At 24.5% G+C, this 72,089-nt stretch overlaps 1 protein-coding gene across 1 annotated transcript; it reads right to left on the reverse strand.

The window, feature by feature from the left end:
* Positions 1 to 27,256: 27,256 nt before the first annotated feature.
* LOC145829947 (flap endonuclease 1-like) lies at positions 27,257 to 54,110 on the reverse strand. Its single transcript, XM_082937834.1, has 10 exons — positions 54,004 to 54,110; positions 51,950 to 52,077; positions 49,612 to 49,676; positions 49,124 to 49,226; positions 48,033 to 48,159; positions 43,137 to 43,213; positions 42,579 to 42,679; positions 29,412 to 29,633; positions 29,075 to 29,172; positions 27,257 to 27,934 (listed from the first exon to the last, which is right to left on the reverse strand). Exons 1-10 carry the CDS (start codon positions 54,091 to 54,093, stop codon positions 27,806 to 27,808), a joined length of 1,140 nt encoding a protein of 379 aa, XP_082793960.1. The 5' UTR covers positions 54,094 to 54,110; the 3' UTR covers positions 27,257 to 27,805.
* Between the last annotated feature and the right edge of the window lie 17,979 nt (positions 54,111 to 72,089).

A 72,089-nucleotide genomic window follows, 5' to 3' on the forward strand; every position in this document is an offset into this window, starting at 1 on the left:
TTTGTGAAACTAATTAAATTTTAGTTTTAATTATTTTTTGAATACCTTAATTTTAATTGTCAACATCGTTTTATTCTAATTTGTTTATAAAAAATAACAGTTTTTACTTTGAATAATTTTTTGTTTATTTAGAAATATTTCGTTAGTATTTTTAAACGATACACAATTTTGAACTAGATGTGATAAACATTTATCTGTTAACAAGTTTTACATTGAACATTTAATATTTATAAGAGCTCAACTTTGTTTTAAGTGTTTGCCTCTACGTTTTTGTTTCCTTTTAAATCATAGCTATTAACATAATTAGTACAAACAGTATAGTCAAATTGACAATATACAATGTACAATATACAGTTTTAAAGTTTTATTAAGCAATTAGTTACAAAGGTGATAACGTCAATCAGAATGCTATAATATAGCTAAAATACTGTAAAAGTTTCACTTTTTCTTTCGACAACCGAAAGGTTATTTCGTACACAAGGTCCTAAGACCAAGTATTTTGAGCGCTTTTTTGTCGTACAGTAAACTGGAAAAAAATATTACTAGATCTATCTCGAACTAGACTAAGTTCTGTCTGGTCTATAGCTTATATATTTACGTAAAATATTTTCATAACCCATTAATTAAATCACTTTATGTATATTTTAAATGTATAAATATATATATATATATATATATATATATTAATGATCAACGAAAGTGCCTTTGAATAAAAAATAATATAAAAGTATTTAAAACACTTTAAAACTATTTTTTTTTTAAACATTAACAAAAAAAAGTTTCTTTGGTGCTTTATTTTAAAAATCTTTTCATAAAAATTTATAAGTATAAAATTAGGGAACGGTTTTATTAAAAGTATTATTTGAAGCATTTATTACCTATATAAATTTTTATACATTCACATGCTTTTTAACCACGATGTTTAAATTGTTAGAAAAAAACTTGAAATTTTTTTTTTAAAGTTTGGTTAGTGTTTTAAATATTTTATATGTCTTTTGACCGTCCTACTTTAATATATAAAAGTATACTATCATGCTTTAATGAATTTTTTGTGTGCAAGTGTACACATAGTACTACACATTACTAAGAAAACTATATGTTAAATATAGCAACACGTTATTTTAAAACACAAAGTTTGTAATACTGTAAAAAAAATAATAATCAAAGTTTTATTAAAATATAGTTTTAAAAAACTAAAATGTTTTATAACTCAGGTATTAACTATACTAATAGTTTACAAGAACAAAATTTCATTTCTTAAACCAAAAAGATTACTAAACAAACTGTTAAGCATTTTTGACAAAATACAATTAAAGTTTCTCCAAACAAAATGAAACTTACTGGAAAATTTAAAACTACTAAGTTTTATTGATGATTAACAACCAATAAACTTAGTAAACACAAACAAATATTAATGTTTTGATAAAGTTAAACAGTTTAACAATAATGTTTTTTAGACTATTACCTGTTGTTACTGTTGTATTAAGTGTTTTTATTTATTGAACTATTCACTTAAAAATTAAACATTAAATCAAACCTTTCATATTAAACTTAAGTTAAAATACAATATTAGAAAACCGTAACTGTTTTTCTGATGTCATATTAAACTTAAAACAAGCATCAGTAAAAAACGTAAAACTTGCACTGAAAACTACATATTCAAAAATTTTCAAAATTCTAAAAACAAGATTGTACGCACACAAAAAAAAAAGATTTTTAAAGATTAATTTCACCAACGCAGTAGGTTTCATTGTCGGAATCTCCTTGCCTATTGTATATCAGATGTTCTTTTACTAATTGGCTAAACCTTCAAAAAACAGTAAAATTTATAATTAAGTATACATTTAAATACTAAATATTAAATATTTTTTTGTTAAAATGAACTTTAAAAAATTTAATGTAGTGTCATTTAGTTGAAATAAAAATTAAGATATTTTAATATGTTAGTACATTTGAAATTAAATACTTATAACAAAATTAAAAACAGTAAAATAAAAGAGTATTAAGTATCAAATATTAAACATATACATTTAATAATAAATAATAATAATATTAAATAAGTATTTATATCATAATAAATTATAACAATAAAAATAATCAACAAAAACTTCGGCAAAAGTCTGTAAATGCCTAAATTTTCGTGAGACAAGCTCAACTTTAAACAAAGGGCTAACATACAAACTTGATCATTAAACCACTAGCCTTCGGTAGACTGAGACCGATTTCAGTCTCCCGAAGGCTTGCGGTCTGATGATTGAGGAGGTATTATTAACTCTTTTGTTTTATACGAATAATAACAGGTTAGTGAGTGCATTATAAAAATGATAATAATACAAAAGTTGTTATTAAAAAGTAAATAGTAAACAGTGACAATATAGAACAGATAACAAAAACATAAAAAAGATAAAAAAATAATAACAAACCTTTCAGTGAACCCAGCAGAACGACGCCTCTTCCAAAACTACGTTATCACTTTCGTTTTGAAAGTATCTGTTATCAACCCTGCATACGTAATTTCCAACGTTTTTGTTGGTAAACTTGCCGATTGTCAATGTTCCCGATGTTGAATCGGTAGTGACATCCAGTTCAGAAGTTATTAGTGAATCTACGCTTTTCTCGTTAAAGTACCATTGGTAGTTTGGAGCTGGGAAGCCTTCTGACTGGCATTTTAAAGAGTATTCCCCGCCCTCAAAGATTCTGCCCGTTGCTTCAATTACGACTGGCTCGGACAAGTACCTGACGTCTATTTCGTAGCCGGCATAATTTTTCTTTTCCGGATGATCCTCGAATGTTTCCACACAGGTAAAAACACCACCGTCTATTCTTTGCGGGTATTTTAACACCAAATGCTTCGTACCAGGCAGTAAGCACCACGACTCCATGTTGTTGCCGACAGCTTCCACATTTTTTCCGCACCTGTTTTGATCTTTTTCCCCTACAATGTAAATACCAGGCTCTTTTGTTGTGTCTTTAGTTTTGTCTTGTTGATAGTACCAGCTTACCGTGCTCTTCCAAGAGTTAAACCAATACTTTCGAGTTACACAAGGTAGAATTTCGAGAACATTTTCTGAAATGACATCCTTTGTTTTGAGCTTGGATGGTGCGACAATTTCACCGATGCATGAAAAGCTGCCAAACAACAGTAACAAGAAAATAATGTTCAATCTTCTCCCCATCATTTTTTTGATATTAAATATCTGAGTATACGAAACTGTAGTTCAGTCTTACAATCTTAGATCACAAAACTTTTTAAAAAACTATCATCTTACTTGTTACAGTAATTAATATAACGACCTGCAAGAAAATTTTGTTCCTTTGTTTTTAAAAAATGTAAGTAGTACGATATTTATTTATACTTTTTTTCTTTTTATAGTTAAAAGCACAAGTTTTAATATGTTTAACAAAGTTTGAAAATTCACAAGTGTTAAGTTAATTGAGAGAGTACTAACTACATTTTATAAGCAAATAAGTACTAAGTTTTTCCAATCGAAAAACAAAGAGTAGATCGAGCTAACTTCTAATCAACAAAAGAAAGATTTTAAAACTTAAAATATTTTAATAAGTAAATTAATGTGTAAAATTATATTTTTTTAAAATTACTAACGGCCAAACACTGCTAAAACAAAGTTGATTTAAAATGCTATAACGTATTAACTATTTTACTTTTTATTTTACACTTAGGTAAAAAGTTAGTTTAAAAAAACTTATCTAAAAATAGATTATTATATATGTATTAGTGAACAGTACAGCACTGTCTAGGTAAGTAGTAATCCTAAATATACTTTATAAAATATACAAGTGAAAAGCACAAATTTATTTTGCATGTTTTCAATACATGCAATTTAAAATAAATAAATAATACTTAGAAAGTCATTTTTTTATGTGTTATTAAAAAAGTTTTTTTTAATAAACAAAATTTATACTTAACTTAATGATAAAACTAAGTAGTATTTTTTAGAATTGCTTTATAATCAAAATCAAAAGTTGGTTGATAATTTGATTTTTTTAAATTAAAGGTTATGTAAAACTTTACGTTTACAATAAATTTTATTACCAAATAAAATAACAAAAATGTGCTATTTCTGTTTCATGTTAACCATATTTTGTTGTAAGCTTATGTAATTCTTTAATTTACAGTATAGACAAATTAAACTACGATATATTATAAGTTGTTTTTAACAACACTTAAAAAACGGTTTAACATTTGCTGTTTTAAAGTATTGTTATAAGGTTTATATTGACTTTTAATATATAATTAAAGACTAATAACATTACTATTTTCAGAAAATATATCTTCATATTTGTAAAAACTTATATATATCACATAGGTTCTAAATATCTGATCTTATGATTAAAATAAAACCAGCTGTTATCTAATACAGATTATAAAAGTTCAAAAAAGTATCAAGTATTAGGTAGTCATACAAATTGAACAATAAAAACATTAATTTATTATTTTTTTATTGTCTTTAAAAAAAAAACAGCTGTTTTTTTTTAATCACGATAATAGTTGTAAAATTATAACATTGTTTTTCTGAATATAAACATAAAAGCAGAAGTTAAATTACTAAACGTGAGTTCAATGCTTTAAACAATAAAAGTTTCATGAGAACAAAGTTTGTTAACTTCATTTAAAGTTCATACGTACTTTTTTATAAAAAAAAATATGATCGAGTATTTAAATTTAACTTAAAGTGTTTAAGACGGTAAATGCGAGTCGATGTGAGTCAAATAATTGTCATATAAAAAGGAGAATAGATTTCACTTCGTCACATAATGTGACTAAATGACATCTATTATCCTTTTTATATGACAATTATTTTTTAATGAACATAAAGTGTACAATAGTCTTATTTTTTTATGAACTCACTGAACGCTATTAAACAATAGGTTATAACAATTGATATAAAAAACGTTAGCAAAAATTTTCATGAAAACAAAATCTATAATACAAACTAGTCTTAATTAAAATTTGTTTTAATGCATAAGCAATTACTATGTATAAAAATCAACTCAAACACTATATATTAAAACTTTAATCTTTCAAAAATTAAAGCCAAATTATATGTTTGTTATATTTTCAAACAGTTTTTCTTTTAATAATCAAGTATTTTATTTTATTCAACAGACTAATTTCGAATTCAACTTAATTCTACAAGCTTTAATCTTCACTGAAACTATGAAACAAACGAAATTCTAATTAAAACTAACATTCAGCAAAAAAAAAAAAAAGATTAAAGATATGTACTTACTCATTTAACAACAAAAGCAGTGTTTTCGTAAACACTTTTCACTTATACAAAGTTTTGTTTTATTAAATTATTTCAAAAAATAGTTTTTATGTACATAGACATTTTAAAATAGTGAGATTAGATTATACTGTTACGTTTCTTAAGCTGTTATTTTACGAAAATAAAAAGTTTTTACCATATCTTTGCGCTTACGTTTTAAAGATATTATAAAATATGTTTTAATCCTTTGCTTTTATAACGTGGTATAAATAAAATGTATTGGACAAGTTTTAATAAAATGTTTTTAGGTTTTAAGCAAGTTTTTTGTTTGAAACACATTTCTAAACAATTTTTTTTATCGAAAATCCATCATGTTTTCTCTTTAATAAAAACATGTATTTTTAAAATAAACTAGTTGAAAAATTTTTAAGAAATGTAAATTAAGAAACTAAACAGTAGTTTTATATTTAATTTTTAAGTATGAGACCAATTAGTTTTTATAACTCTAGTTAAAATTAAATAAGTATACTCAAATCATTATTTTTATAGTTTATAAAACTTTTTTATCACCTCAAAACATTGCAAGTGACATAAAATTAAAAAAAAAATTGTTGCTGAGCTTCATATTTGTTTACAGCTAATTATACACAGCAAGTTTTTAAATACATTAACTTTGTATCATCAAATATGTTGAAAATATTTATAAGTTTAAAGTTTATTATTGTCTCAAACAGTATAAAACTATACTTTTTTTTGTTGTATGTAACCATGTTATTTTTTTGAATGGTGTAGAACCTTTAAAAAGGGGTACATAACTTAAGCATTTTAACTTAGTTATTAATGTTCTATGTTTAAAAAAAAGTTAGACTTACCTTAATATTAATTAATCAAAAAGATAAAACACTTATTTGTTAAGCTTATTATTTGCATAAAAACTACAGACCTAATAGATATTTCAATAAATAAAAGCCAACATTTAAGAAACTATTGCAAAACAAAGCTACTTTTTGATTTATTAATTATTCAAAACTTTATTATTTAAAAAAGTTTTGTGCAACTATACTTTCACAATAAAAACACTTAAGATTAAAATTAAACATTTTCTCAAATAAACTAAAAGTTTTATAGTTACTTTTGAAAAGCCTTTGAGAAAATTTATTTCAAGTGACTAAATATCAATTTCTAGTTAAATTAAGTCGTAACTAAGAATTTTAAACAAAATTAAGACTGTGGTCTGAGAGAAAAAGAAAGTAAATTTATCAAAGAAAAAAAAAACTATTTGAAGAATGCAAATAGAAGCTTATTACATGCATGTAAACTGTTTTTTGGTTTTAAAGTTTTGTAAAACTTTCTATTTTTATTATGATAGTAATGTTGTTACATTGTTGTATGTGTGTAACGAGTAAAAAGTAATTAAAAAGTTAATTAACTTACTTTAACGTATTTAAAAAATAAAAGAAGATTTTAACTTATTTAGTTTTCGTACGAACAGCTAGTTTTAACCTATTTGAATATAATTTTTACATGCTAATATATAAATTTATAGTTTAATAGAAATTGCTAGTTAATTATTTGAAAAAAATCTTAAAAACAACGTTTTAGTGAACTACTTGTTATATTTTTCGAATTAAAGACTGTTCAGGTTTTATGAAGAAAAAATAATTTACGGAATATTTTCTTCAGACTAATCGTTACACATAATTTCGTTACGCTATCATTGAAAAACAGTTTTTTTTTGCCAGTTTTCTTTTTTATGTGTACATTAATTGAAGTATCTTGCATAAAACATTTCAAATTGTGTTCACATTAAATAAATTATTGTTACGTATTTGTAATACTTTTGAAATTTAACATTCAGATAAAATTTAAAAAAAACTTACGCTTAAAGTTCAACTATAGTGTCGGCAAACTAAAGCCCGTTATGAAAAATATATTTTTAAAACAATGAAAACAAAGTCTTTTAACAGAAGTTTAAAACTAGGCTCTTAGCTTAACAGCTAGTAACTACTAATACTTAAACTTGTTTATTTTATCATATTTTCAGTTTTAAGCAGTAATCTTTTATTGACTACTACAAAAATTTTAAAGAATTGTGGCTCACTGAAGACATTTTTAATAAAGTAGTGCCTACAAGCAAAAAAAATTTTTTACTAGCAAAATTCACCATGGCTGTCGACCCCTCGATTATCTAGTTAATTTAATTTCCTAACAGACTGTTATCCACCGATCAAACGTTATTAATATATAAGAGAGAGTCATAATCTATGTAAAATTTGTAAAAACTATTCATAGTGTGTTTAAAATTTTACTGTAGCTAAATATTTACTGAACACAAAAAAGTTATAAAATTAAAGAGGTTTAAAAAAAAACTGAAATTATTTTTACTATTTTCATTCTTATAATTCTTAACCAAAAAAATTTAAAATCTATACGCAAATTTTTTATTGATAATATTTTATGAACTATAACATTTTGGCATACAAAATAATACCAGGTTATCTGACCTGCCGAAGAAATAAAGTCCTTTACACATAACTTGTAATAGGTGTACGACAGTTAAAACTTTTATGACTTTGAGTTGTTGCGTTTTATCTTTTTCGATATATAAGTTTTTAGTTCTTTCTACTATCTATTTATAAATTATATTACTGCAGTTTTATTTATTGTACATTAACAAATATTTATAACTTTTAGAAAACTAAATGAGTTTTTGAGATATTGATAAATGAATTATCAATTTTACAAAATATTGTTGTTCCAGCTATTATGAGGTTTCTTTTTTTTCAGTTGTCTTTAAACTACAATTTTTCTAATCAGACTTACATAAAACCTTTACATTTTTTTTTTCATAAATTCATTTAGAGATTTAGTATTTAATTTTTATATAACGATTAATTTTGTTAGTGATTCAGTTGTCTTAAATTGAGTTTTCTAGTAAAATGAATTGTCATATACATAAGTTTAATAAAAAACGTAAAATACTCTTATTTCATTTAATTAGTTATAATATTTTATAAAACCTACACCTAATTCTAATATATTCCTATAAATTCTAAGATCTTTGGTAAAAATGATAAAGTATAAAAATATAAAATTAAAGAAAAGTATAAATAGTAACAAAGTTATAAGTGCTATGACGTAACCGATAAAATTAATAATGCTTCATCTAATTACAACTTTGTAAATTTTTTAAATCATCTTTTTAAATTTATATTTTTTGTTGCAAAAAGACTTACGTATAAAAACTTTAAACTACATGGAATTTCTGTATTCACTTAATTTTATGATTTCAAAATTTCTGCTGTTCTGAATTTCAAAATTTTCACATTGGAGAAAAAAAGATATATTTGCTTAATAGTTAGTAGCTGTACAAAATACTGTTTAAAATAAAATATTTGGGTTTTCGTGGTATTTAAAGGTTAAACTTTAAGCACGAGGAAAAACTTTGATTACTAAAAACTTTAAGTTTTTATAAAAATTAAATAGAAACATGTTTGCAACTTTAGCTTTGTAGCTTTTAGTTTTTGTTGTTGATCCATACTACCTAGTAGCGTGCAAACTGTAAAACTAAAAAACAGTCTAATACTAATAATAAGGTGAATTTAACACAATTTTTTAGCGAAAAAAACTTATTGTTAATTTACTTAATTTTTCTAAAATCTTTAACTATATCTTTACTTAATAGATAGTATTTCATTTACTAGAAACACTTTGAAATAAAATACAACAATCTGTTATTAAAAGAAATTTAAGTTTCATATTAATCGGAATGGATATTAGTTTGACTTTGTATTACAAAAAAAAAATAAATATACTTTTTAATCTTTTAATCTCAAATGTACACCTTAGGCAATACAGCTCAGAAAACTTCATCAAGATATTAAAAAAAAAAAGAGTTTAAAACATTTTATTATCAATAATCAAGTTTACCGAATTAAATTTATTACAAAATAAAAAGATTTATTAAAAGTGAAACAATTTTTACTTAGGCTATTTGATGTGTCAAAAATTCGGATAATTTTTAATTTAAAAAATTCTTACCAAAATAATTGTCAAAATCAAACCTTACTAAGCTCTAAAATTACATGATTCTTGGAACTTAGTTAAAAATTTGAAAGGTCGTTTAAGTTAACCATTTTAGTTAGAAAAAATTATTGAGTTCTAAAATAAACATAGGCAAGTTAAAAACAGTGAAACTTTAAAAAAATCAGAGATAATTTTTTTAATTTTTTAATACATTTAAAATATGCCTTAGTGATTCTAGAAGACGTAAGAATTGCTAAAAAATTTAAGAACATCCTATTTTCCTAAAAAAACCAGTATCCAAAATTAACCTATAATAATAAATAAATTTCTGACAACCTTTTTTTTTTTCATTTTGTATCACATTTTAAGCACACCGTAGTCAGTCTACAACACGTAAAATTAATTAAGAACTTTAAAAACACCCTAATTTTTAAAATTAACCTATCAAAAAATATATAATCATTTTAAAAAAAAGTCTAAATATTATTAATTATCAAACATTAAGTTCTCCAACGCAATCTGCTTCAACATCGGCATCTCCTCCCCTTTTGTATCTCATACGTTCTTTTAGATAGTAGGCCAAACCTGTAATAAATAGTAAATTATATAGTTAAAGAAACAATTAAATACTTTAATAAAAGATACTTCTTGAGGTAGTATGGGAGACCTGTAATATACTTACTTAAATAACAATTTAAGTAACAATAATAATGATCACAAAGATGTATTAATAACAATAACAAATTTATATGAACAAGAATAAAAATAATAAAATAGTTAAATAAATAAAATCAAGATAACTAATATTGTTTACAAAATATAAATTAACAACAAACTTGTTAGCGCGCCGAGCATGATTAATCCCCCCACAAGAATCCCGATTATGGTCAAATTTGTGAAGACAGAAAAATCTAGGTGAAGTTTCTCGCTCTCTTTTTGAAAGTAACCGTTATCAACCCTGCACACATAGTCGCCCACATTTTCGCTGTTAAACTTTCCAATGGTCAAAACACCAGACGTTGAGTTAGTAACCACGTTGGATCCTTTCGAATCTTTCAGTGAATCGACACTATTCTCCTTGAAGTACCACCGGTATTCTGGAGCTGGCAATCCTTCAGACTTGCACTGTAATGTATATTCTCCGCCCTCAAGTATTCTACCTGCTGATGCAACAACAACCGGCTTATCCAAATACATCACATCTACATCATACCCGGCGTAATTTTTGTTTTCAGGATGATCAGTGTACGTTTCAACACAAGTAAAAATACCGCTGTCTATTCGCTGCGGGTTTTTAAGCACCAAATTTGTAGTATTGGGTCGTAGACACCAGGACTGCATGTTATTTTTAGCAGCTTTTACATTTTTACCGCACTTATTTTCATCTTTTTCACCAACAATGTAAATTCCAGGGTCTTTGGTCGTGTCTTTAGTTTTGTCGGATTGATAGTGCCAGCCTATTGTGGTTTTACCAGAGTGAAATTTATCTTTTCGTGTTCTACAACGTAGAATTTCTTCATAGCCTTCATACATTTGCACATGCTTTTTGAGCAAGTGAGGTATCACAATTCTGCCTTCACAAGCAAGACTGCTAAAAAATGCCAATAAAAGAACAGCTTTTATAATTCTTGACGTATTGTTTTTCATACTTAACATTATGACCTGTAAAAATGTATCTAGTTTTCTAACATGCACATGCAAGTCTAGTTTTGTTTAAAAAATTGTTTTTATTGTTTTAATAATTAGCAAGTAAAAAAAAAATAAATATTTCAGTGTGATCAAAAAAGAAGAGAATTTTTAGTGTTATCACTTATATTTACTCAAGAAATAATGAAACCAAATGTGTAATCATAAATAAAGGGTATTTTTTTAATTTTTTGTCATTCATATACTTAGAAATGTTAAATTTTCTCATTTTAAATATGATCAGCATCTAAATAAAGATTTAACAAACTAATTCTTTAAAGCACCCATTTCGCAGAAATTAAAATTAGCAATACCCTTGAACTCAATACCATACATTTAAAAGTTAATTACTTATTAACTTTTTTTAATGATCTAGTAACTTTCGCCTCTTAATACCTAAAACCGTCCCTATTTTATAATGACTAAATAGGTAAGAAATATTTCATGAACTGTGTTTTATGTAACCAACTAACAGAACTTTATATAATTTTTATATGTCTTTTTATTACTTTTAATGCTTGATGAGTATATTCTAGGTTTTTTAAAAGACAAGTTTTTTTTTTCTACCTCTTGGTATAAATTTGAAACAAAGGTATAAGGGTTCTTTAACATTAAAAAATTTAAAAATAATCAACTTTATTTAAATGTATTTAGCCTAATTTTACAAGTTTTTTAATTATTTCTTCCATTTTAGTGCTAAAATATAATTTTCAAGGATGAGCACTTGATATAGTACCTATAGTCTTAATCCTAATTAATTGTTTATGTCTGTTATTGACTCACTAGATGATTTTTTAAAATAATTCTTATTTGTATAATCACAGATCATATTTATATTTTTAAATTATTAATTCATCTAATGTAAATAATGATATATCCTACATGGAAAACTGTTGTAAAAAATTTAAAAAAAATTACTAAAACTAGGTTAAGCATTTTTGGGGAAAAAGTCAGTTCTATTTGTTAAAAATAAATTTTATATATAAAAGTTATTTCTCTTGTTGTCTAAAGTTATATTTATCATTTCTTGATGATAATAAAACATTTCTGTTAATACTAGACACAGATATTAAAAACATAAAATAAATACTGTTATGTTACAGCTTCCATTATATAACATGGTTGTATAAATTTTTACCTAATGGTATAGTATATAAGCAGCTAAATAAACTATAAAAAAATAATTTTAGAATTAATAAGTATTTTTTAACTGGATTTAAAGTGTTAAGGTAAAAAAAACTTTGAAGACTTTTAAAATGTTTGTTGAAGAATGTTTACTTTTACTGATTCTACTTTTTAAAGTTTCTAGCTGTAAAGTTAAGTTCTCTCATAAACTAATGATCAAACACCTAACTTAAGAGTTATAAATTATAAAAAGTAGTTACAGGGTTGCAATAGGATTTAAAAAAAACAGGTTTTATGATTTTCTTCAAGGTTTTGAAAGTACAAGTTTTTTACTTAATTTTTATAAAAATAAATATTAAAGGTAAAAATGTGGTTACAATAGTATTTAAAAATTAAAAAAATACTGTATTGCTACTTTAAATGTGTTATTGTATAAATATAATTTTAGTTGTTACAAAAAATAAATTGTTGTATGTGAAATATATTTTTTGTATATCATCAAAGTTAATTATTTTTCAGAAAAAATGGTTAAAATTTTCAAGTTTTAAAGTAATTTTGTTAAAAATTCTAGATTTTTCCAAACCTCTTTAAACTTCAGTTTTGCAAGGATTTTATGTTTTATGGCAACCCTGAATTACCTTTTTGTATACAAAAAGATATTTTAGCATGGTTATGAAAAATTTTTCATAGAAAATCTTTCCAAGTTCTAGGTTGTACCATCCAGGGCTGTGATTCTTTTAAGCAAAAAAGCAGCTTGAGTGACCAAAAAATTGCCTAAATTTGTAAAAAAATTGTTCTGAGTCAGCATGTGTTTTGTAAAAACAACTTTGTATTAAAAGTCAAATAGTAATAGTTAAAAAATTTTAACAAGCTGAATACCATGGTTATACTAAAAAAATTATAACAAAAAGTTTAAGATATTAAAACAATTTAAAGTTACTAAATTTAGTCTTTCCTGAGATTTAAAAAATTATCCAAACTACTCTGAGTTTTACAAATAAAATCAAAAAGGCCTGAGTAATCACTGAAAAAAAGCCCAGTCTTACCTGATTTGGTCAAGTTTTTTTTTAAACTCCAGTTTAGCATAAGTGTGTGGCAACCTTGACCATACTATTATGGCTTTAAATAACTACAAAACCCACCCTGATCCAACTCAAAACCACTTCAAAGTAGATATTAAAAATATGTTAAGATTTTCTTACACCTTCAACTCTAACCAATTTTAAATATTTTACAGTTATTCTAAATGTTAAAATAAATGTAGGTTGGTTTGAATGTTACTAAATTCAGGGTTGCCACATACTTTTGGCAAGTTTTGTCTAGGTTTTCAAAATTTCATCTAGGTTTTTATAAGTACACGATTTTGGTTCTAATTTCAGTTTAAAATTATGTTTAAGACAAAAGCTGAGTTAAATAATATAACAACATTAAAATATAATTTAAAACTACTTTAAATAAATTTTATAACAATTAAAAAAATAGATGATGAAAAAATTATATTGAACTGAACTTAACATATAATATTTGTTTCAACTTTATTTTTGTTTCTCAAATTACAGGTTTTTCTATTTTTTTCCAGGATTCAGGTTTTGTGGCAACTCTCTAAATTTATTTTATAAAAATAAAAGTTAATATGAGCAGGATTTAATAAAAAAAAACAGTATTTTGCCTACATGTTTTTAAAAAAATTAAACATTGAAACACTTTAAAATAACTTTATTAATAAAAAAATCTCAGTCTATATACAAAGTAAATATATTAAACCAAACTTGGTTTTTAGATAGAAAAGAAATCTAATCATAACATAAAATATCACCTTTACTTTGTATGTTTTTAAATTAATAAAATAGTGCTTTAGTATTTTTATATTCACAATAATCTATTGTCAGTATCTAAAACCAAAATTAAGTTTAACAATAAACAATAGACCATATATTTTATAAAACCATAATACTAGTAAACTTTTACTTAACAAATCTCAACAGACAAACATTCTAAAATATGGGAAAATTTAAAAAACTTTCATCACACAATAACTTTAACATAAACCTGTTTCTTATTCTATTTTTTCAAAGCATGTTTTACACATAACTTTTTTGCTAATTTGTTCACTCTGAGTATTTGATTTGTTTTCAGTCAGATTACATAAGGTTGGTGCTCCGGTGAAAAATGGGACATTTTGGACTTTTGATAATTCTTTTTTTTTTTTGGATGGAGAAAAAATATTCTACTTTAGGAAGTTCTGAAGAAACTTATAAGTAAATTTTTTTTTGATAAAAATTTTGCAAAAAAGTTTGAACTTAATTTTAATTTTGAAGAATAAGTAAAATACTAAATACTAAAAACCTCTACATTTTTTTTTAATTTGTATAATCTTTACAAAAAGATTACATTTGGTTCTGAAATTAAAAGTGAATACCAAAAAACGTTAAACAATTAGTTCACTATAATTTTTATTAACAAAATGATTTTGACCGTGCAAAATTATTTTATTTAAAGACCAAAACCGAAAATCTACCTAAATTAGTAACAACCCGAAGAAATTGGGTTTTTATAAAAGTTATCTTTATAATCAGTTAAGTTTATCAACTAAACAAACTGAACAAAAGTAAAGATTATATATGAATTGAGAGTTATATCAACTTACTAAAAAAAACTAATTGTTCAATTTTATCATAGCTCTACAACTAAACTAATCAAATGTTACGTAAAGCATTGTTCATGCTAAACAATTCAGAATTCAGATTAAAAACATTTAAAAAACTTGCTTAAAGTGAAATTTTTTGTGAAACGACCTTGAATTTTTTATCGTAGTTAGTATACTTCAATTTCAATGTCAGCAAAAAAAACTTCAAATATAGATGTTATCAATTATATAGATTATTTTATATTAAAGTAACAATAAGTATTAACATTTGTATAATTTTTGAAAAATATGGCAAAATGTTAAAATTTTACTAAATATGGCAAGTATGGTAAGATATAGCAATTATAGCAAAAGATGTTAAAATTAGAAAAAGTATGGCAATTTTGGCAAAATAGGCCATTTATGGCAAGTTTTGGTAAACATTTAAAACATATTTTTGTTATGTCTACAATTTAACTTTTTGACTCTGATATGATAGTTCAAATTAATTACTAATAATAAGGGATTCACGGCTGTGTTAAAACCGGATCCCTTTAAGATTATAAATAAATTTTGGTTGTATATTGAAGTTTTTAAGTCAAAATATAGATTTCACTGTTTTCTTTATTTTAATATGATTGTCATGAATTCAATTTACATTTTCTTGAACAAAATACCGAACTATTTAACATTTACAACAGCGTTTCCCAAAGGGGGCGATATCGCCCCCCTGGGGGCGATTTTAGTAAATTGGGGGGCGATAATTAGTAAGGGGGCGAAAGGGTGGGCGATAACTAGTAAGGGGGCGAAAAGGGGGCAATTTTAAAATTTTGGGCTGTCATACAATTTTTACTTTTTATATTGTTATTTTACTAATTTTAGCTTGATATTAAATATTTGATCCCGAGGTAAAACTTAAACAAAAATATTTTTATTTTGTTTATGTAAAATATAGAGAAAAAAATCAAGTACTTATGGCTCCTACTTTCATGTTAATTACATATATTTTCTTATTTAACAATTACATAGATCATAGAAGATCGGAATCCCTCTTACCATTTTATAACCTGACATATATGTTATTTGTGATCATAAATGGTTTGTAAAAATCTATGTTATATGTTATTAAACTTCTAGGTAAACTGGCAACCCTGTTTTTTTAATTTTTATTGGAAATATCATGAGGTGATAGTTATATCACCTCTTGATATTTCCAATTGTTTTTTGAAAAGTCACTAAGTTAGACTAAAAAATAAATAATTTATCTATAAACCTGGAATTTGACAATTTAGGCAAAAAAAAAACCTAAAAAGATCTGGAGTTTTTAACAACTTCAACATATTAAGTAGTAAAATTTCGATTTGACACAAAAAAGCTATCATATAAATAAAAGTATGGATCCCTTCGAGGCATATCTTTTTGAAGTAAACGACTTACAGGAAACCTTCTCAGACTTACAAACTGACCTTGAATTAAAAGTAGATTTTTCCAAAGAACGATATGAAAGCTTTTGGACTCAACAAAAACTAAGCCAAAAGTATTCAATTATTTGAGAGGAATTTAGATTGTTGTTTATAGTTTTTCCTTCTAGCTATGTTGTTGAGAAAGCTTTCAGTTCAGTTATCAACATCTTGAGCAAAAGATCTAATCTAGATATTTGTAAATAGACTTTATATTACTGATTGAGAATCAGATTAAAAAAACTTGCGAGCAGTCATGAATCTCATCCTTCACATTATATTAGACTATTTTTAGTATCAGACATTATTTTATGAAAGTGTTTTTATTTTATTCGATTATTTAAAATATTTCTTATTTAACCTGGTTTGTATTGTATTTAAGTAGTCTTTTTATAATAAAAAAAATATTAAGTTATTTGTTCTACAACAGGTTTTCATAACGCCTAATAAATATTAATTACGGTAGACTTCCTCTTGAGTTCGCACATTTTACCTAAAAAAAGTGCAAATTTATATTTTCTTAAATTTAACTTAAATAAAGTCTATTACTAACTAAGTATTAATAAAAAAAAAATACATAATATTTAATAGCTTATATAGATCTATTTTTTTAATGAATGTTTGTTTTATGCTTTAGTTGATTTTTATGTTTATGCATAACATTATTGCATATAAGATATTTAAATTTATTATTTAAAACTAAAAATGGCAACAATTTTTGAGTTTGCACTTTTTGATTTTGTTCAAAGTGCAAACTCAAGCGGAAGTCTACTGTATTTATTAAATGGTTTATGTTATAAATCTGATAATAATTTTATTTTGACCTGGTTAATTTTGTAGTATATATTTGTCGTTTTACATTACACTAAAAGTTTTTATAGCATAGTAATTAAAGTATTTGTTTAAAAGAAATTTATTTGACATATTTTTGTTATTACTTGTTTAATCTGTATGAATAAAAAAATCTTGATAACCATTAAAGTTTTTATTTCAAAAATTTTTTTTTTGGTTTTAAAAGAGTATAGATTTGAGGTCTCTGTTTGAATTGATTTTAAATTTATCATTTGAAAGATTCTTATACTCAATTTTATTTTCTAACTTGATTTATTATTGTTAAAAGATCTATATATTAAGGAATTTTGAACTATTAATACAACTATTTTTTGTTTTATCTTAATTTTTAATATATTATCAAATAGATTGTGTTGTTTATTTTAATAGTTCAACACTAGCTTTTAGTTTTTCACTATTTTCTTCTGGTAAAATATTATAGGCTAATAACTAGATAAAAAAAAATTAAACAGTTTTAAATAAGCCATCAAAAAGACTGCTACAGTTACAAAACAAAATTTTAACTTAATTAAAAGATCTTTTAATCGATTACTTTCTGTTTACAGAATTAACTGCAAAAATTTTGATTTTATTTTTTAGAATTTAATTAAGAAAAAAGAATTTTTTTAAATTAAGGTTTAGTTTCCTAAAGGTTATTCCAAGTCAAATACTATTTAATAGTATTCTACTACAAAACATATAGTTTAAAAAATTTAAAATTAAGTTGTTAAGTTTACAACTAACTTGCTTATAATATATCTTAGCATTGAAATTATTAATTTTACTGCATTAATTGAAGCTGTTGATAAAACCACTTTTCATGTGAGATAATCAACCAGTCGGTCAAACATCCTCAAACTAGATCAGAAATTATATTTTAGTATGTATTTTATTATGTGTAAAATAACTGTTCATTCTTTTATAGCTTTTTAATCTCTGGTATAGTAGTTTTAGAATATGCCTATCTTTAAATAATTTAAGTATTTTGTGCGGCTTAAATAAGTTACTTAGTATTAACTTCTAAATGTCCGAAATTCGTAATATGAGAGATTGTTATAATGTCAGGTTTAAGTTAAGATTTCAGATGGGTAACGTACGGTTAAGATCCAGTCAAATTTCGACCCGCTAAATATTTTGAAAACTACTTGTGCAAAATAAACAAAATTTAGTCTTTTGATACTTAATATTTTGAATTACACTTTCAATTTGGTTTTCAGTTCACAATAGTATTTCCTAGATCAAAATAATACTAAATAATTTTACAACAATTTTGCTCGAGTTTTTTAATTTTCATATATGTTATTTTTTTAAACTATGCAGCCCGCAATTACATTTTTTTAACGAGTTGAAACTAGAAAAGATTTTTTAGTAAGTATGAATTGCTAACTACAAAAGTTGTCCACCCTAAAAGTTTCAATAGTTTCAAAACAATTCATATCTAAACAGGATTAATTACAGATTACACAAGGCTTTTTAATAATTAAGTATTTTAATACACTTTACTGGGCTTATAAGAAAACAAATGTAACTTATTTTCTCAAGCCCTGTAAACTACTTTAAACACAGCCCAAAAGAGCGTGCATAAGAAGTACCAGTCTAAGTTACATTTTGAACACAACTTTTTAGGCTCAAAAGTTTGTACTCAAAAGAAAAAATACTTTGTAAAATCGTGGGGGGCGATTATTTTTTAAATTTCTGAAAAGGGGGCGATTTAGAAAATGAGTTTGGGAAACCCTGATTTACAAGCTAAATTTAAGCCTAAGAAACGTTATTAATACCACTTATAAACAGTAAACTAGTTATAAAATTCTACTCAAAGTTCTAATAAAAACTAATTATCTTAAATCAGCAGCAACAAAAAAAAGCTATGAATGTTAAAGTAATTTGCATTTTAAACAACAAATTTATGAGAATTTACTTGCTTACTTGTAAAACTAAGTAGTATTATTACAAGGATAAATTAATTGATAAATGTGACAAGACGTTGAACGGTATCCGTGGTGTGCGACTCGGTAACCGAAAGGTTCTTTCTGAACCAGTTCTTTGGTCCACACATTTTGAGCGTCTTTTTTGGCATTTAGTAAACTAACTAACTAATTACCCTACTAATACTATGTATATCTAATGTCCTGTGTCACTTATTAGTTTATTTGTTTGTGTATTGCTACCATTGCGAAAGTATGAAACAATTGCAAACTAATGAAGTTTATAGAACTTTTAAATTAATTGGTATATAACATTTCCTAGTAAGAGAAGAATAAAAATATTTTATAAGTTGTCTTAAAAGTTTTATTTATCATGTACATAATTATAACTTAAGTGCTAACTTTGGTAACTTATTTATCTTAAAAGTTTTGTAGCTTCACACTCCGCAGCATAATAGTGATGTTTCTATAATTAAGTTGCTGCTTTATTAATAAAGATCTATATTTTTAGTTGATCAAAATTTACCGAGTTAAATATAAGAAATTTTCGTTTATTATTTAAATGGTAATTAAAAGTACCATATTTAGAAAAAAAATCTATATTCGACTTGTTATGGTTGAATTATTCATAAGTGAATTTTTATTATACTATTAAACTAACAGTCTTACTACATAATTTAACATTTTATACATTAAATGTTTAACGATTGCAAATATATTAAAAAATACTTTAAATAAGTTAAATCATTAACAAAATAAAGCACCAAAGAAATGTATATATTTGAACAAATATGAGTTATATTTCATAAAAAAATAATTTAAATTCTACTCCAATATTAATATATTATACTTATAAGAGAAATGTTTAATGATTACGCTAAAGAAAGTATTTGTTTAAATGTTCTTTTGCAAGATATTAATTGAAATATTAAAATAATTGTTACACTAAAACTTAATAATTTACCAAATTATAAAGTAATCCACCAGTAAACGATATAGTCTGTTTAAAATTTACTAAAATACTAAAATGCATTTAAAAGTTCGATCCAGTAATTTCGACAACGATCGCTGCAATATAAAAACAAAATCTTGAAATATGTGTATAGTTATTTACATTCTTTGGAAATTTGACATAGCTTGTTAGTGTTTAAGGTATGAGACGTTTTCAAAATGCAATATTTTTTTTTTTTTTTGTACTTGTGACACGCACAAAGAAAATTTATCGTTATCATTTTTAAATAGTGTTTTTAAGTGTTCTTTGTTGAAACACTCTTAAAACACATATTGATAAAACTACAACTAAACTTGCATGCTTCAGACAGTTTTTTTTTTCTTTGATGAATTTACTTTCTTTTACTCTCAAACCACAGCTAAAGCTCAATTTAGTTACAGAAAATTTCATTATGACTAAATAATATTGAAGGACAATGTTTACTTACTTGCATTAAGTTTTGTTAAAGGCTTTTTTAAATGAACCCTAATACTTTTATTTTATTTATTAATATTTAATTATAATATTAGCTTGTGTATTCTAAAAGTATAGTTGCGAAACTTTATTTTAATAGAACTTGTTTCTAAAAGTAACTTTGTCTTTTAATTTCGGTTTATTTATTTTCTTTTTTTTTTGTAGTTAAAATGCTAAATAATTGAGTTTTTAGTTTTTTTACCTGCTTAATAAATAGGCAAGTCTAAATTAGTATTTTGTTTCAAACATAGAAAACATAGAAGGAAAAAAATCAAATGTTTTATAATTATTCAAGTTATGAAACCCTTTAAAAGAGTTCTAAAAACATTGAGAACAAAAGAATTAAGTTGATGTTTTTTTTCCCGTAGCTTTAAGTAAAAAATTAACTTTGAATAATTTTAATTTATTATAAATTATTAAACGATTAATAAAATACCCAAAGTGGCTGTTTTTACTAAATAATAAATTCAACAACAAAGTATGTTAAACTCCATGTGAATAGTATTGACATTGTCTCGAGGTGATAAGAAAATTATTATAAGCTATAATACATTAATAAAGTCTTAATTATAAAATTATTTTTGTTGAATTTTATACTACACTTTTTTTAAAACTAAAAGTTTTAAGGTTAGAGAAAAATCCAATTTAAATTGTTAAAAAAGCAAAATGTTTAAAAAATTTAAGTAAATAGTTTTGTAAAATCTTGAATTCATTTTATTGATTTTTTTAATAGATTTACTTAATTTACGTTATAGAATCAAAAATTTTTAATTATTTCATGACTTCTTTCATAACGTTTGTGACAAATTATGAAACAAAGCATTTTATTTTTGTAAAAAAACGATTTAAAGAACAACCATAGCGTAGTTCTATTATTTCTAATAGGCGATTTATTTTTGAAAAAATGTGTTTGTTTAAATTAGACTTTTTTTTTGTTTTACAGTCTCAGTGAAAAATAAAGCTAGTATGAATATGTTTACTTAGAATTATTGTAAACATAGTAAAAAATTCGATTAACAAAAAAGTTAATTTTTAAAATCTAAGATACATATGCTTTAAATTTAATCTTTGAAATAAAACGTTTTAGTATATAATAGTTAAATCGTTTTTTTCTAAACATAATATAGCATTTGCTTATGTGTTAAAACAAGTTTTAGTCAAGGCTAGCATTTATAGTTTGTTGTTTTTTTTTTTCGTTTATTTTTAATAAAAATGTAAACTAATACCTTTTACATTAAGCGTTATAACCTACTAATTGTAAATGTTTAGTATATTCCTAAAGAAAAAAGGTCTATTTTACAATTTATGTTCATTAAAGAAACTTTTTATATAAAAAGCAGAATTTATTTCATTTAAAGACGTTAATCATCTTTTTAAGTTAAGCTTGTATAACTCTAAATACTCGATCTGGTTTTTTACTAAAAAATTGTTTATGAACTAAAAAAACTTAGGATTACTTTTTTTTCGTAAAATTTTAAACGTTTGAGACATTGTAATTACTTTAGTAATTTAAATTATGCTTTTATATCTGTAATCGGAAAAACAATGTGCCAACTTTATACTAACTGTTTTTTAAAACTAATAGTATAAATATAATCAAAATATACAATAAACCTTGTGATTAAATTAAAGCCAGCTGTTCTTGTAAATATAGATCAAACAAAATATTTATTGTTACGCTCATGTGACTAACTAGCATTTTATATTTAATTGAACTTTTATTATCTGTATCTAAAACCAGCTGATTTTATAAATATAGATCAAACAAATTGTTTGTTGTCATTTTTATTGTTTATTATTTATTGTTATTTTCATGTTACTAACTAGCATTTTATATTCAATTGAACTTTTATGATCTGTATCCAAAACTAGCTGATTTTGTAAATATAGATCAAACAAATTGTTTATTGTTATTTTCATGTGACTAACTGACATTTTATATTTAGTTGAACTTTTATGATCTGTATTTAAAACCAGCTAAGTTATTTTTATCACGAGACTATCTATTTAGAAGCTGAGCTATATATATATTTTTAATATAAAAATAACTTTTATAATTCTTGTATAACTTATTAAATTGTTAGTCTTAATTTATTTTTAAGGTAAATTAAACCATTTTAACTTTATTATAAATTCCTGTAATATTTTCTTCGAATCATGATATTTCTTGTTAGTCTCCACAGTTAAAATCACACCATAACAGTAAAAAGCATTTTATCAAGTATTATTTTTAGCATTTGTTGTGATATCCAAGTTCAATTTATAAATATTATTAGTAAAAGATTTGTATAAATTAAGATAAAGCTTACAATTAAATATTGTAGATAAAGTAAACAAAACGCACAAACTTTCGGTAAGTTTAATACTTATAGTAAAGCATTTATTCTAAATGTATAATTTTGTATTATGTTTAACTTAAATAATAATTTAAATTATCAGACAACTTTTGATTAGTTATAATAAATTACTTAAATTGTTTGTTAATATAAAAATAAAGCATTTTTGTTATAACCAAAACATCTTAAATTTTTTATAATCTACATTTATTAAAAGTATGCAAACTAAATCTATAATTTTTAATAGCATACGTTACACATACAATAATTATTTACCTACATAGTGTTGTATTGTATACTGAAATATGCGTAATAACTTTTAAAGTAAGTTTTTATGAACAAACTTATACTTACAGGCAAAACAACTAGTAATTAGAATAATATTAATATTGTTGTCATTAGTTATTAGAATTACTAATAAATATTTTAGTCGGCATTTTTTAACTCACACGTTTGTTTATTTAAAAAATTTAAATTTTAAAAAACTCTCTTTTATTAATAAAAACGTTACGTTGATCTCCAACAAGTATTTTTTTCATAGAAAACGCTTTAAATATTTACTAGTTTCTATAGTTTCTAGATATAAGAACAATTGATTAAACTCTAAATTTTGTTAATGATTTTAAGATTTCTGATGTTCAACTATAAACAGAAAAAAAAAGTATTCGTAACTTTTTCACCAGATTTGCTAACGATTAATAAAGTTATTTATGAAAACGTTGAAAAGTATTTGGTATGTAAAACAAAGAAAAAAAAAACTTTGCTTACTTAGTTTAAATATTTTTACAAACAGTTATCTTATTTACAGGATTTAGTAATTTAAAAAAAAACAACATGTCGAAACTTTTAGCAATTGTAATTTTGTTTGTATTTTTTGGAATTCTTGCTTGCGAAAGTAGAGTTGTGATACCTCACTTGCTCAAAAAGCATGAGCAAATGTATGAAGGCTATGAAGAAATTCTACGTTGTAGAACACGAAAAGATAGATTTCACTCTGGTAAAACAACAGTAAGCTTGCACTATCAATCCGAAAAAACTAAAGACACGACCAAGGACCCTGGAATTTATATTTTTGGTGTAAAAGATAAAAAAACTTGCGGGAAAAACGTACAAGCTGTTAAAAATAACATGCAGTCTTGGTGTTTGGAACCAAATACTACGAATTTGGTGCTAAAAGACCCGCAAAGAATAGACAGCGGTATTTTTACCTGTGTTGAAACGTACACTGATCATCCTGAAAAGAAAAATTACGCCGGTTACAACTTAGAAGTTACGTATTTGGATAAGCCGGTCATAGTTGCAGAAACGAGCAGGATTCTTGAAGGCAAGGAGTATACATTAAAATGTCAGTCTGAAGGATTGCCAGCTCCAAGCTACCAATGGTTTTTCAACGAAAACAGCGTTGACTCGATGCTGGGAATTGGGCTTAAAGTTGCCACCGATTCAACATCGGGAACGTTGACAATCGGCAAGTTTACCAACAAAAACGTTGGAAATTACATATGCAGGGTTGATAATGGATATTTTCAAAACAAAAGCGATGACGTTGTTTTGGAAGAGGCGTCGTTCTGCTAGGTACGATGACAGGTTTATTTTATTTATTAATTCATATTTATTTTTTTAATGTTCATTAGACTATTATATTATTTTAAATGCAATAACAGGTTTAATAGTAATTGTTTTGTATTTTTATTCTTGTATTATATCATTTTTATCAATTTTTGTATTGCTTTGACAGGTTTCAAAATTTAATCAAATTTCATTCAACTAAATGAGATTATATTTCAATTTTCAAGTTAAATTAAATTCAAAAAAAATGAAATACAAATATTAAGCGTTTAGTTGTGTATATATAAGTAAAAAAGTTTGTTTAATCTTTTCAGATCTCATCAACTATCTGAAGGAAATTCAAAAGTAGTTGAAGCCGACTGCGTTGGAGAAATCAATGAACCGAAATTTAGTTTAAATATATATTTTTTTAAGATGGCGCACAACTTTGTTTTAGGTTTTTCCAAACTTGAAATTGTTTCTGGTGTTTCTAAAGATTTCCAAACATGCAATTAGTAGCCGTAGCGACGCAAGGCATTTTTGTAAGGGTGCATAAAAAATAAAGGTGTTTTTGAAATATTCTTAATTTGATGTTTTTAAATACTGATTTAGTAAGATAAAGTTAGTGAATTTACAACAAATCGTTTGAAAACAAAGTTTTATATTACAAATAATAGTTTAAACAGTTTTGTAATAATATATAAGTTTTTTTATGCAAATCACCTGCTTTAATTCTCCACTTCAACGCTCCTGCTTGCTTGCACACATTTTACATGCTTTACTAAGATTTGTTATAAATATAATATAAAAAAACGTATTTTTAAAAGTTTGTAATACAGTATTTTAATTAAATTTGTCTTAAAAAGTTTGCTTTAACATACAATGTTTAAGTTTTAAATAAATGGTAACTCATGATACAGTTTACACTGCAGTTGAACTTTTGAATTTTATTAAAACCTTAATATCTATCTGTGGATATTTTTATTAGTATGTAGTAAATTTTATTGATTTTGGATTATAAAAAAAATTATTTTATTAATTGTTTAAAAATTTTATTTATGTTAATTGTTTTATAACGTATCGTTTTTGTTAACTAAAATTTGACTTATAGTTAGTGCGAAAATGTCCAGCAGTTTTTTTTGATGATTTTTTTTTAGTTGATAAACGCATTTCAATTCTTTCGGACTCAAATTATATTTTTGATATATTAGTGACCAAAAATTAAAATGCCTTAAAATTGAACTTAACTATAATTTAAAATCCATTAATTAGCTTTTTTATATTAATGCTTATTTTTATTAAATTAACTGTTGCAACAATTAAAATATAAATTTCTAAGTATTTTATAATATGAGTGTCTACCTTAATAACATTGCATAACTAAACACTTAATATGTTTTTATATATATCAAAACTACGACAACTAATGTATAACAACATTTTAAATGCTAAATAAACTTTTTAAGTAAACTTTAATATAAAAATACTTAAATAACTTGTTTGTACATACATTAATGTAAACAAATTAAAAATAAAACTGAAGTGCCAACGTATAAAGACAATTTATTAAAATAAGTTTATAATAAGTAGAAAAATGATGTATGAAAATTGTTGAGTCGTTGTACTTAAGTTACGACAATTTAACTAAACTACTGAGCTAATCTATTTGCCCAATTTTTAATAAAAGTAACACATAGTTAAAGTTTTTTTTTTCCAAGTTTAAATTTTAGCTAAATGTTAAACAAATTATTTGTAAATTACATATAAAACTATCAGGATTGCCAAATATCTCTAGTTTTTTTAAATTTCTTCCAGGTTTTAAAATCGCACATTTTTGGGTCTAATTTTAGTTTAAATTAAGTTTAAGGTAAAACAACTGTGTTAAAAAAAGATAATGTAAAGCTACTTCAAACGTGTTATTTTAATTAAAAAACATTTGATGACAAAAAATTTTCATCTATGATTAAGAACTTTTGTGTCAAATCGAAATTTTACTACTTAACATGTAAAAATTGTTTAAAATACCGGGTTTTATCAAAATTTCTCAAATTCCAGGTTTTTCCAGGCAACCCTGCACTATGCTATGTTATATACTCACTAACGCAATTTGTAAAAAAAACAAGTTCAAAACAAGATTTGGAATTAATAGTTTTATTCAGTCTAATTGTTATGAGAATTTTCATATTTACGTGTTTAGAATTTACTCCTTAAAGATTGGTCGACTGCAGTATTAAGGTTTTTGTTTATACTTTTATGCAAATAAGATAAGAGAGTGTTACAGCTTTATAAAATCTTTTTAAAACATTTAGCACGGCTCTAACGTACAAACACTTGAATAAAACAAAAAAGTAATTATCATTTTAAATGTTTTTTTAGTTTTTAATGTAAAAAACTAACTATTGAATTTTAAATAGGTTCAAGATGCCCTAAGATCTTGGTTTTTTATAAACTTCTTTTTAAAAAATTTATGAAAAAAAATCTATGTCGGGTTTCTGATCTATTTTTATAGTAAATGAGTTTTTTTTTTCAACTTGGTAAAAGATAATAAAACCACAAAAGTATTCGACAAGAACATTAAACTTTTATACAATTTTGTTATCTGTTATTTTTTTGATATACATTAAATAGTAAATTTGAACAACATTTTACTTAAAAATCAAAGCTTAAATGTTCTCAATAAGCCAAAATAAATAATATTATTTCTTAGTGACTACAAAAACTTGAATTATGTTATTTTTAAATAGGATGCACTATTAAAATGTATATATAGTATAATAGGATATGTAAAAAATCATTTAAAACTTAACCGGCGTAAATGATCGTGGGTAAAAATTGAATATTGGCCAACACTAATGATTTAGTTTAAAATGTTCTAATGTTAAGCTAAGTGTTAAAAAAAACTTTAATACAAAAAAAATATATCAGTGTTTATTAATAAAACATTATGAAACAAATTATAATTTTTTATGTTTATTAACTAAATAGACTTCCGTTTTTATGAAACAACTAAAATGACAAATGTTTGAAACTGTGAACAAGTGAATGTATTAAAAATTAAAGTTTTTATTTCACTTGAAATTAAAGTGTGCTTAAAAATATTTCTTGAACAGAAAAACTTAATAAAAAAAAAACATTAATATAGCTATAGACAAACACAACAAAAGTTTAAACAGGGAAAAATACTAATTTACATCTAGAAAAATACCTACTAAAAAAATTAACAAGTTAAACGAAAATGTAAATCAGTTGAGATGTTTTTCTATAAAAAAAGTTCAAATTAAAAAGCAAAAATTCACTATATCACGTTATAAAATGTTTTAACTTAATTTTCACTAAAACATATACTCATTATAAACAACGTATTTTTTTCAACAACTAAAAGTTTTCTCAGTGTATTAAAAAAGAAAAGTATTTATTCAGTTTTAGAAAAATGAAGTTTACAACAAACTTTTTACATACCCAAATTTACTTAACAACAGACTTTTTTTGATAACTCAGTAGCTACAAAAACCCTTATTAAAACTTCCCAATGTTATATTAAAACATCTACTTCTTCTTGTTAAACTTTCCATTCTTGGCCTTCTTGGCATTCTTCTTGTTATCCTGAATTGATTTCCTCTTTTTGGCATCCGCGGGTTTCGACGGAATCCTCTTGAAAAAATCATCCATTCTTCCCTGAATAGTAGTAAAAAAAACAATTGAAAGTAAGAATAAAATGTAATATTGCAAAACATTACGTACTTATTTAAAATTAACACAATTTTTAATCAAATATTAATTTCTACCCTGATTGGTAAGAAAAAAATATTATGATTAGTAATAAATAACATAGTATAGTAGTTTATTATGTAATAATTAAATTTACACATATTTTACTTAATTTTTATTTTGATGGAACCCTCTTAAAAAAAATTGTCCATTCGACCCTGAGTGATTATATTAAACTACTTTAATAATTTTTTAAAATATTATTATTGCAAAATTAATTTAACTAAAATTTCAAGTATTTTCCTAAACATATTATACTCAGTTTTGGTTGATTTGTACAGGCGACCATACCAACATACAATCTTAAAATAATAATTTTAAACGTCTTTATTTAACATCTAGCCCCTATATGACTTATATAGTGTTAATTTAATAAGTATACTAAATATTAAGTGTACTAAAAATTTACTACTGTAATACTAAATTATCTTATACATAATCTACCCTTCCCTAGTATATATGTATTGATATATTTTTCGAAATTACTAATTTACTATTATGTTATTCTATACTACTAAAAATAAAATTCCTTAAAATTATATATTTCAACGTTGTTAAATATTACATTACAAATTAAATACTAACAACAAAATAGAGAGAAAAGTTCTAAATATTTGCTTATTTTTACTTGAAAAAGCTTAATTTGTTTTGTTTGCACAATGTACCATCAAAAAAAGTCAGCAATAACCTCTGGTTAAAAAGTACTATGACAGTTTACTTATACAAATTGTTTGACACTAATGTATTTAGAACTTTTTTTTTCACCAAGTTATTGAAATGGACTTCACTAAAACATTAAAATTTTCAAAACCAATTTTAAATACATCATAGCAGTTCCAGAAAAATAAAAAATCAAATTTTAAGTGTGAAATATAGCAGTTGTTATGTAATATAAATATATAACAACAATAAATATTTTACAGAGTTATAAACTTTAAATTTTTAATTTACTGAATTGACCTTTTTTTAAATACATATAAAGTAACATTGTAAAGCTTGAAGTTTTAATAAAAATCTAAAATAATTATTACTTTTTGTATTTCTTACCTGATTACCCTTATTCTTGGCTTTTTTCATTTTTTCCAAACCATTTCTAATTCGATCTTCATTAAATCCCATTTCTTCACACATGTATTTGACTACTCCTGTTTAGATAACATTAAGTTTAATTAGTCAATTAATACATAAAATTATACATACAACTAATACAATACCCACCAAAAAAATATATTAATATAGGTATATTAACTTGTAAGCGTTTTGAAATCGGGTTGTTCCCATATTTTTAAATTGAATAAAATTAAATAAAACAGTAAATAAAAAAGTAAAGAAAAAGTTTATAAAAAACAAATTAATAATAAATAAATAAAACATCTTTCCCAACCTTCAACATCGGGTTTTTCCCACTTGATTTCCACCTCATCTGCGCTGAACACGTCCGGTTTCATGAAAAGTTCGCGCGCTTCCTTGTAAAGCCACTCACTCGGAACGGTGTACTTTTCCCGGTTTATTTTTTCCAAAATGGCTTCTATCGACTTGTGCTCCTTGATGAGGTCGTGAGCGCGCTTCGGACCGATACCGCGGATCGATTCGCAGTAGTCGCATCCTGTTTGAGAAATACATGGGTTCAACATTTTTTTGTTGATTTTAAATTTATGACATAGAGAGACAAATAATTAAAATTTCTGAAAAAATATGTTATATATTTTATTTTATTTATTTATAATCCGCGGATCGATTCGCAGTAGTCGCATCCTGTTTGAGAAGGGGGGAATTATTTATTATTATTTTCATTCAGTTACATTGTATGTATACATAATATAAAAACTGATACTAATCGGATCTCCACTAACAAACATTACATTAAATTAACAGTTTTTCAACATTTAATCAAACATATATATATATATATAATAAGGTTAATGTTCAAACTAAAACACCTTCTACTGAGCCCACTTGAAGGGCTTTTAAATAATTTATTGAAATGGCGATTTTAAACTTGAACTGGCTGAAGATTAGAGACAATCTTTTTTGTCTTTAAGAAACATGTGTTCCAGCATTTTTTAAAATCGCCATTTCAATAAATTATATATATATATATATTATAATATTTAGATATTATATACTTGTTATCATTTTACATAATTTATGAAATACCATTAAATTAATTTTATTGATATCTCTGAACATTTTTCAGTAATAACATCATGCTTTTATACTTTATACCGAGTTTTTATTTTATTAATTTTTCCCTAACAGATTCAAATAACCACAACCTAATTAAGAATAAACTAATAACTAAAAAAATCTGCAGGTGCAGCGCATTAAAAGAAAACTAATTATAAATTACAAATTAATTTCCAGAAAATAAATTTTAGCATGTTTAAGATAAAATAATATGAATACTTATGTGATGTTTATTAGCTCCTTTTTAGTTGAGCTAAATTATCATAGAGTTATTATCATTATAAATATCTCTTTTATTTTATTTTACTGATACTCTCATATGATTCACAAGCAGTAAGGGTAAGTTGTTGAAAGTAAATTAAATGACCTATTACAAGTTTTTATATACAAGTTTAAATATTTATATATAACTCTGGTTTTATAATATTTATATATAAATTTGTTGATTTGGATTTGAAAAAAAAATTATAAACAATTTGAGAATATTTAAATCATTAGTAAACAGAACCTGTGAAAGTTAAAAAATTATAAAACAGCTGCATATATCAAATTATATTTTACTAGTTGACAGTTAACAACTATCAGTATTATTTTGTTAAACTATTCCTCTTAATAATAATAGTCATAATGACAACCTGTTTCAGAGAAAGTTAAAATGTTTAGAAGTACATACAAGATCCAGCTATACTTTGTTCTAATCAAGACCTTTATTTTATGTTGCTCACAACTAACGGTCAGACAGGCTTGTTTTACTGTTTATTCAGTTTCATAGCTTCTATATAGAAGCTTAAAAATTGTTTTATAATTGGTCTTAATGATTTGTTTCATTGCTATTTCTATTATATACCAAAAATACAAACTTAAGTTTGTGGCTTTCAATTTATGACGCAACTAAAAGTTTCAGAGTGCATTTTAACGGCTACTTTTATTTTTTAAAATAAACTTTACTAACTTGTAGGTTAGCCTTTCTAGTTTTGACTTAAAAGCTTAATAAACGCTTATGGTTTTTTTAACCGTGTTCCAGATGTTTAAAACAAATTTTAAAATGAGAAAAGAAAATACATACAAGGTTATTCAAACTAATCAGGTTTAACTCGAGGTCTTTAAGGTAAATCAAAATAAAACACTTTTTTTATCTTTGATTCACTAAGTTCGAAACAATATGAACAAGTTATTATGAATTCATATTAATAAAGAGTTCAAGTTAATATAAAAGTACATGAAATATGTACAGTTAAGATGTGAAACTACATATTTTTGATAGCTTGTAATAATGTTACTGGTTATAGTTATATTTTTTTTAAATTGCCGCTTAGAGTATTTAATAACATTAAGTACATTTAATTATTTAACTTTATTATTAGCACAGTGAAAGTTATAAATATACTATTTTTATAATAAAAAATAGAGAATAAACGTGTATCTATTAAACTATATATAAAAATATTTTTTAGTTATAAAATACAAGCTTAAGAAATCTTTTTTGCAAAACAACATTACTTTAAAATTAGATTTTTTTTCTGTAATTAGTTTCATAAATATATAAAACAAACAAGCAGTTTTCAAAACATAATAAATTATTAATTATAAATAAATAATAAATTCAATACAGTGTAGACAAACATGATAAAAACATTTTAAAAATCGTTAATTAACAAAGCAATATTACTATAAATTTTTTAAAATTTTCAAATATTTTTTTATTAACTTACATTGAACATTCGTGCATACAAACAATAAAAAAAATAGTACAACAACATAAGTTAAAATGTAAATCAAACAATTTTATTTTAACATTAACAGGGTTGCCACTCTTTGAGCCAAAAAATCTTCCCTGAGTGACCAAAAATTTCCCTTAGTAACCTTAAATTTCCCTGAGTTTCCCTGAGTATTTTTCAAATCTTAAAAAAAAAATTCTCTTCTAACACAAATTATTAATACCTTATTCTCATTTTTCTTCTTTAATAATAAAAGGAAGGTTGTATGTGTATGCTTCCTTCAGCATTAAATTTATGAAAAAAACTGTTTTCAAAAACTCAATCTTAAAAGGTTTAAACCAATTAAAAATTAAAAACTAAATTTTTACACAACTTTGTGTAAACTTGTTAGTTAACTTTCTACATAAAAGAATAAAGTTTAGTTTGTTTGACATTTTAATTGACAAAATTTAATTATACTATAATAATAATAATTTCACATGAAGAACTCACTTAAATGCATACATAGGTAACTAAAAATAAAAAGTTTATTAGAACTTTTCAATGAATAGTTAACAACAACTTTCATTTCTCTAAACTGTTTGATTTTACTTAAGTAAATATAAATTTAAAACTTAAAAAAACCAAAATGTTAATACTAAGAATATTGAAGAACTAGCCGCAAGGCTAAAAAAATTCTAAATAACCACTTAAATAATAAAAATTACTACTTTTGAACAAAATATTGAAACTGGATTAACTAAACCTCATTCTAGATCTAGAAAAAAAATTCCCTGAGATTTTCAAAAACTTCCCTGAAATTTAGAGAAAAAATCAAAACTTTCCTGAGTTTCCCTGAGTTAAAAGAAAAATGCCAAAATTCCCTGAGTTTCCCTGAGATTCCCTGAGTTTCCCTGAGATTTTCTACAGTTTGAAAATTCCCTGAGATTCCCTGAGTTCCCTGAGTGTGTGGCAACCCTGCATTAATCAAACTATGTTTAAATAAAAACTAAAACGAAACAATTAATATTTCAATGCTAACTTAATACATTGAGCAATACAAAGAAAACTTCTTCAAAAGTCAGATTATCAGCTTAACATTGCATGTTTTGAAATACAGCTCAAGAATCATGTTTAACGAACCGATGCAATGTCATTTAATTAGTGTTGTGATTTATAAAATGTAGCGAACTAGCTTAAGTACGGAAACTTTCTCTAAGACTCGAATGTAAAAACCTTAACGTTAACCTTGAAGTAAAAAAGGTATGTTTACGTAGAGTTGCAAAATGTTTTTTGCAAACTTTCTCCAGGATTTTAAAACTCGTCAAGGTTTTTTAAATTACACATTTTTGGGTCTATTTTTAGTTTAAAGCTAAGTTTAAGAAAAAAACCTATGTTAAATAGTAAAAAAAAACATTGAAAAGATACTGTAAAGCTACTCTAAATGTGTATAAAAAACATTGATAAGATAAATAATTATGATAGAATTTAGTGTCAAATCGAAGTTTTACTACTGATTTTTTTTTATTTATTACTACTGATTATGAAATTTTTATAATTCAAGGTTTTTAGGCAACCCTGTTACGCTGCATCGCGGACTTGAAAACAGAAAAGTTATTCCCATATTTGTTCTACTTTATTTACAATTGGTATACAGCCTCTAGTATGAGGCTTTTAAATTGTTAATTTTCAAATTACTGCAGATATCTTCTTAATAAACTTGTAATTTATAGAAAGCAATAACAACTACTAAATGCAATTTTTTTTCATGACGTCACTACCATCTCCGGAGTGCAACTTTATCAAAATATATACAAAATAATAGTAACTTTGCGTTATTCAAAATAAATTGTTTAATTTCGTGGTTATTATCAAATATGCAGTTGTGTCGATTTTTGTTTTGTTTCAACAAAATAGGCAAGTGGAACTAACTTTTATTGAAACAGTTGCCGTTTTTCTACTTGGTTTTAACGAGCTCAGATTGTCTTACACACGATTCAAAGTCAAACAAATCAAGAATTATACTCGAAATTTAAACACAACATTTAATATGGTCTCGTTGTTACATTTACTTTGCTAAAGACAATTACAATTACTAAGTAATGTCAGGGTAAGCGTAAATATGAATATAAATGATATTACAAAATAGCTAGAACACTTTTCCACTATTTATAAATTGCACACTAATTTGTAGGTTTTTCTGCATTTGGCTTTTAAGCCTGGTTAAACGCTCGTAACTTTTATCATTTTGTTTTTTAATTTAAAATTTGCTTATAAACTAAACCATTTTTAAACTTTAAATGTTTGGAAGAAAATTTACAAAATTTGTTGCAATAATTTCAAAAAATAAATCTTGTTTTCAAATCAAGTTTCAGAATCAGAACTTTACAACTAATTATTGTTTCAGCAGTCAATTAAAGAAGTTTATTAAAACAAAACTACGACTTTACAATTCTTTTAACAACAAAAAAAAACTTCAACCTAAAAGATCATAATACAAACTTGCGTTTTTATTTTATTTTTACATAAAGTAAAGTATTCAATCATTAAATAAGATTCATTTAACAACTTTAGCAACATCAAAGTAGTATGATAAGCTATTAACGTTATAGAATTTACTATTGTAAGTACTTACATTTCTATAGAGTATATCAGCTTATTTGGTTTACTAACAAATTACATAAACGAAACAAAAAAGTTATTTTTTGGTATCAAATCACATTTTTACCAACCTAACAGTATGAAAAGAGTTACTACGTTAGTTTAGTAGAAAATAAAGAAGTAAGTGAGAAACATAAAAACTAAAAAAATAAGACTAAACAACCAAACAAGAAAAGCGAAAAGCAAAACATATATATAAAACTCTTTTTTTATCAAACATATGTAAAAAATTGTTTTTTTATATAACTAGATAATGTTTATATTTTACAATTTTTATAACCAACATTTTATAATATAACTACTAACACATGTATAAACATTAGTAGTTACTTTATGTACTATTCCTTTTAATAATTAATTTAAAAACACTATAAAATGAATGTTATTAAGTAGCTCTTAAAAAAAATAATGATTGTTGTGAATATGTGATATTTTTTATAATAAAAATTAGTGACAGTCTATGATAAGTCCAAAATTTTAAAGTAATAACATAAACTCTACTGTACTTTATTAATCGTTGATATTTATTTGAAAGTTGCATGATTATGTAGTTTAGTCATTTTATCTTATTTAGTAATCGTAACCTTTTGTGGGGAAAACTAGAAAATTCTGGAGTGTAACAATCAAGTATAAATTTTTACTAAGTCAATTATTGTTTGTAAAGAACAACTCAGTCCGTGCTCAAACGGAATTTATTTACTTAGCAGTTTAATTTTTGGCTTTAGGTTAGATGTTAATTCTGTTTGCAAAATCCATCTCAGACTTAGCCTCTGGTTAGAAGCTTTACATACTTTTATTGTATCTAGCTTAATACTGATACATTGGCTCAATCAGTTTTATTATATCAAAAATAAAGAAAACTACTTTCTGGGATATTCAATTATGACGTCACTAAGTGAATCATATCAACAGAATTTTAAAATCAAATAGATGTTTTCTAATTGGAATCACACTTTATAAATCCGTTCAACGGTGAAACTAAATAACTTCTGAATTCGTAATAAATATTCATAAATAAAGGTTATAAACATAAAATTGCTATCTAAAGTAATTAATACTGGGTACAATTAAATAATATTTTAAGTCTACAATTAGCACACTCAAAGTCAAAAAACTTACTAACGTACTTATAAACAATAAAGAACAAATATATATATACATATATACATATAACTTATAACTTTTATAGTTAAACAAATACAAACCTTGAAATCTATTTAAATATTATTACAAATATTATTATTACTTTTATTTTGGATTGTTTACTATAAAGTATAACATAAATCATAAATACACAAAACCACCAATTATTTAAAAAAAAACAACTTAAAAGCAGCACAGTCAAACAAAATAAATAAGTAATAAATAAAGCTATGTTACCAAACAGACTACAAAAATAACTTTTTATTATTTATATTACACTAGTACACAGGGTTGCCACTTGTTTTTTCCAATTTTTTTATAAATTTCTCCCAGGTTTTTAAAGTACACATTTTTTGGTCGATTTTTAGTGTAAAGTTAAGTCTAAGGTAAGAAACTGTGTTAAATAGTATAAAAACATTGAAAGGATAATGTAAAGCTACTTTAAATATGTTTTAATAAAAAAAATATTTGATGATGACAAAAATGTTTTATTTATATGATAGATTTTTTGAGTCAAATCGAAATTTTACTACTGAACATGTGAAAATTGCTAAAGTTCCAAGTTTTATTTTGCCTGAATTGTCAAATTACAGGTTTTTCAAGGTTTTTTCCAGGTATCCAGGTAAAGTGGCAAACCTGAGTGCATTAGTAGATACAAACAAACAAATGTAAAAAACCTGAAAATTTAATTAAAACAATTTTCCTAAATTTATCACACTCTTATAAAATTAAAACTAAGACAAAACAAATAATATTTCAAATCAATGTTTATTTAATAAGTTAAGCAACACAAAGAAAACTTCTTCAAAAGTCAGATTACCAGTTTTAACATTGCCTGTTTTGAAACACAGCTAAAAAATCATCTCTGAACGAAACGATATAATGTCATTGGTTAGTGTTGTGAATTATTTAATGTAGCGAACCAGCTTAAGTAATGAAACTTTCAGCTTACATGAAACTAGAGTGTAAAAACCTTAACTTGAACCCTGAAGTAAAACAGGTATGATTAAGTTGCGTCACGACCGTGAACTTAGCTTGACAGCGTTTTTTAGGAATTTCATAAAAATGTCCGAACTTTAGACACAATTATTTTCATTATCTTAACAGCTAATTAAAAACTTTTTTTTATTCTAGAGAATTTTCCTTTCTTAAAAATTGAAAAAAAATCCATTGGATTGGGGTTTGAATTTTTGAGTGGGACCCCTTTAAAATTTTGAGTTATTTTCTATTTTTTATTAATACAAGCTTTTCTCCAAAAGTAATAGTTTTTTTTTTTTTATTTTTTAAACAAACTTATTGAAATGAGTATATTGATGTTGTAAATTTTTTTTTCAATTTTTTTTTTCCATAAGCCTGAATAAATTTTTAAGGAAAATTCCAATTTTGGACGTTTATCGTTTTTTTGATATACAGTTTTTTATGCAAAAATAAAATGTTTTTTTATTAATTTTAATTTTTAACAGACTTGTATAGTTATATTTTATGATGTTTTGATATTTTTTCCCAGTTTGTTATTGTTTTTTAAAATATATGACCCACACAAGTTTTACCTAAATTCTTAGCAACGCTATTTGAGAGATTTTTTGCTTAAGTGCTAAGAGTTTAGGTAAAACTTGTATGGGGTCCCACTCAAAAAGTCAAACCCCAATCCAATAGATTTATTTATTTAAATTAAAGACAAAAAACCGTTCTCAAGAAAAAAAGTTTTTAATTAGCTATTAAGATAAGGAAAATAATCGGGTCTAAAGTTTGGACATTTTTATAAAATTTCTAAAAAACGCTGTCGGGCTAAGTTCACGCTCGTCGATGCGTGGGGGACTAGCAAACAGCGTTATTTGTCTGACAATTGGTTTATAGCCGCTGGTGAGAGACTTATAAATTAGTTACTAACTATTTTAATATGCATTAAAACAAATAAACTTGTAATATATAGTAAGAAATAACAATTAATATATGCAACTTTTAGTCATGACGTCACTACCACCTCCGGAGTGCAATTTTGTGGCAACTTTATGTTATTCAAAATAAACTGTTTAATTTGGTGGTTTTTATCAAATATGCGATTGTGTCGATTTTTACCTTGTTTCAACAAAATAGGCAAGTGGAACTAACTTTTATTAAAACAGTTGTCGTTTTTCTACTCGGTTTTTTATTTGGTTTTATGCTCAGTTTGTCTTTTACACGATTTAAAGGCAAACAAATCAAGATTTATACCCGAAAATTAAATACAACATTTACGTCTAGTTGTTACATTTATTTTGCTAAAGACAAATACAATTACTAAGTAGTATCAAAGTAAACGTAAATGATATTACAAAACAGTTAGCATATTTTTTAATTCTTTATAAATTGCACTATAACTTGTACGTATTTCTGATTTTGTTTTCAAAGCCTGTTTAAACGCTTGTGACTTTTATTATTTTGTTTTTGAAACTATACTTTTGTTTTATATAAAATAACTACAGCTCAAACTTATAAGTACTAATAGAGACAATTCACGATTTATAGTTACAGAATTTATTGTAATCATTCTTGGAAAATTAAATCTGATTTTTATTAGCCAAGTTTCAGATTCAAAATTAAACAAGTAGTTGTTGTTCATGCGATCAATTTGAAAGTTTCATTGCTACAAAACAACTTTTTCAATTTCTTAATAATAAGAATAACTTAAAACATTTTAACTTATTCTTGCCTTTTTTAATACTGTTTTTTATAAAGTTTTGACCAAACTTTCCAAAAGAAATCTCATAACCTCAAAAAAAACATTTAATAATTTAAATTTCTAAGCTTAACTTTATGTTAACTTGAACAACTTTTAAATTGACTTAGACTTTAACTATTAATAGTCATACTTTTTAAAGTTTAAAACAATCAAAATACTGTTTAAAAAATTTTATTGTATTAACTTAATTCTAAATTCATTTGACAACTATAACAAACACGAAAAATAACTAGTAAAAAACCTGTTTTTTTAAAAAGCACACAAATAAAAAAATGAAAAGAACGAACAGTTATTATTGTATTTCTATGCTTCTTAAAATTTAATTAAACTTTTATTTAAACACATTACGTGATTATTAAACTAGTTAGTAATATTTATAGGAGTTTCATTAAGGTTTGGTACATCATAAACAACTTAGTGTACAAAAAAAAAATTCCATTTGTATACAACACAGCAACTAACTATTTAAAAATTAATTTACAAACTAAAATAAATAGTTATTCAATAACATAAATCATTTATGTTGTAAAACATTTTTTTAAATGTAACTTTCAAACACAATTAAACAAACACACAGTTAATTGAAGTAATAAACAATTTTTGATTAATAAAACTACAGCATTAATTAATATTTACTCAATATTTTGATGTAACTCAACCATACATATAACAAGCATAACATAGAACACAACGAATCAATGAAGCACACAACGAAAACCAACAACTGATTAATGACTTTTTTGAAACTCCAAAAAATCTAATTAATATACTTTGTTTATGAAATTTTACACTTGAGTTGATAGATTGCTTTAGGACTGGCATAACAAAAAATAAAATAAATAAAAACTCTTCAACCATTAACTTTGATGCTAGATTAATATTACTAAAATTCATGTCTTGATCAAAATATTACGATCAACTTAATCACAATTAAGGGCAGTTATTTAAACTTATAGAAAATTAAACAAATCACGAAAAGTAGCTAACAAACTAATTATAGGATCGAGTCAATTTCTACAAAGTAAAATTTAACTAAAAATATAAATTACATCAGAGGCCCGCAATGAACTTTTTGAAATTATGAAAAACGAAAACTTGTAGCGAAATCTTACAATTCAAGTCGTAGTTTGATAGTTTACTTTTTCAATATTATTGATTATTTTATAAAAGTTGTGGTTTCATAATCACATTTGTCAACTATGAATATGTTTATTTCAAAGGATTGTAGCAAGGAAAAAATTTATTTGTATATAAATTTGTTTTAGGAAAATTAGCTTTCTATTTTATAATTGCAAACTCTTACAGGATGATACTGTTATTATGAACAGAACAACCGATCTAACAATTTATTTTCATAGTGAGTTTCTTCTACCATATTTTAAATTTATGGCCTCCGTTCAGTGGCTTAGAAAATATAACACTCATTCTGTCTGCGTTTTATTTTTAATTAGACTTGAAATATGTACAAATAAATATAAACTACACTTTGTGGTTTTCAACTTGTGACGCGAGTGAGAGCTTCAGAGTGAAGTTTTGTGTCAAAATTTAAATGGAAACTTTTGTTATTTTGATCAAATCTGTAGACTTGTACTTATTGTTGTATTAATTCAATTTTCAACAATTAATTTTTAATACAATTATAAGAATTTTAATGCACATTTTTTATCTGGTTCTGCTAAACTGTATTTTCGTGTCTCAAAACTTAAACAAACTGTCAAGCACCTTGTTTACGAACAACGCATAATTTATTATAATTAAAAACTTATTTTATGTGGTAATGTATTTATACTGAGGTTTAAACAATAAATTTCTAGAGAGCTTCACAATTAAAGAGCCTTTATGTAATCAAAATAAAAGTTCTATTGAGCTTATTGCTTTACAATTGTTTCTCGCCTACGCGATGATCACAAGCAAACAAACTATAGACACTATAGTTAAATATAACAAACTAGTATAAACTGATCATCGCGTAGGCCAGAAACAATTGTAAAGCAATAAGCTCAATAGAACTTTATTTTAATTACATAAATAAACAAACTATCAATACTCTTCTAAAAATAATGCTTGTACGAAAAAATTTTGTTTAACACGATAGTTGTCACACTAGTTTTAAAACAACTGTAGATTTTCAAAAAGTTAAGGTAAGCTTTTATTTATTCTATTTTAGTTGAACTTGTAGCTTTTTATTTTTCAATATGTTGTATATTTTAAGACCAACTTGAATTTAATGTGGCTTGTGCGCATTTGATTAAAAAATAAATAAAAGTTACAAACAAATCATACTACAAACTCATCAAGTACAAATTTTATGTACTTGAATTAAGGCCATAGGGGGGGTAGGCCATGTTTTTTACAAGTTGATCTTATTTTATAGAGTCTTTACTAAGCTTCAAGTTGCTTTTTACCGTTTTTAAAAATTCGAATTAGTTTTTGAGATATGACCGGCCAAAGTCGGGCCGCATAACAGGTTCCTTATGGGGAAGGAAAAACTAAAACGGCGAAAAAAGACTAATGCATTCAAAATCTATCTCCTCCTTCATTTTTTAAGCAATCTTCTTCAAACTTTCACAGTCTATTCTTTATACAATAACAAAAAAACGTTATTTGTGACTTTAAAAAATTTCAAGTAAAAATACCTTTTATTTTCAAAAAAAAAATTTTTTTTGATAAAAAATCACTTTTTTTTTTTAATTTTTGTCATAAAATTTTTATTTTTTTAAATTATTAAAATTCACAAATAACGTTTTTTTCTCATAATGTAAGGAACATTTCCTGAAAATTTGAAGAAGATTGCTTGAAAAATGAAGGAGAAAATAGATTTTAAAGCCCGTTTTTAAAAACTCGAGAAAAACGGCTTTAAAGTTACCCTTTATATACCCTTTATAAAGACAACCCTTTATATAACCGGTCATAAAAAAAAAGCTAATTAATATTTTTAAAATCTAAAAAAATCATCTGAAAGATTATGAAATTTACTATAATATAAGTCTATATGTTATTTTTGGTCAAAAAATGGCCTCTACCCCCCCCCCCTATGGCCTTAATTTAAATTAAACTAAAAATGAGCTTGAATCTATTTATATTAAATGTGTGTTTTTATTTAATTAATAATTACCGTGTGTTTAAATAAAATTTGAATAACGCTACTTAGCGGGTTAAAAAGGGTGTCAAACGGAAACTTAATTGTCTTTTGACTAGAAAATTAAAATAAATAGATTTATATATAGTCTTGTAGTGCTTATTTCTTCTTAGCAAAAAAAACAAATTAATTTATGTTTTTCTTTTCGATGGGAACAACTATCATATCATAAACAAAAAATTATTGTAATTATTGAAGAAGAAATTTACAATAATTTGCTGCATCTAAACTTAGATAACTTCTGAAAAAAAATGAAGCATAAAACAAAACTAGCAAATTAAACCCAGTTCTATTCAGCAATGTATTTTAGTTTTCGAGTCACCAAAAAAGTTAATTATTCCTTGCCAACCCCCTACTGCGTATTAAAGGATTTAAAATTTCAGACGACTAATTTCAAAATTCAAAAGGGTATTTCAGGAGCTGTTGAATGATTACAGCTTCTTTATAGAAGCTTACAAATAGAGAATCAAGTGGCTTATAAACCTGATGTTTAATTTCTAAAAGACATGAATTAAAAACAAAATTTAACAACTACAGTTCGTGTTTTTCGATCTATGACGTCACTACGGTCTTGAGAGCGCAATTTCGTTGAATTTTAAAATATATCGTTTTTGTTTGGTGATTTTTAACAAATCTGCCAACGTGTTGGTTTTGGGTTTGTTGTTATTAACATACAACTCACAAAAATCGATTTTTTTACTTACCTAACAATATGCAAAGATGTATAAACATTTTCATGGGTATGTAAATTAAAGTATGAATAAAATAATATAGAAAGTTGGTAATAAATATGATTTTTTATCAACCAAACAATATGCAAAAATCTACGAACATTTAACGAGAAAGTCAAATAAAAATAAAGCAATATAGATAATATAATAACAAAATTACTTTTCGTATTAACCTAACAAGATACAAAGATCTACAAACGTTTCATAAGAGAATTGATAAATAAATAAAATAGTAAATAAAATTAATAAAAAATTTTACTTTTTTACTAACCTAACAATATACAGAGATCCACAAACATTTCATGGGTGAATTCCATTTCTTCCAGAACTTTTTCGTAACAAAATTCCTGAATTGGCATTTTTCTTGCTTCACTGAAATAAAACAAAATATTTAAATTATGTCTTCACAATACATTTATTAATATAAATAAGGTAGTTTTTTTTTTTTTTTTTAATTTTATTTTTTATTTTCTAATTGGAATTTTTCGTGAATATTGAAAAAATAATTACTGTTTGTTTGTTAAATTTGTAAAACTGACTAAAAAGTTAAATATTATTATTTACTTTTATCTTATTTGTTAGTAACATTATAACTTATCAATCAAAAAAATTCATCAATCTTAAATTTATTAAATAAAATAATACGAATGGCAACTTACTTCTTGCAAAATTCAAACAAATATTTTTAAAAGTTTAATAAAAATAATTTATTATATAAATATTTCCTGAAAGTCATATGTCTCAACAACCTTCCACTTTCAAAAGTTATTCAATATAAAATGAAAAACAATAAAATTAATTTATTAAATAGGAAATAAATATATATAACCTGAAAGTCATGTGTCTTAACAATCTACCACTGGCAAAAGTCAAAGCATCCATATCCTCCGTCGCCACTCCGTATACCTAAAAAAATTATAACATTATAAAAATTAACAAAATAAATTTATAAATAGCATTAAACCTTAAATATTTATAGTATTACAACAAAATACAAAAACATAAATAGGTGAAATTGAGAGGTATAAAAACATTTATTAATTTGTAAAAACATGTCTGTCACATAATTAGTTTAACATGAAGGCTTTATTTTGAGGAAATAAGATTTTTTCTCGTGTATTATATGTTCTGTGGAGATTACTTAAATCTTAACATAAAAATATTAAAAATAATAACAAATGATAAACTACATACTTCATTCGATTTTTTAACATGGTATAAACATGACAGTAACCTGTAGTTGAAAGCATGCAAATCAAAGTTGACATGTTATATTATCAAAAGGAGTTATTAAACATCGAATTCGTCTTGTAAAATATACTTATTAGCAACAACCAAAAACTTTGGTTTTCTAAAATGTGGTCACTATGATTTTTTGAGTGCAGTGTTGTGGCAATAAACTTTGTGAAGTCTTTTATTGCTTGTGGAAAACAACTCACTCTTACTAAAGCATTTCTTTTTACAGATGATTTTGTTCTATAGCTTCTTGTCAGAAGTTTACAAATAAATTTTGTACAATAATTTTATATTTCTTTTGAAATTGACTTGTAATATATTCAGAACAAAAATTACAATAATTTGTGACTTTCAACCTATGACGTCACTAAGATCTTCAGAGTGCAATTGTGTATCAGTAGATTTTCTATATATGCGATAAATAACTCAATTTGCGGTCTTAATTTGTTTAACTTATTTTACTGTTATTTGGTTTTATAGTCTCTTCTCCAGGGGTCGGCGAAATGCAACCTGCGGGCCAAATGCGATCTTTAAAGCCAAAATCTGCGAACCGCGAATCTCAAAACTTACCATTTTAAAACATTAATAAGAAATGTTTTATTGAAGAAACTAAAATATGACTATTAATTAAATACTTATTTATAATTAACGTTTATTTTATCACATTTTTGGCTCAGGTGTTATTTTTATGTTGTTTGCGACAAATATTTAAATTAAGTGCGGCCCGCAAAATATTTTTTATAAAACTCGGCTGGCGACCAAGCATTTAATTGCTAGATTGCATCGAAATTGGCATCAGTACAAATAAATAACTACGATTGTGGTTTAAATTTTATGTTGACACTAACGTAATCATGTATTTCGATGTATTTTTGTAATAAATAAACCAAAAAAAAGATATTTTTTTCTTATTTGTTCAATAAATTTATATTTTATAATCATAATCCTACAAATTAGATAGCTTAAATAAACAAAGTAACCGGTTTGATTGCGAAAAACTGGGTTTAATTAAAAAAAATAAGTGCAGCTTTGAGTTTATGACGCCTGAATCATCATTAAAACTTCAATTTTTTATAGATCAATTTTTATTGTATGATGTAAACTACTGAACAAACTCCGTAGTTTCCTATGCTCTTGAAATAGATAAATAGCTTCTAGGAAGAAGCTTACAAATTACTTTAATTTTTCATACATTTATCAGCAACAAACAAATCAGCAATTTATATGTACAAAATAATAACAATTGAAGTTTGTGATTTTCAACTTATGACACAAATAAGTGCTTTAGAGTGCAATTTATACGAAAGCATAATATTTTCGTAAGTTTCTTTTTAAGAAAGAAAAACACTTTCTTAGTTGGACGCAAGTGAATAAAAATTTAAAGAAAAAAAGGTGAATAATTAAACAATATAATAAAAACTAACTATAAATAAATAAAAAGTTGTAAAACGGTAACTAACATTTTAGACATAAATTACGCTTTAAATCGTTACAAATTATACGATCATGTAAGTGACAGCAAATAGTTTAATATAAATTTCTTTTTGACTTGCACTTCAAAAAAACCATTTTTTAACTAAATAACTATTGAAGTGAGAAAACAGCAATTATAAACATTAAAAGTTATTTGGGTATACTTGGTAACTCAGGATTGAAACTATCAATTTAAAATTTGTCAAAAACAGTTCTGCTAAGTTAGCTTATAAATACAGAATTACCACCTTAAAAGAAGTAGAAAATAAATAATTTTACATTACAGTTTAAATTCTGACAATTTTAATTCTTATATACACATTTTTTTTTAAATAATTTTAAAATTGAAAACATTGGAAACATTCATATAAGTCTAACTCATAAACTTACGTTAGTAAAAATGTGTATGTATACAAATAACAATAACTAAAAACAATAAAAACTTTCATTATCAGAATTTGAATAATCGTGCACCTAAAAAGATAAAAACTACTCCATTATTTTATTAGGTACAATATAAAAGTTGAAAAACTTAGTTAGAAAAAAAAGAATAGCAATATAAATGCGGGAAATCTATTGTTTCATAATTTATTGTAAAACCGAGATATTAATCCTAAGAGATTATTTATTACAAAACAATTATAATTTCAACATAACTCTCAGAGAAAGAATGAGACTATTTTAATTAAATTAAAATTTGAATACCGTAATTGTTTAATTTAAAACAAATATTTTACTAAAATATACCTTAATAGTTCAAAACTCATATACCTTGTGCTAAAACACTTCATTTAATAATGAAGATTTAACAATTTGAGAAAAATTGAAAACACTTTATAGCAAAATAACACTCAAACCACTTATTATATTTCACTTGTCAGTAATTTACATTTTAACATTTCTGGCTCAATCTAAATTTATAATAAACATGACTTAAAATACAGTTTTTCAAAACGTTTAAAGAATAATAAAGAATTTAGTTTACCAATAAACTGTTGCAAAACATTAGTAATAAAAGCTGTTTTCTAATAAGCTAATATTTTACTTTATTTCACTTCTAAAAATTTATTTCTGAAATTTTTTAATTAGTCACAATAAGTTTAGTATTTAAAATACAAAATGTAACAAAATTATTTTATTAATCATTAAGTGTGCACTTATTTAACTTTTAGTGATTTTCAGTTTACAGTTTTTAAATTGGAAACTGCAAAGTGAAAATTGTGCTGCAAATCATAAAAGGCTGCCGAGCTCTGCTCTAGTGCTATATGGAGTAGCAAAAAAAAAGTCTAAAAAACGGGGATCAGCAAACTGCGGCTCGCCAATAAAAAATGAACATGACAATTAACTCATTTTAGCTTGTAAAAAATATGTTTAAAACGATAAAAATAAAACTTAGATGTACTCTTAATTTCAATTTGAGTAATAAGTAAGACTTATTTAAATAAAATTTCAGTAGAACCTTTGGGTCTACAGAAGAGTTTTTTAGTAAACTATTAGAGGGTGAAGCTTTAAATTTATCCAATCAAGGAATATGTAATCTCTCGCGAAACTATTTACTATTAAGATTTTAGGATATGTTGTAGTTTTTATTTTAAAATTCCATAAGAACTTCAAGCTAAAATTCATATACACCACAACTTTAAAACACTATATAAATACTTTTGAAAAGTTTTTGTATTTATTTAGAATTGTAAAATAAAGTGTAATGAGTGCGTAGATTCGCGAGATGTTACTGTATTCCTGGTTTTCAATTCATCATGTCACTACGATCTTTATAGTTAATTTATATAGCAGTTTTATATTGTAGAGACATTTGTTGTTTTCCGCTAGTAAACCAAGTTACTTTATGACCTAATTCATTAATCATTTATACTAGCTTCTGATTAGAAGCTTACAAAGTACTCTAGAGTATTTGGATCCTATATTCGTTTGAAATGACTTGCAATCTATACAAAACAACAGAAGCTACAGTTTGATAATTATAAGTCATGACGTTACTAATAGATTCAGAGAGCAAGTTGTGTTGAAGCAAAATATTTTATAAATAATTTATGTTTTCAAGAAGGTTGGTTTCGAAAAAAAATAATTAATCTAGATTTTAGGTTAGAAGCATGTGGCCAAAGTAAGTAAAAGAAAATCAAATTAAGTTAAAACCTTCTTTCAAAGCATGAAAAGAATTCTCAATAAAACATTACTATTCAGACAAAATGCAAGTATCAAATAAAGTACCTAAATAAAGATTAGAATTTTTTTTTGATATATGAAATCCCTTTTTAAATACTAATTTAATACATTTTTTAGTGAAAATATTAAGCTTGAGACGTAGCAAATATCAATATTAAAAGTAGTTTGGTTACAAAGAGTAGTAACTCAGGGTTGAAGATATTAGATTTCTATTTTGAAAAACAAATTAATATTATTTTGCAAAGTGAGCTTATAAAGGTAATTACAACCTAAAATAAAATGTAAACAAACAAAACAATTAAATCTTGCTTACCACTAGAATTTTTGACGTGAATAAAATTTTAAAACTTTAAAGTTTTAATAAACTTATTTACTGAATAAAACGACCTTTTTAAAAAAAGACTTTCTTCCTAACTGGACTAATTTAAAAGTTCTCAAATGTAAATAGTTAGTAGTAATAACTGCATTTGTGTTCAGTTGAGTTTATTCGGTACAAATAAGTTTCGCTGCTAAAAGCATATCACATTAGGAACAAATAAATAAACAATTGATATAAATAAAACTGGAAAAAAAGTCAGCATATTAATAAAATAACAGACCTTCCATCCCCTTCTGTATACTATTAATATAATTTTATAATATGTATACTAAATAAAATATTTAATATTGATACAACTAATATAATCGATTCAGTTTAAGTAATATAGTTGTTTTAATAATAAATACATTAATTGATACATACATTGTCGAGCGCTATCGACCAAAGCTTTTTTTTAAATTATTAATATATTCAAAAAAACATAATTAAAAAACACACAAATAACAAACAAACCTTGCCTCCCTTCTGCAACGCGGCGCACTGTGATTCGGCTTCAGTTGGGGATTTTATGAAGGGGATTCCCATCAGGCCCAGCAGTTTCTGCGCGTCTTCCATGTGTTTCTTGCCAATCTTCACCAATCTGTTGGAAAAGTTATTAATTATTACCATTGTTAACATTATTATTGTTTTCATAAATTCCACTAATTTCTGTGTGTCCTCCAAATGTATGTTAGAAATATTATTCGACTAAAACCGCAAACATGACTGAGTCAGCCTAGGTATTTTTAACAATCTGAAAGTTTTAAACTAGTTGGAGGGTCTGAGTGAGTGACAACTCTGGTATAAGGTTGTATACTGCTTTCTAGTATATACTTTTCAATTTTTGCATATAATTTTAACTTAAAACTTAATCAATATTTTGTTATAAAAAACACACAGCAATATTTTATTACCTCCTAGTATTGTTTTCAACTTCTTTATTACCCTAATATAATACTTTTTTTTCTCACCATCTAATATACTTGTCAAGCTACTAATTGTCATGGCATAATATATATAATAATAAGTTTTATTATATCACCTTCTAGTGTAATTTCAAACTCACTGATTAGTATATCAAATATTGTTATACGATCAACAAAAACATCGGCGAAAATCTACAGATCTTTAGCTTGGACTTTCGTTTGCCGTGAGACAAGCTCAAGTTTAACAAAAGGGATGATCATGCCAATTCGATCATCAGACCAAAAGTTTTTTGGTAGTGACTGAGGAGTCCTAAGACGGACGAAACCGGTCTCAGTCTACCAAAGGCTTGTGGTCTGGTGGTCGAATTGCTATGATCAACTCTTTTGTAAATATTTTTATACAACTCTTTTATATTTCATACCTTCTTAAATATATTTTTGATTGTTATTTATTTTCATTACTATGTTTTACTACATATAACTATTATTCTATACATGTATATCTCACCTTCATTGATATTTCTTAATATCTTGATTGTATAATACTACCATTTTAATTCTAAGACAATATCATATTTTTCAACTTGTCAATTATTATGTATCATATATATTTTTTACTTAATTAATAAACTTTCTTACCTCCTTTGATATTTTTCAACTTCTTGATTATCTCCTTTCTCCTGAGCTTCTGCTAACTTCTTCTCCGCTTCAGCTCTTCTCTCCCCTCTCTTTGCCAGTTCACCTGTGAAAATAAAATATTCAGTTATTACTTTTTTGCTGCTTGGCAGTTTTAACCTATGCAAAACATTTGTGATCATTGTGGTATCATAAATTGTATAATAATTAGTAGATAACGCAAAAAACTCACATGTGCAATAAATATAATCAACATTTCAAATTTGATGAGTATTAATTGGATGAAAAATATTATTTTAACTTTAAGTAATTCAAGTGGCTTGTAAAATGTGCACCAAAAGTTTGATGAGTAAAGGCATTCAAACATGATATATGAGATTGAACTTCCATTACTGTGATGGGCATTCAGTAAAGTGATAAAAATTTTAAAAGTTGGAAGTTACATTTATTTTTATATTTACATTTTTAATTTTCAAAAAAAAAATTCCCACCTGATTTCAGACTAGGCGGTTTACCATCAAACACAAATACTGGTTTTATTCCGTTTTCCAACAGTCTGTTGAAAAAATAAATATATGATGAAGATTTTATATATTTAACACTCTTCAAATATGTATATTACATATAAATACGAAATAAACATTGTACATCTATTTTAAAACAATTAAACTAAGATCGTAAATAGTTTGATAAAAACGATAATTATAATATTATAAAATATATGACACTTTTTTAATATACTAGGTTTGCCACTCTTTGGCAATATAAGTTAATCTTTTGTTAAAAAATGTTTATTAAATATCAAAATATTGAAATTGTAACAACTAAATCTCATTTATGTCTAGAAAACAACTGAACTGACGTTATCATAAAACAATAAAAGTATTGTGAGTTTTTATTTAAAAAAGCTAAACTTGTCTGAATCATCCTAATTTATTTTTACAAACAAGCCTGAGTTATCTTGAGATTTTCAAAAATTCCAAACTGACTTGAGTTATCTTGAGTATATTAAGGCCATAGGGGGGTCCAACACTTTTTTTTACAAAAAATAACTTAGGCTTTTATATGAACGCTTTAAATACAAACTACAAGCCAGTTTTTATAAAATTCAAAAATATCATTTAACTTTTGAAATATTTTATTTTTTGTAAAAAGTTTCCGCTACAAACGTATGGACCACACATTTTTGGGGTCAGTTTTCTTGGAAATTTTAAAATTCACTAAAAATCTATCTCCTTCTTCATTTGTCAAGCAATCTTCTTCAAATTTTAAGAAAATTTTCCTTATATTAAAAAGAAAAAACGTTACTTATGAATTAAAAAAAAAATTAAATAAAATTTTATTACAAAAGTTAAAAAAAAAAGTGTTTTTTTTTCAAAAAAAAATGTTACAAGTTTTTTTTTTAATTCCAAAGTAAATTTTTTTTGTTATTGTATAAAGATTAGACTGTGAAATTTTGAAGAAGATTGCTTGAAAAATGTAGGAGGAGATAGATTTTAAATAAAATAGTCTTTTTTCGCTATTTTAGTTTTCCCTTCCCATAGAAAACCAATTATGCGGCCTGACTTTGACTGGTCATATCTCAAAAAATAATTCGATTTTTTAAAACGATAAAAAGCATCTTGAAACTTAATAAAAACTCTATAAAATAAGATCAACTTGTAAAAAACATGGCTTACCCCCCTATGGCCTTAAGTATCCTGAGTGTGTATACCCTTGTTGATATACTTTAATTTCAAATATTTGCATGTAAAAAATATATTTACACCTTTAAACTCGAAAAAAATTTTAAGACTAAAACAAGATTTAATAAACATAAAACATAAATTATTTGTATATGCACTATTTTGAACAAATGCACTATTTTGAATTAGAATTAAACTCAATGTATATATTGTTGACAAAATATGTTTGAAAAAATATCAGACAGTAACATTGAATTTTAGATTATCATTTTTAAAATCTAAGTTTTAAACCAGTATGTACAAAAACTAACAAAATAGTTTCTCATACACCCAAGTAATTGTGTATTAAATAAAGTAGCAATAAATAAGATGTATTACTTAACTTACTGATGTCATTTATTAATGGTTGACAGACTCTAAAAACAACAACTCAAAAAAACTATTTTAAAAGAGTTTTTTTAGAAAAATAATACTATTAGGGGGGGTATATTAATTAAACAACATTACAATAAAATTTAGAAAATTAAAAATTTTAAAAGAAAAAATGTGACACACTAGTTTAAAATAATTAATGTGGTCAGGGCTAGTTTGAGGATCGCTGTCTTGCATACTTACATGTTATCAAAAAGCATGATTGTTTTTTTCATGACACTAAATTAAACTACCTGAACTACCTGTAAAACTTAAACATGCTATAGTCAGGGTTCCCACTAATAAAAATATAACACTCATAAAATCTTACAAAAAAAGTGATAAACTTTATGTTTTGCAATCTGAAAAGAAGTGCATATAACTCTAAAATACAAATATAACTTATAAAATAAAAAAAATAATATTGGTTATAATATCGCAAAAATTTTTAATCACCTACCACAAAACGTAATTTCTAAGTATTATCACATATTTTTCAATTTTTCTAGAGATTTTTTGGAATATTGCAAATTTCTAGAGATTTATAAGATTTTATAGGGAAGTGGGAACCCTATATAGTTCATACCTGAATTACCTGTAGAAATTATGCATTTCCATATCATTTCAAACCTGTATTTCCTAATGAACTTTTACATATTTATTTGATTTTTTTTTTAATCTGATGACCATGTAGAGTTTATTTATATAATTATTTAAATTAATTGTAAAAAACCTGATGGTCCTGTAGAATAATCCAGCAACGTGACTGGTCACTTCTCCTTTGTCATTGGTCAGTTGCTGGTCGCCTTGACGGATGGCAATGAGGAACTGGTATATGGCCATGGAGGCGTCAATTGCTACCTGAAAAAAATAAACTTAAATCTAATACTATTAATACTTCTTATTATATTTAATAAAGTTAGAAACTGGTAAATTGCCATTCAGGCATAAATTGCTACCTGAGGCCAACTGTTTTTGGGAAAGTCTTCTTGGTTTTTTGAATTTCTACCAGGAATTTAAAAATACAGGTTTTTGGGTCTATTTTTAGTTTAAAGTAAACTTCAAATTAAAGAAATATGTTAATTAGTACAACAACATTGAAAAGATACTGTAAAGCTACTTTAAATATTTTTTAAAAACAGCTTGATAATGACAAAAATTTATATGTTTAGGATAGATTTTTTGTGTCAAATCAAAATTTCACTACTTAAGATGTAAAATGTTTTTAAAGTTTCAGATTTTTCCAAAATTTCTCAAATTCCATGATTTTTTGTCACATTGTAAACTTCAACTAAATATGTTTTACTCCTAAAGTGTAATTGGAATAATATGAACTTACTACAAAAGAAATTTTTTATAAACAATAGTACAGGTTGTAATTATTTTCTATCTATGTAATTTTAACTTGATGAAAACTATATATAGTTTGTTGTAGTACACATATTTATATATATTTTTTACACAGAAATGTTTGTGTACTTAACTATTCACAACATTTATTACATCTTCAAATATTTACTTAGTTTTTTTTTTAGATTTTTTTAAGTGAAGTTTATAATATTCAATTCAAATTTTAAAATATTATAAACAAAACAATGTTTCACTCGTTTGAACTAAACCAAACAAGATCATCATTTGAACAAAATTTTATTCAAATAGAATTGGTGGAAATACAAATATTGTTATCTAAAATGTAAAAACTATACAGAAGTTTATAATATAAGAAAAAGCTGACTAAAACTTTTAAACTAATTGCAAGTCAATTACATTTAAAAAAAGTTTAGCTGATAAGCCATATGCTGTTTTATAAGAATATAAATTTTAGGATGTTAACAATATTCACTTTTGTTTATTGAAAAGTTAATGGGTAAATCCAAAAACTTGTTAAATGAGCAAAACTTAAATAACTGATAATATACAAATGCAACTATTTTTTCACTTTTCACTTAAATTATTTTATAATTTTATTTCAAATATTGATGAAAAACAGAATCAACAGCTTTAATACTAATGCAGAAAGTTTTTGTATATTTGCTAATAAACAAAGATCTTTTTGAAAGTTTTTATAAAAATATTTTAGATAAAAAATTATACATAACATAACAAAGTACACTAAGTATATAGCTTGTTTCAAGTAAAAACTATAGAGTCAAATATAAAGAGCAAGTCAGAAAACTTAATTTAAAAAATTGGTAATTTAAACCAACCCAACTACACATTCTCTACTTACAAATAAATAGTAAAAAAATACTTTAATTTTGACAAAAATATCTTTATAACTTGTTTATATTAAAACACTTGTATTTAGTACAAATCAGCAATAAAAAAACAAACTTTTGTATAGGTTACATACATTGTATAAGCCAGGGTTTCCTAAAGTGACAATTTTAAGCTTAGAGTTATACTAGATATTCTGGAGTGAAAAGCAAAAAAAATACTGTAGGTTTTTTTAATGGTAGTATTAAAATTTACATTAGATGTTCTGGAGTTAATGATGAAGAGCTAAAAAATAAAGATTGTAGCTTTTTGTTTAATTTGTTGTTGGATGGAGCCATAGCTATTTTAATTTCTTTAAAGGGGGCTTATGAATATAAGTTTGGGAAACCCTGACATAAACTGACTGAATCTATATTATTTTAGGTAAAATTGCAGATCCGAAAGGCAAAACAGAGTTTTTTTTTCAACTTTTACATAACTTATTAAACCAACTACATATATTCTACTTACAAACAAAATACATAATACTGAAAAACAAGTAGTTGAGTTTTATTAGAAATAAAATCTAACTTTTCTTCCAAAGTAGCTTTTGATGTCGTGCTCCTTGACAGAACCTGGTGCCTTGTCAGCAATAAGCTTTGAAAGTCCTAGAATTCCCATGTTTATTTTATAAAGAAATTTCTGTAAAATATCAAGTGAATATAATTACTGTATAAGTTGTCATCAATTAGCTTTGAAAGTCCTAGAATTCCATGTTTATTTTATATAATAAACTTCTGTAAAATATCAAGTGAATAAAATTACTGTATGAAATTGTCAGCAATAAGCTTGGAAAGTCCTAGAATTCCCATATTTATCTTATAAAGAAACTTTTTACAAAATATTGAGTCAAAATTATTGTAATATTAATATCTGTAATTAGATTGGAAAGTCCTAGAACTCCCATGTTTATTTTATTTAAATACTTTTCGTAAAATACAAATTATTATAATTTTTGGCAATCAACAAAAGAAAGTCCTATAATTCCCATGTAATTTTATTGAGAAAACTTGTGTAATAAAAAAAATTATTATAAAAAGTGTCAGCAATCAGTTAAAATGGTATAAAAAATTGTCTACAATTAGTTTTTACAGTCTAAAGTTTCTCTGATAAATTTACTAATAAATTTTCAGTTAAGTATAAATTCATTATACAAATTTACTAAGTTTTAACTATTTATTTTTATAAAATTTGAGTGTTAATCATGTTCAAATAACAAAATCTTGTAAAATATAAGTTATTTAAGGGCATAGAGGGAGGTCCAACTTTCTTTTTACTAAAAATAACATTGGATCTTATATGAAAGCATAAAATACAAACTACAAGCCAGTTTTTATAGAATTAAAAAATCTTATTTAACTTTTGAGATATTGTAATTTTTACAAAAAGTTTCCTATACAAATGTATGGACTGTTAATTTTTTGGGGTTATTTTTCTCAGAAATTTAAAAAACCACTAAAAACCTATCTTCTCCTTCATTTTTTGAGCTACAGACCTCAAACTTTTAGGAAACGTTCCTTTTATAGTGTATATGACTTTGAACGGTGGAATTTTAAAAATGTTAATAAATAAAAATTTTAGATCAAAAAACAAAAAAATAGGTAGTTTTATTTAACAAAAACTTTATTTTGTAAAATCATAATATTCCTGCGTTTAATCTTTTTAGAATTTAATAATACACTTTCAGTGAAAATTTGAAAGAGATTGCTTAAAAAATAAGGGAGATAGATTTTTAGTGAATGGTCTTTTAGTTTGATCCTTCCATTAGGAACCAATTGAGGTCACTGACTTTGATCTTCATATCTCAAAAAATACTTAGAATTTTTCAAGCGGCTAAATATGGCTGATAGCTAAGATAAAGTTTTATAAAATAAAATCAACTTGTAAAAACCAAGGTGGACCCCCCTATGCCCTTAAAATATTATATAAAATTTCCAAGTTAATTGTATTAAAAACATTGTATATAACTTCTATTTCTCAAGTCAAAGTAAGTGCCAAGCAAAAATGCTTTTAAATTGTTCATCTAATTTACTTTAACACTTTAGTTCTATGTTTTTATACTATGGTCTAATCTGTATTACAGCTGTTTGTAGTTTTTTACCAAGTTTAACATATTTTTTTAATGTTATTTTAAAGAGAGTCACTCTTCAACCTTAGATTTGTAAATTGTTTCTATGTACATATCATAAAAGTGAAATTTTTTATGTTTGTTAGATCAAAATTTTGACTTTTGGACATATAGATATTGCTAAACAAGTTGGAATGTTAAGGTGTAAAAACAAAAATGTTTTATAAATAAAATAATATCTAGCAGAAAAAAAAACAGTTTGTAACTATTGGTGTGACTATTGACAATTGTAAAAATCATCTGGTCTAAGTCGCACAAAATTAACCTTTTGACTTTTATTATTTTTAATATAGAATCCAACACAGTTTTCACAAAAGTTACTTTTAGCTTTTGGATTAAATCTCAAAGTGTGAACTGTAAATCAATTGCTACAGACTACTAATTTATTTTCAAGGTTAACTTCAAGGTTTACTATTGTTAATAAAAATATTCCAATATAAACCAACTTGTCAATCTTATAAAAACTTTTTAAATTGCCTAATGTTTTTTTTGTGCTAGATAACTCAAGCCTGCAAAAATACTTGTTATAGTATTTATAAAAGTCTGTTATAAGCTTTATGATAATAAACATATTTTTGATCAAGAACCTTTTAAAAACTATAGACAGATTCTCTTAACTTTGAATTGATTATACTGAGAAAATTTAAAAAAATTGCTCAAAAACTGTAGGAGGTATATTTTCAATAAAAGTTTTTTTTTCTTAGTTTGTACCTTCCATAAAGAAATTTCACTGAAGAAATTTACAGCTTAGGTAAGAAATAATTTTTCTAATTAAACTGACTATTTTTAGTTATTTATCCAATTGTTTTCTAAATCAAATTAGTTTTATTTTTCAAAATTTAATAGCTTTTGATATGATATTATAACAAGTTATTAATTTTGTCTGGGCTTTACTTTTTATGCTGATAAATAAATAAAAATAGTTCTAAATTAACATAGATTTGTGCATTTTGTTATGCTTACTGTTTTTTTAATTCTAGTGAAACAGCAGAAACTTATTTTTGATAAAGTTACTGCAAATATAGTCATGAAAGTTTGTAAACTTACTAATCAAAACTTTTAAAGAACCTCTTCTTAATCTAAAATCAGAATTTAGTACTAATGACGTTCAAAATAGCAAAATTCTACAGTTCAACATTTAAAATACTATTACTTTTATAGAATGACTTAAATTGAGAAATTGTTTTTAAAAATTTTGAAACATGTTTTCATTACTTTTTGCTATGTGTTTAAACAAGGTTTGTAAGATTATGCTGATCCTTAATGTCTCTGTATATTATATGTTTTGGTTTTAAGAAAACAAATAGAGAGATCTCAACTGCTGGAGGAGAAGTAATATATTTATTCTTTCAAAAATTTATTTTGCAAACTAAGTTTTGGTCAAAGACCTCGTCTCTGTATATGTTTATTAAATTTATTTTAACTGAGAATTTTAAAGATTAATTGAGTTAAGGCCATAGGGGGTCCAACACTTTTTTTTTAACTAACTTTGGCTTTTATATTGATTTAAGTACTAACTACAAGCTTAACTTTATAGAATTCAAAAATATCATTTAACTTTTGAGATTTTTTATTTTTTGTAAAAAGTTTCCAATACATATGTATAGAACATAAATTTTTGGGGTCAATTTTCTCGAAAATTTTTTAAATTAGTAAAAATCTATTTCATCTTTCATTTTTCAAGCAATCTTCTTCAAATTTTCAGGAAATGTTCCTTATATTAAAAGAAAAAAATGTTACTTATGAATTTACAAAAATTAAAATAATTAAAACTTAATGAATTTTTTTTTCTTAGTCTTTTTTATCAAAAAAAATATTTAAACAAATTTATTTTTAAAATCCAAAGCAATGTATTTTTTTTTATGTATAAAGATTAGACTGTGAAAATTTGAAGAAGATTGCTTAAAAAATGTAGTAGGAGATAGATTTTAAATAAAATAGTCTTTTTTTGCTGTTTTAGTTTTCCCTTCCCATAGGAAACCTTTTATGTGGCTCGACTTTGACTGGTCATATCTCAAAAAATAATTTGAATTTTTTAAAACAATATTAAGCATCTAGAATATTAGAATAAACTCTTTGAAATAAGATCAACTTGTAAAAAACATGGCTTAACCCCCTCTATGGCCTTAAATATTGTAGTAAGAATGAATATTAGGTAACTTTTTTCTTGAAGTTAAGATGAACTTCTGTAACTTTGATTGTTAACTTTAGCAATAAACTAAAAGTATAGAAATACATGAAGCTTATGCCATGAAGACTTAAGTGAAGTAAATTTGCTAAGAATAAAATTCTTAGCTTAAAAACCTTTGTTTGATGTCATAATTGTTATATCAATAGACAAAAAACAAGTAAGAGGTTTTAATAAGGTCTTTGAGGTACTCATGCAAATTTTTTTAAACATGTGTGCACTTTGCAGTAATTGTGCCAGTAATAAATTATTCAGAACTGCACTGTCCAATAAGAAATGATGGTTTTAACTATTATTATACTTATTGTATTTGGTCTATTGATTATACTTATGTATGTTTGGTGGAAACTTTTGTTTTCAAGATTATTGAAATAACTATTTTGTGTTCACCCAGTATATCTACAATTTATCTCTACAGCTTAACTTTTTATAAAAAGAATATATCAGTTTTCACATATTAGTTTATAAAAATAGTATTTCAGTTTGAATATTTTTTAATGCAAAATCATCAGTTTCTAACTCTACCCTTTGCAACAATACGTGGTTTTAGGTAGAGAAAATATTTTTGAAACAAATAAGGTCACAACCTGAAGTTAAATAAGAATAGAGCAAAGTTTTTTAAATATAAGTACTAATCAAGTCATAAGTATTGTTATTTTTTACAGTTCACAACCATGTGAGATAAAAAAGGATTAACTCCAAACGATGTCAAAAATATGCCTAGCAAGTAGATATGCAAAACCCTTATGATGTTAAAAATTCAAATTGTAGCTCAACTTAAAATAAAAAATCGTTACTTAATATGATTGCTACTAATTAAAAAAATTATCTATACAGAACAAGTAAAAGAGATTTTTTAATCAATGTTAATAGAAAAACTATAAATGAGAATTTGGCTGATGTTCTCAGCTATAAAAAACACATCAATTTTTTTTTGTAATTTTTTCAATATACATTAAATAACTTGATAATTTTTAATGATAACATTTCCAACCTAAAAACCATGCAATAAAAATATTTCCACCTTGATAAAAAATAATAAAATAAAAATGTTTAGTGGGATGGTGTGGGGGTAATAAAGTGTGTTTTAAAAACTCTTTGAGTTGAAAGTCTAAAAATCAAAACCTAGTGGTCAATGCAAATGAAAACAAAATTATTAACATTGTTAGTGTTTGTTTTTAATTAGCAAATGACAAATAAACTTTGTTCAATATTTTTTTTTTAACTTTATTAAATAAGTACACACATAAATGCAGTTACAATATGAAAGCACAAGTTTATTATTTACATCATATATTATCATTTCTCTTGTTAATATTTTAAAACCACATCAAAACAAGCTTTTTTTATTGCTTATTGTCTCTCAGTTGCATTCATACCAAAATTTCTCAGCGGCGCGAAATAATGGCTTTTTATACTTTTTACAATAAAGTTTATCTAAACCCTGAGCAGAAAAACACTTTGACACATAGTATTTAAGCTGTGAAAAAATCATTTTAAAACAATTTAATACTGTTTAGGAAAAAAAGCTAAACAACTTTTTGATCTTTTTGATTTTGTTATACTACAACTTGTAATGAAACATATCATACGAACAAAGTCACATTAAAAACACTGAATAAAAACTAAAAATGAATACAAATGGTAACGGAAAACTTATCAGATAATTGTGAATTACAACTCAATTTAGTTCGTTCGAAATTATCAAAACTAGGCGAGCAAACTTCTCGTAATTATTCAGCTCATTACTTCCCTCATCAAAATCCTAAAAGACATTTATAGTGACCAGTCATGTTATAATCAAGATGCCAGTTATTTACAGCTGTTAATATCAGCTGTTTACTATAGCAACTAAAATGCTAAAGTTACAATTTGTAGCTAACTTTTTCACATTTTTTACCTTATATTAAAATTTCATTAGTTATTTTTTTTTTACTTTTGTTTTAATAAAATTAGTAAAAAGTTAACTTTTAAAATTTTTTATTTAAATTGTACTTTATTATTATAACATTTTGTTTGTAAAATTAAAACAGTATATCATATTAATTTTATACATAAGCTCTTTCTTTTATAACAAAAATAAAGTTCTTTAGCTTAATGCTTTAAAAAAAAAACTTATAAAGTACAAAAAAAAATTTTCTGTGATTTTAAGTTTTAATTAACATTTTTGTTTATTGACTATAATTTTTTGTATCATGTGTTTAAAAAAAATCATAATTTCTTCAAGGTTCCACAAATTTAAATGTTTCAACATCTTAATATATTTATAAAAGTTTTTAAATTTTAAATTTAAAAAATTTTCAGGAAAAGTTCTTTGAAATATTAATGATATGGTTATACTTAATAAAAAAACAAATTAATATCAAAATGTTAAAAAATATATTCATCCTCCAATGATCTTAAAAATCAATTTTTTTTTCTTTTATTTCTCATTAACAACAATTTTTAATGGGCCATAATAATTTTGGTTAAATTCAATCTATAAAAATAGAACAATTAAACCAACGCCAGGCTTTAAAAACAAGTTTATTGTTAATGAAAAATTGTTTTTAGATTTTTAAATGTAGGTAAAATTTAATAATATATATTATTTTTATAAAAAAAATTTTCAATATAATGGTGAAACTATTTTTCATCCTTGTTATTAGTGCAACATAAACCTTGGCAAATTATTAATTTTTAATTTAAATTAATTTATTTTTAAACTACATTTTAAAATCTAGAACAGTTCTATTTATTAGAGAAAAGATTAAACATTGCATGTAACATATTGAGGTGAATATTTTACCCTTATTTATGTAAAAATATTAAAAGACAGCTATTCTACAATATACTATAAATAATTAAACTTAACTATGAAATTCACCTCTTTTATAATTTTTTTTTTAAATATAAACAATTTTGAAAAAATTATAAACAGGTAAATTATACACATAAACTTATTACCCAAAACACTAAACCTAGTGTTAAATTAAAATGAAATAATTCATACACCTAAAAAAAACAATTAAATTTTAAAATATGCTAGATAAACTTATGTGTATTATCATTGTGTTACTAAGAAATGCTACAGATTATCAAACTGCATACAAAAACTGCTTGTTCAAGTAGGGTAGTTTTAGAATATTTTAATAGAAACATTTAGCAGTTTTATAAAGGATATTCATTTAATTTTACAAGATGAAGGCATTGATAATTAAGTAATTTTGTAAAATTCTTGGAAATTTTTTCAATTTTAATCACACTTTAAAGAATTTTAATTAACCTTTTACCATTCAAAGACTTGTTTTTAAATATAAGGAATTTAGTAAATTTAAACTGACAAAATCTGGTATTTTTTTATAATTTAGTCAAATTTCCTGACTGTTTTCAAAAAAAGATTTACTTTACTATTCCTGTTACTTGTTTTTATTTTTGCTTTTCCTGAGTTTTCTGACTTTTCCTGACCTTGTTGCAAGTCTGCTTAATTTACAAAACTAGTTGTAAAAACCTTGAGTTGTATACTAAAACTTTCAAATATAATTTTTTTGTTAATAAATTACCTAATTATAATAAAAAAAGACTCAATGAATTTGCCATATCAAAAATTTAAAATAGAATTCATCTAAGCAAATAGTAGTTTCAAGTTTGTTAATGAAAATATTAAATTATATTAATAAAAGGAATTAATAAAGCTTTCAATTTTATATTTCATCTTATCAATAATTATAAAATTAGTAGTAAATATTTTACCCTTATTTATGTAAAAAATATTTAAAAACAACTATTCTACAATAAACTATAAATAATTAAACTTAACCATGAAATTCACCTCTTTTATAATTTGTTTAAAAAATTTAAACAATTTTGAAAAAATTGTAATGAGGTAAATTATAAACATAAACTTATTACCCAAAACACTAAACCTAGTGTTTAATTAGAATGAAATTATTTATTTACTTAAACAAAAAACAATTCAATTCTAAAGTATGCTAGATAAACTCTTGTGTATTATCATTGTTTTATAAAAAATGCTACAGATTATCATACTGCCTACAAAAACTGTCTGTTCAAGTAGGGTAGTTTAACAAAATTTTAATAGAAACATTTTGCAGTTTTATAAAGGATATTCATTTAATTTTACAAGATGAAGGCATTGATAATTAAGTAATTTTGTAAAATTCTTGGAAATTTTTTCAATTTTAATCACACTTTAAAGAATTTTAATTAATTCTTTACCATTCAAAAACTTGTTTTTGAATATAAGGAATTCAGTAAATTTAAACTGACAAAATCTGGTATTTTTTAATATTTAGTTAAACTTCCTGACTGTTAAATAAAAAAAACCTTACTATTCTTGTTATTTGTCTTTTTTTCTGCTTTTCCTGAGTTTTCTGACTTTTCCTGACCTTGTTTCAACTCTGCTTAATTTACAAAACTAGTTGTAAAAACCTTCAGTTGTACACTAAAACTTTCAGGTATAATTTTTTTTTAGATAAATTACCTAATTATAATAAAAAAAAACTCAATAAATTTGCCACATTAAAAATTAAAAATTTTAAATAGATTTCTACTTAGCAAATAGTAGTTTCAAGTTTGTAAACAAAAATAATAAATTATATTCAAATTACTTTTAAGTGAAATCTGTCTTAATAAAATAATTTATAATGAATCTTAAAAAATTATAATAATCAAACTTTATTTTCAAGTTTAAAAATTCAAATAATTTGACAAAAGTAGGATATAAAAAAAAAAAATTTGTCTATTTCATCTAATTTTTGGAAAAAAAAATCAAATAATAAATTAACTTAACATCAATTAGTTCCAAAGCTACAATGTTTTTAGTTTATTGACCATTTAAATAAGTGGAAGATACTTTTGTTTAATTTTTCTAACCAAACATTACCTACAACTATAAGGTTAAAAGGTAGTTATGATTAAATTAACAATAAAGTGACTAAAATTAACCTTATGAAAATAAAAAACGTAAACTTACATTTAAGGCATTCATATTTATAAAAACAATATGGTTTTAAATATGTTGGTGTAATTGAATATATGAAACTTTTATGTTCTCAACTTGTAAAATACAGCTTTTTCTTTCATAAGAAATTTTAATTCTATTGCCGGGGATTTTATTTTTTTATTCTACTGCGGGGATTTTGTGCTCTGCGATTTAACATCTCTGATAGTGACGTACATAAAATACCCTTCGCCGGTTCGACTTGTTGAAAAAAAGACTGAACAGATGGTGACATTTTGTAAAAAAAAGTGCGACTCAACTTTTTATAACTTACGTTAACAAATTCATGTAGTTTTTGCAAAACTATTTAACATTGTTGTATTTTACTGTTGTTAAATATGATATAATAGATAAGTAAATAATATAACGTTGCCTAATAGCTACTACAACTAAATATTAAGCTTAACTAAAAGCACGTTCTGAATTACTTTTTATTAGTTTTGCTATGATGTTTATGGTCTGCGCAATATTTTTGAAATTTAAAAGTACGTTCTTAACAAAGATTTCTTTCGACAGGCAACGCTGTATTTCTCTAATAAAATTTTTAGAAATTTTATTTTTCTAGTTGCATATACTACTATAATATTTTAATTTTCATCGGACTTTTCTCATTAATGGTTTTTGATAACTTACTTTATATTACTAATCTTTAAGCTAATAGTAATAAAAAAATCTATCTACGAGCCATTGTAAACTGCTTTTTAAAAGTAAGCAGACTAGTTGTTTAGGGAAGTTTTATATATAACAGTTTCATAATTACTTCGAAAACTTTGTATAATTTCTTAATTTATTTGACAACTAAAATATATTCTCGTGATTAAAAATGAAACTGGCATTATACTTATCTTTAGATTATTACAATTATACCTGATTGCTGTCATCTTTTGGAACTGGAAGATCTTTTAGATATTTGTATATCAAACTTTAAGGATTTTTATTGTCTTAGTTGTACCAATTTAATATAAACAAAATGTATAAAACTAGGTTAAATAGTTCAAACACTTAAACGTCACTGTATAAACTTTTATATGTGTCAAAAATGCACGAAAGGACACTTTTGCACGAACACTCTTTTGCATGGGTTATATAAAAAGATATTTTAGTTGTTTAGCAGTATTTTAAACTTACATTCGATTTGGTAATTCTAATATTACTGTTACCCCGTATTCTTGACCAGTAACTTATTTTCTTTTTCTTATTCCTTTTTTTATAACTTATTTTTTAATTTTGTTTTTATTTTAACAAAAAGTTTACATTTTTAATTTATTTAATAGTTTTTTTAACCCTATATCCTTACCCTTGGTCGGTGTTTATGTTTCTCTTTTCAAGTTTGTTTTTAATTGTTCTTTTTTTTTCTTATTAATTTTTTTTTAATATTTTTTTTATTATCACCGTTATCCCTGAACCTTGCTCGGGTTTTTTACACATTTTTTTTTATACGAATTTTTATTAATTCATTAATTTATTAATTGTTTTTTATTTTAAAGTTAACTTTTGTGTAAAAGTGTCCCTTCATGCAGCTTGACCCCTATCCAGATTTAAAAGCTGTAATAATAAAATTAATAACAAAGTTTAAACTAAATAATAACTGTTTTGGTAGGTAAGTTACGAGAATATTTATCAAAAATTAACTAATTTAAATAATTATTTATCTGATTCAAACCAAAAGTATATTTTACTCTATAGTTCTTTTAAAAAAATACTTCAGTAATATCGTTTCAATAAAATTAGTTTTACATGTTTTGTAGTTAGTAATTTTTATTGACTATGAACCAAAAAAAGAATTATTGCATTTATTCTGTGTTTTTCAAACTGCGTAAGTAAAAAGGCACTGCAAGTGAAGGCACCCAAGATAAAAAGAAAAGTTTTCAAAAGGACTCTAATTAACTTAGTCTACTTTAATTGTTAAAATCAACTGTCCTTTTGAAAAAGATAATAATAACCTATTTTAAATTTTTAAAACTTAAGCTTAGGTTTAACTAAAATCAATTTTCATACTAAAAAGACTTGATCAAAAAAAAAAAGACTGCAAAAAAGCAAAGGCAATTCATTTATTGCATAAATTGTATATCTAAAAATGTTTCTAATTATGTGAGGGACTAAGTATGTACTATGAGTATTAAACTTCAAAATATTTAAAGTTTTCAAAGGACTTCTAAATAAAAATAATTTATTATAGAAACTAATACCTTGTTTTTCTGTATATTATCTTTTATAAGAGCTAAAATCTTTCATAGCGGAAAAATCTAAGCAACGTAAAGAATCAAGAAAACAGCGACACCTAGCACAATGAAGAACTTGAAAGCGTTGTCGCTGTTCCGGTTGTTATCATCTCGTTGCTGCTGTCGTTGCAGCTGCGCTTGTCTCCTCCTGAAGTGAATGTGATTTATGAAGGCGTTGAACAGAAGACTCAGAAGGGGAAGAAAAACCATCAGAGCGAAAAATGTCACTGCTGCAGAGACAGGCCCGAAGAAGTCCCGCAATCTCGTACCCTGAAGTTTATTTTTATAGTCTAATTAGTCTATTATGGTGGTTTGTTATAAGATTTATTCAATGCTTTTTTTGTTTATAGGTAAAGTAGAAAAAGAACTTTGATTAAAATAGAAAGTAGTGTATTTTGAGGAAAGTTTAATGTGTAAGTGTCTTTTGAAGTAAACTAATAAAAATATATAAAAACGGTCAAAAATATTGACAGTATTCTATTTATATACTATTATATTTAACGCCACAAAACATTTTCAGCTTGGTTGAACATCAGTAGCAAGTCACGCTGTTTCATAACGGTTGTGCAGTATCATAATATTTTAAAGATAATTTTAAAATAAATGAAACAAACCCTGGCTTCAGGTTGGGGACGCTGGGCTTGTGGTCTCGGTTGAGGTTTGGTTCTTGGGTCAACTTTGTCGGAACAATTTTTACCATATATGGGTATGACGTTGTCTTTGCCGATACCAGCTTTGCAAACTGGACATTTTTTTGAACCAAGGTTTAGAGATTCCAACCATTTGCTCAGACAGGGCCAGCTGTAAGAAAAAGTTTTGTTTTTTTAATAGTATATACAAAAACATTAATTAAAAAGTTTGTGGTAAAAATATGCTCAAACAGGGCCAAGTATGGAAGGCCGATAGAAGATTTATAGTTCAGTAAAGTATATAAAATTAAAAAACTTCAAATAGGTAGAATGAAAAGCAACTTTTTACCAATTAAAAGCATGTATAAACTTTTTGATTATTGGCTAAAACATGAATATTTCTATGTATAAATTTTGTTAACAATTGGTGTAAATAACTAAAAAACAGTTAAATAGTTTTTACTATCAAAACATGGTTTAAAGTTTGGTTTTAAAAGACGACGCTTTAAAAGCAAGTGTTTAGATTTAGTATAATTTTGTATTAGAAAATGTTTATCAATTATAATCATGAAAAAAAAACTTAATCCATTTGTAATTGTCTTTTACCAGGGTTGCCAAATGTTTTTGGTAAACATTTTCCAGGTTTTCAAAGTTTCTTCCAGGTTTTTTAAAATCACACACTTTACGTTCTAACATTTAGGTTTAACTTATTTTTAGTTTAAAACTAAGTTTAAGGTAAAAAAACTGTGTTCAATTTTTGTTCAAAATTCCAGGGGTTTACATGTTTTTTATAGTCCAAACTATCAAGTCCCAGGTTTTTCAAGGTTTTTCAGGATTCCAGGCTTATTGGCAATTCTGTTCCAAGCTTATTTTGTTGCTAAATTGGTTAAACAGTAAGTTTAATAAACGTGTAAGCAAGTTCTAAAAATTTTATACAGAATAAAAATGTTTATTTTAATAAGGTAGGTCATTAGTATAATAGAATAAAGTCCTTATTTTTTAACACCCAAAAGACGCCTTTATTGAAAAAAAAAGAATTTTACAAAATATATTTCCATAATAAACTTTAAAAACTAACCAAAATAAATGCCCACACAAAGTTATAACCGCATCTTTTGCGGCTTCCAAACAAATATTGCATTGAAAATTATCATCTGAAGGATCTTCATTGTTATTTTGGTCATTTCTTTTTTCCTCAGTAGGTACTGAAGTTTCAGTTGGTAAAGTTTTGATATGTTCCATATTTAATTGCTTGTAGAAAACTTTAACTTTAAAAAGATTGTATAATTTAAAACTATAAAATAAAATACTTGTTGTTTTTTGTCATTATTTGATGAAAGTGTGTTTTACACTCCATCTTTTATAATGTTTTTATAAAAATTTATCAACTTTTAAGGATTGAACAATTTTAAAAAATTTAGTTTAGTCTAAAAAACAAAAAAAAGCAAAACGAAATTTACAAAAAATAAAAAAGTTTTAAAATTTTGTTCAGTATATGTTAAAGTTTAAGTAACTTAATTTACTAAATTAGAGTAGTTTAAAATTATTATAAAATTATCTTTAATAAGTTAGAATTGATATAAAATATGCTTTACTTAGTTCTTATCATTATTCTATTTATTTTCTACAAAAAAAAGTTTTGCATATTTGGAAACAAATAAGTAGAGTAATAAGTTCATTTCAGATAATTGGTTTAAAGATAGCTGCTTTAGTAAAATAATAAAAATAGTTAATAAAAATAATTAAACATCACTATTTTTATATTTTATATTTGATAAGCAAGATAATTTTTCTTGTAATAGTTATAAGACATTAAACACAAACTAGCAAAATAACAATACTTAAACAAATTTAAAAAGCTAAGTTCATAGTTGCCACAGATCAAGCTGAAAAAAATTTCCTGACTTTTCCTGACTTTTTACCAAAATTTTCCTGACTTTTCTAAATTACACTTTTAATTTATATTCATTCTAAAATACATAATCTAACATTTAAAACTATATAAAGCTTTAAATCTAATTTTGATACAGGTAAAAACAACTGTTTTTTTGCTGAATTCAATCATTAAACTACCATTACATCACTTGAACCACCTGTGTATGATTGATGTGTTTGTAATAAACAGTTCAATCAGCAGAATACTTGTATTATTACCTTATAAAATAAACACAGCTTGTCTAAAAAAAACACATTTTTTCGCATTTCCAAACTTAAATGTATCTAAATAAACGAAACGACATATAAGGAACTTTTACAATTAAAATTAGTAACGAACTTTCACAACAATAAATTCTAAAACAATAACAAAAACTTATCATTTAGTATAAAAATTGTAACAAATAATTAAACTATAATTTATTTTAAAAACTTAAGCTAATCTACAAAAATTACAAATAATAAGTTAACTTAATCTTAGCATATACCTCTCTTATAACTTATAACAACTTTGACAAGTTATAAGGAAGTGAAATATACACATCAGCTTGTTACATAAAATACTAAACTGACTGTTTAATTATAAACAATTTAATTATTTACTTATAAATAATAAGATAAAAATTTTTGTGTATATATCACAGTTTCACTATGAAAGTGTCATTGCTACAGATCATCAATACTCAAAAGCTTACAAAATCTGCTTGTTTATGTAGGGTACTTGTTCAATATGTTGATAGAAACATTTTTGCAGTTTTATAAGGGATATTTTACTAATTTATAACAGATGAAGGCATTTGAAATAATTTTTTTTGTTTAATTTCTAAGAAAATTTAGATCTTTATTCTGACTTTAAGGATTTTTAATTAATTTTTACCATTTGAAGGCTTTGGAAAATAAGGTATTTTGTAAATTGAAATTGACAAAATCTGACTTTTTTTTAAATTTTATCAAATTACCTGACTTTTGTCATTTATTTAAGTTTTTCCGGACTTTTTCTGATTTCCTGAACATGTGGCAACCCTGTAAGTGAGGAAAGAAAACTGTCTAAACATAAAACCTTAAATTTATAAGGTATAGCATATTATATTATGGTATAAATTTTAGATTGTTAAAATTTTTTTAGATTTCCTTAGTTTATAAATCTCTGCGAAACTTAATACAATTAAGCAATGAACAACATTTTCTTATTCAATTATACAGACTCTAATTCTTTCTAATTGAAATAAACTTTACCATAAATGGACATAAAGGAAACTATCAACTTTATTTTCACTCTGTGTAGCTTAAATAAAAACTAAAAAAATTTTTATTCATTATTCACAATAAAATATTTACAGATTACTTAGTTTAAATGTTTACAAGTTGACTTAACAAAATTATAATCTTGCTTAATTTGAACACTATCACACCACTACATTACTAACTTAAAACTAAAAGAAGCTTTTATAAACAGTTATGCTATTAAAGCTTATCTGGTTAAGTATTCAACATTCACAACAATAGTTTAAACTAGTGTTTATCAAAGCATAAAAAGTAGATTAAACTGATTGAATAAATATAGGAAAAAAAAGTTTTAAAAAATTCTTGTTTATTTTATAAAAAAATATTATATACTTTCTTAAAAAAATTTTTGAACATAAATGATTTAACAAAGTAGGATAAGTAATGCACGCGATTGTACGTTACTTTGAAATTCCTAATATTTAATGCTTATAACATACAATATTCAACTTATTAATGTTTCTAAGAATTTTTTTAATTTCTATTACTGCAGCTTATCAACTGAATTTTTAATTTTTTTGTGTACTTAAAATTTAAGATAAAATTTATAATATTTAGATTCTTTATTGCAATTTATTCCCATGCAAACAATTTTAATTTTTTACTGAAGCTAAATTCACTTTTTAACAACAGGATTCTGCAATTTTTTTAAATTTAGTTGCACAGTTGCTTTAATAGTTTAAGCACAAAGTAATCAAAAAAAAAAAACTAAACTTAAATGACAAAAACAAAGAATAAGTTGAACTAAACGTCAAATTATAAAGATAGTCAATTCGTTAACCTTTTGATATACTGTACTAATTTAATGTTTTAAGGTTTTATATTTTCAATATCTTTTATTTAGTCATATCAAAGAATTCATAGGCCTACTTTACATTACATAAAAAATGTTTTACCTGCCTAAATTTAACTATTTCAATTTTCCATAGTAATAGATTTCAAATGTTTAGTAATTCATTATCTATATTAGTGAGTCTGAAGTACAAACTATTATGTTAAATATAGAATTACGAGTTGATTTTAGTGTGATCTATCAAATCTTAATTTAATCTAGGACCCGGCTAGATACGTATCTTATTTTTGAATTTGGCTGATTTCTATGATGTTTTTAAAAAATCTTATAATATTTAGTTTAAGTTTAAAAATATGCTGAAATATGTCTACAAACATTCTTAATGATTTCGTGCAGAACACTGCTTTAGAAATTTCAAGGTAATATGGCAATAACTGGAAAAAGCTGTAAGAACTGGAATAAATTCAGTGATTATCAGTTCAATCTCGTTAGAATCCGAACATTTGTTAAAACTAGAATCCGGCCGGATCCGGATAAAATTTTCAATTTAGAATCCGGCATATAGTTTAGATGAGTGTACAAAACTTGATATCTAATTACTTATAGTTATTTTAGTGAGTAATTTCAAATAAAGTTTAGAAAAAACTAGATAAACTGTTTAGTTTTTTTTTACTCTAATAAGACTAAATGTTTATTTTATTCCACCATTATTATTAATAAATATCACAGTAGCATCTAAAATTGAAAAAAAAATCATACTTTTGTAGTAAGAATTTTTTATTAGGAATTTAGCTAAAATCAATTAATTAAGCTATGAGTTTTTCGAACTACGAAAGGAAAAAGGCAATAGAAGTTAAATTACCGGTGAAAAAAAAATCGAAAGAATTCTGTTTAACTAAATCCACTTTAACTCAAAATTAAACATTTGGTTAAAGATAAAATGTTGGTTTTAAGTTTTTAAGTCAAAAAACACTCGGTAACTATGTGCAAAAATTAACGTCAACGGTACAACGAATTAATCCAAAAAAGTATAGAATCAAGACAACTGCTACACATGATACAATATAAAACTTGGAATTGTTAGCATTAGTCCGGTTGTTCCGGATGACCTCATCGTTTCGTTGATTTTGCGGTTCTGTTCGTCGTCTCCTGAGTAATTTATAATTTACTATTTTATGTAAAGTTTTATTAAATTCACTGACCCAAAGTCGTTCTACTTATGATTATTTTTATTTTTTTTTAATATTTTATTTATTTAAAATTGTTATTCACCAACTTGGAGTCGTTGTAATTATTAACATTTTATTTACACTTTTGCGTATAATTTTTTTCACTCACCTCAAGTCGGTGTTGTTCATGAAGTCGTCAATGTCAACATCCGCTCCTCTAGTCCCGTCAGGATTGAGGTACCACGCCTGGATCTGTTACTTTTTTTTGTATAATTTATAAATAATTATCTGATAAATTTTTGTTAATTGTGCGTCATCAAGATCTTATAATGAGAGTTTTGGTTTTTAAATTTCAACATGTACATACAATATTCATGTACACATATGTATATACGATATACATGTATTTTAAGTGGGTAGGTGTAAAATTTGCACATGCGTACAAAATTGAACGAAAAAAATTTTGAACGAAAGGTTTTTTTTTGAACGAAGACACATTTAATATTTAAGCTAATCGTAGAAATTAGTATACAAAAGTGAAATTTCAAAAATTCTAATCACTAAATTTAATTCAACATGGTTTTTTATTTGTAAATTATCATGTTTTTAAGTTTCTATACAGTGTACTATTCTTCAAAAAAAAGTTGCAAACTAGCCTGAGTTGGTATGAGTTAATTTCTATAAGAGGTAAACCTGTTATGTAACATATTAGTTTGAGTTTTGTAAGTTTAAAGTCATTGTATACGTGCAGTTTATTTCATAGCTTTAATTACCTATTTAAAATTCTGCATTAAGTTTTTCTAAAATTTGTTAACATCACGAAATAGATATTAGATGTAAATCAACCTAGGACAAAAATAAGGTATACTTTTTAAATATATTTTACAATCAAAAAAGTTGCTTAATAAAATCTTTTAAAAACTTTGCATTTTTAACCATACTGAAACAGTCTTTTATGTAAATGTATACAACTTAACTGTCATCTATTTTGTTGGTTCATTTGTTTGTATTTACGCATGATTGCACACAGAAATTAAAAGCAATTCAAACTATAGTTCACAAAAGTATTTAGAATAATTAAAATCACTACAAGCTATTTTCAAAACTAAACTATATTGTAACATATTGGTATAACATAAACATTACCAAATCAGGTTTTTTCAGGGTATTCACAATAACACTTGAATTTGTAAATTTACTGATTTGAACACTTTTCTTAAACATTTTGAAGCTATACAATACGTATAAATCATCAAAAACTATTCTA

Source organism: Thalia democratica, chromosome 2 (genome assembly GCF_965202585.1).
Source record: "Thalia democratica chromosome 2, ktThaDemo2.hap1.1, whole genome shotgun sequence".
Taxonomy (NCBI): domain Eukaryota; kingdom Metazoa; phylum Chordata; class Thaliacea; order Salpida; family Salpidae; genus Thalia; species Thalia democratica.

What these genes read in the sequence shown, in the direction of transcription:
- LOC145829947 (XM_082937834.1), bottom strand. Translation starts at nt 54,093, where the DNA reads ATGGGAATTCTAGGACTTTCAAAGCTTATTGCTGACAAGGCACCAGGT. An exon ending in ACCGCCTAGTCTGAAATCAG is followed by an intron (nt 49,227 to 49,611) that starts GTGGGAATTTTT and finishes TTATTTTCACAG; the next exon opens with GTGAACTGGCAAAGAGAGGG. An exon ending in CGTTGCAGAAGGGAGGCAAG is followed by an intron (nt 43,214 to 48,032) that starts GTTTGTTTGTTA and finishes TAATTTTTTTAG; the next exon opens with GTATACGGAGTGGCGACGGA.